At 34.3% G+C, this 72089-nt stretch overlaps 4 protein-coding genes across 4 annotated transcripts; 3 read left to right on the forward strand and 1 right to left on the reverse strand.

Annotated features, from left to right (window-relative positions):
• Positions 1–2259: 2259 nt before the first annotated feature.
• LOC136039988 (histone-lysine N-methyltransferase EHMT2-like) lies at positions 2260–3231 on the reverse strand. Its single transcript, XM_065724053.1, has one exon. It carries the CDS (start codon positions 3229–3231, stop codon positions 2260–2262), a length of 972 nt encoding a protein of 323 aa, XP_065580125.1.
• A 4657-nt stretch (positions 3232–7888) lies between these two features.
• LOC136039989 (putative ankyrin repeat protein RF_0381) lies at positions 7889–18120 on the forward strand. Its single transcript, XM_065724054.1, has 2 exons — positions 7889–8040; positions 17139–18120. The coding sequence occupies exons 1-2, from the start codon at positions 7889–7891 to the stop codon at positions 18118–18120; spliced, it is 1134 nt and encodes a 377-aa protein (XP_065580126.1).
• A 1538-nt stretch (positions 18121–19658) lies between these two features.
• LOC136039990 (putative ankyrin repeat protein RF_0381) lies at positions 19659–28420 on the forward strand. Its single transcript, XM_065724055.1, has 2 exons — positions 19659–19955; positions 27476–28420. Exons 1-2 carry the CDS (start codon positions 19659–19661, stop codon positions 28418–28420), a joined length of 1242 nt encoding a protein of 413 aa, XP_065580127.1.
• A 1539-nt stretch (positions 28421–29959) lies between these two features.
• LOC136039991 (putative ankyrin repeat protein RF_0381) lies at positions 29960–40110 on the forward strand. Its single transcript, XM_065724056.1, has 3 exons — positions 29960–30256; positions 37028–37846; positions 39958–40110. The coding sequence occupies exons 1-3, from the start codon at positions 29960–29962 to the stop codon at positions 40108–40110; spliced, it is 1269 nt and encodes a 422-aa protein (XP_065580128.1).
• Positions 40111–72089: the final 31979 nt, after the last annotated feature.

Genomic DNA, 72089 nt, shown 5'->3' on the forward strand with positions numbered 1-72089 from the left:
GCAAGGCTAATACATAACGTCTTTCGAATTACTCAAGGTGAAATACAGAAATAAGGTCCATCATAGAACAAGACATGAATTAAGCTGCATTTCATTGTTTAATTGGTCATCAAATTTTTACATCGTTGTTTTCAAACAGCTATCCAAGAAATTTTTTTTCTAAAAGATGTACACTTCCAGTGACAAGAAAAAAAAACCTTCGTTTTATTCCAGATTCGACAGCGATTGTCCTGTTTTATTCCATTTTTTTACCTCAGTAAGGTTGTTCCCTGCTATTGTCCTATAATGTCTTCAGGTCCATCCCGAGGATCTTGGTTTCACGTTTTTTTTCTGATTTACCGGCTTGCTACACACTGACTACGCGACAAACGTGAACAAAACCTATTCAGTTCATGCTTTTGTATTAATTTAAATTTAGTAATAAAGTTAAGTTTTGTGACACTTTTTGCGATGGGAAAACTCTCTTTTTGAAGCATCAGCCTTATTATGTTGGATGCTAGGATTTGCTAGATGTTTTCCAGAGAATTGCCAACGGATTGTTTTGGGCCAAGTGTTGTTTTGGGCCTATATTTCAAATAGTAGACTGTAGAAAAAATGTGGATCAATTCCTTTTTTTAGAGATGTAATGAAAAAAAAAGAAAAATGGATGGGACATAATAATCACACCATCAGAATCAACGTATCAGAGACCCCTACTGTAAAAGTTTCAAGATCCTATCTTCAAAAATAGGGAATTTTTATTTTTTGCCAGGATACGGATCACGGATACGTATTTATTTTTTTTCCCAGGGGTGATCGTATCGACCCAGTGGTCCTAGAATGTTACAGGAGCACATATCCTAAGGGAAATCAGAAGTTCTAGCACCCTTTTTAAGTGACCCAAACAATTGGAGGGCATCTAGGCCCCCTTCCTAAGCACATTTTTTTTCCGAAGTCACCAGATCAAAATTTTGAGATAGCCATTCTATTTAACTTAGTCGAACACCTAATAACTATGTCCTTCGGGACGACTTAATCCCCCAGAGTCCCCGGGAGGGGGGCTGCAAACTTTGACCATTGTTTGCATATAGTAATGGTTATTATGAAGTTTACAGACGTTTTCAGGGGGGCTTTTTCGCACCAAGGTGGGATTGGGTCAGAGGGGAGGGGGGTTACGTGGGAAGATTTTTACATTGAGGAATATATCATGAGGGAATATAATTCCATGGAGGGGGTGCAGGATTTTTTAACATCATTAAAAAAAAAACAATGACAAAATGAATAATTTTTTTTCCTGGAAGTAATGAGTTGCATGGAAACTTAAAACGAACATAAAATATACCGGTTATAAGGGGTTTCGTCTCCTCTACAATACATTGCTGTTTACGCTAAGTATTGTTAGTAATTTCCACTATTTTTTCTATGGCCTTTGTGATTCAGGGGTCATTCTTAAGAATTTGGGATTGAATTCAAGCTTTAGTGTAAAGAGCAAGGCATTGACGAGGGGACAAACCCCCTCTAATACGTAATAAAAATAAGCAAATATAGAAGTTCGTTACGTAAGTTAATTCGTAAGGTACGTATGTTTATTACTAACAAAAACGTTCGTACAAAAAAAATAAAAATCTAGTTGTATTTGTAAGTCCCCACCCCTCTTTTTTTATCGAAATCATCCGATCAAAACTATGAGAAAGCCTTTTAGCAAAAAAATATAATAAGCGAATTTTGTTTTAATTATTCATGTGTGGTGAGTCAAAATCAAAACAAGTATTAATTCAAAAACGTTCAGAAATTAAATAGAAAAAAATAAGTTTATATAACTGCAAGTAGGAGCGACATTAAAACTTAAAACGAATAGAATTTACTTCGTGTATGAAAGAGGTTATCCCCTCCGCAACGCCTCTTTCTTTACACTGAAGTTTTTTTACGCAAAATTTAAGACTGTCATATTGTCCGAACTTAAGACATCTATAGTGGCACCTTCTGAAACTAATAGTTGACAAATCTCCAAATTGCCTTCCGAAGCAGCAATTTAAAATGACCCATTATACAACTCTCTACTATTTTCCAGTGCCCAGCGACCTGAGGAAGAAAAAAAAATGTTGAATATGCAGAATACCGTTATTGCTGCCACTTTTCTTGATTTTCAAGCCAATATAATTTTTTTGTGGCTCTAGCCAAGAATTGATAAAAATTTTATTTTGGGGTTTTGTACAAGGTGGTTTTAATAGCGTACTTCTGGTTTGATCTGACTCAATTCTTAGGAGTTAAAATTTAAATTTAAATAAGACAAGTGTTTTTAACTGCAAGCAAGGAGCGATAGCAAAACTTAAAACGAAGAGAATTTAATTCGTATATGATCCTGCACTTATGAACCTTTGAATTTCGTTTGGCACCTTTTTCTAATAGATATTCAATCACGCGTATTTGATTCTTTTTCGCAGCGTAAAATAAGGCTGTCCTATTGTACGAATTTAAAGCATCTACAGTGGCACCCTTTGAAACTAGTAGTTTACAAATATCCAAATTGCCTTTTGAAGCAGCAATATGTAAGACTGTATTGCACTTATGACCCTTTGAATTTGGGTCGGCCCCTTTTTCTAATAGATATTCAATCACGCGTATTTGATCCTTTTTCGTAGCGTTAAATAAGGCTGTCCTATTGTACGAATTTAAGGCATCTACAGTGGCACCCTTTGAAACTAGTAGTTTACAAATATCCAAATTGCCTTTTGAAGCAGCAATATGTAAGACTGTATTGCACTTATGATCCTTTGAATTTGGGTTGGCCCCTTTCTCTAATAGATATTCAATCACGTGTAATTGATTTTTAATCACAGCATCATATAAGGCTGTTCTATTGTCCGAATCTAAGACATCTACAGTGGCAACTTTTGAAACTAGTAGTTTGCAAATTTCAAAATTGCCTTTTCTAGCAGCACAATGCAAGGCTGTACATTTTCCTGGTTTTCCAGAGGAGAAGTCCCTGTTCCAAATTCTATTGGGATGAAAATAAATTCTGTTGTACTCTAAAAGATTTTCAATAATTGGTGATGTTGGTCTCTCGTCACTATATGAATATGTAGGCGACAAATCCTTGATAAATACAGCATTTCGATCCATTGGACATGAGGTGTTTACTTGTAGCCATTTCTTAATGCAATAGCCACAAAATATATGCTTACATTCTGATGTCTGAAGAGGATCCTTCAGTTCATTTAAACAAATTGGACAAAAGAAACTTCTTTCCATATTCTTCAATATTTCTTACGAAAATTAGCTTCATTGTGATTCGATCTGACATTACTATTAGCTATAGTTCGTTCTTTAATATAAAACATTTTTTTGTGATTTTCTTGTAGTTTTCTAATTTTAATTCAAAATTTAAAAATATTACTTGTACACCATAAATATTTTTGCAATTTAAGCAATAAATTTGGTGATATTAAACTAAGAACTAAAATAATAAAAAAATGATTTTTTTTCCTACGGAAATAAAGCACCATGTTATAGAGATAAGCACTTTAGGAGTCGAGCCAAACCAAACTTGGTTCCATAAAGCAAACAGATATTAATAACATTTGTAACTACAGAGCTAGAGAAAAATGCGGTTTTTGTTAAAAAAATGATTTATTTTTAATTTATTTTTGTTAATTATGAAAGGTTTCTAAATAAACCAATTTCTTTTAAAATGAGCCGTCAGATAACTCTCTATCATTATCCTGTGAAAATTGACTTTCAATACTGAGATGATTTGCTTTAAAGCATATTTTTATATTAGTTCATGCCATCATGGGAAATGACGTCACAATGATAATGCAAAAAGGAAGTTCAAAATACCTAGTTTTTTTAGTTGTTTGACGTCATTGATGGTTGTAACCCATACTAAATGGTGTAATTATATTATACATTACCTTGGGGCAAACCCAAATGCAAAGCATCATGAGTACATAACAGTCTCACGTTTAGCTGCATGGAAAGGCAATTTTGAGATTTTTCAAATACTAGTTTCAAAGGGTGCTATTATAAATGTCTTGGGTTCATTATCTGTACAACAGCCCTGGAAAAAAAACAAATTAACACGCATCCGTGAACTTTCTTCTGAACTAAAATACAAATTCCACATTTTTACTGATAGGACCTTGAAACTTCTACAGTTCGGTTCTCCAGTACGCTAAATCCGATGGTGTGATTTTCATTAAAAATATATGACTTTTATGGAGTGTTTTTCCCCTTTTTTCGGAAACAAGGCAAATTTCCTCAGGAAAAGGTACCGTGGAGGAGAAAAACTCCCCTACATACGTATAATATTCTGTTAATTTAAGTTTAAATGCTGATCATTACTTCCGGTTGAATATTTATGTTTATTCATTTTCTCATTGATCTTTTTTAAGATAATTCTAGAAAATAATGCTTCGCCCCCTTCATGGAAATTCTCTTCCCTCATGATAAAATCCTCCACTGAAAGATCTTCCCACGTAACCACCCTCACCCTGATCCACTCCAACCCCAACACGAAAAATTTCCCTGAAAACGTCTGTACACTTCATAATAACCATTACTGTAACTTTCAACAATGCTCAAAGTTTTTAAATTGAAGCCCCTCCCCCGGGGCTTTGGGAGGTGAAGTTATTCCTGAAAACATAGTTATCTTATTTTTGACTAAGCTTAAAAGAAATGCTATCTCAAAATTTTGATCCGATGACTTTGGGGAAAAAATATGCGTTGGAGGGGGCCTAGATGCCCTCCAATTTTTTGGTCACTTAAAAATAGCACTAGAACTTTTAATTTCCGTTAGAATTAGTCCTGTCATGACATTTTAGAACTACTAGGTCCATAAGTTCATCCCTGGGGAAAAAACAAACAAACAAATAAACACGCATCCGTGACCCGTCTTCTGGCAAAAACAAAAACAACAAAATTTCACATTCTTGTAGATAGGAGATTGAAACTTGTACAGTACGCTTCTCTCATACGTTGAATCTGATGATGTGACTTTTTTTAAGATTCTATGGCTTTTAGGAGATTTTTCCCCCTATTTTCTAAAATAAGGCAAATTGCCTCAGGCTCTTAACTTTTGATGGGTAAGACTAAACTTGATGAAACTTATATATTTTAAAACAGCATAAAATCGTAATTCTTTTGATGTTACTATTGGTATCAAGATTCCATTTTTTAGAGTCTCGGGTACTATTGAGGCGGGTATGTTGCCACGAACTGTTTGACTATGCCTGTGTGTCTGAGCGGCTGTATGGCTGTCTCTTTCACATTGCTTGTGCCCGAGTTGGTGTTTGCATGTTTCCGTGTCTGTTTTTATGAGTTTGTGTGTTTGAATCTGTTTGTTTGTAGGTTTCTCTCTCTCTTTCTCTCTCTCTCTCTCTCTGTCTATTTCACTATGCCTGTATGTCTGAGCGAGTATTTGCATGTTTCCGAGTCTGTCTTTGCGTGTTTGTGTATCTGACTCTGTGTGTTTGTAGGTGTTTTTCTATTTCTCTCACTGTGCCTTTTTGTTTGAACGGTTGTTTACTTGTCCCTCTTACTAAGCATGTCTGTCTGAATGGGTTTTGTCAAGGCATTAGTCTGGTCTATGTAGGTAGCAAATAACTCAGTAATATGATACTTTTGAGACTGAGAGATGCTGTTGACAAAGTTTTAAGAGAAGAACAGTACTGTTTTAAAAAAGGTAGAGGATCTGTCGACCAAATTTTCACTCTTACGTTAATAATCGAGAAGTACCTTAGTTGTCAAACACCTTTGAGCCTCAGTTTTATATATTATGAGCAAGCGTTCGATTCTGTTGATAGAAGAGCTTTAGCAAAGGTTTTATCCTAGTAGTAGTAGAGATACATAAAAAAAAATCGGATTTATATACTGATTTTAAGAATATAAGTTTAGTTTTACCCATTAAAAGTTCCATCCTGAGAAAATTTGCCTTATTTCCGAAAAAAGGGGAAAATACCCCCAAAAAGTCATACGATTTTAATAAAAATTACACCGTCGGATTTGCCGAACAGGAAAATCTAACTGTACAGGTTTCAAGCTCCTACCTGCAAAAATGTGGAATTTGTATGTTATTTCGGAAGAAAGATCACGGATGCATGTTAATTTTTTTCCAGGGGTATTGTACAGAGAACGAAAGAAGGGCGAAACTATAGATGCCTTTGATTCTCACAATATGACAGTATTGCATTTTGTTGCTTGCATAGGCAATTTGGAGATTTGTCAACAGCTAGTTTCAAAAGGTGCCACTATAGATATCTTAAATTCTGACAATATGACAGTCTTACATTTTGTTGCTTGTATAGACCAGTGGTTCCCAACCGGTGGTACGCGTACCCCAGGGGGTACGCGAAACCCTCGCAGGGGGTACGCGAAGGTCCCAAAATTAATTTAGTCTACATCTTTAAAACTTGTTTCTGACTCAGTTCCAACATTTCCCTCAAAATCAGATAACATAACCCATTGTATGTAATTTTAGACTCATTTTCAAAACTTTCGCTTTCAGTAACCCGCTAATTTTTCTCCATAGCCGTAAGGTCTCGATTTAAACTCAGCGGGTTCAGTATCTTGTCATCTGTTGAAACACGAATTTCGTGAATTGTGGTTGCAAACAAAGATGGATAGATTCCTGATGAGGAATAACAAGAAGCCGAATGATGGTACCCAAAACTCTGAACCTGTACCTAAGAAGAAGAAATATGACGAATCATCGGTCAAAGTGCGTCGATATTTGTCAGAATACCTAGGGCTCGGATTTAGTGCGACAAAGTCTGATCCAGTGAATGCTCAGTGCGTTCTTTGTGGTCAAGTCTTGGCCAACAGTTCCATGAAACCTGCGCATATGAACCGGCATCTCAGTACTGTGCACCCTTCTCATGTCGGTAAGCCCATAGAGTTTTTCAAGCGTAAACAAGAAGCATTCGCTAGTAACTGTTTGGAAATTGCAAAAGTGGCATCAGTTTCTTCAAAGGCTCTCCGGGCTTCGTATGCTGTTTCATATTTAGTTGCGAAACAGAAAAAACCGCACACCATCGCCGAATGTCTGATATTACCAGCACTAGTGAAAGTCAGTGAAATAATGTTTGACACGAAAACTGCTACTGCCTTTCAGTCTATACCTGTGTCGAACAATACCATTTCAAGAAGGATAGAAGACATTGCAAGCGATATTGTCATGCAGGTTATTGAGCAAATAAAGTTGACGAAGATGTTTGCGTTACAGCTTGAAGAAAGCACGGATGTGTCAGGTGAAGCCCAGGTGATCGTCTTTGTTCGATATCAAGATTGTTCTGACATAAGAGAAAATATTCTGTTTTGTCAAAACCTACAGTCAAGAAAAACAGGAGAAGAACTATTCAAGGTGATTGACAAATTCTTCGCAGAAGGGGGCATCTTGTGGGACTGGTGTCTATCAGTTTGCAGTGATGGAGCTGCCGCCCTAACAGGGAAGAATAATGGGCTCATGGCCTGGATAAGGAAGAAAAATCCAAAGGTGAAGTGGTTGCACTGCATCATTCACAGGCAAGCTCTTGCATCGAAAAGGATGAACGCACATCTGCACGAGACCCTCAACGAGGCTGTAAAAGTGATCAACTTCATCAAAGCCCGACCACTGAACTCAAGAATGTTCAAGTTGCTGTGCCAAGAGATGGGTTCAGACCATCAACATTTACTTCTGCACACAGAAGTTCGCTGGTTGTCTCGTGGGAAGATTTTAAACAGACTTTTCGAGTTTCAACAAGAAGTTCATATGTTTCTTCTGGAGCAAAAATCTGCATTCAGTTCACTTTTTGAAAACCAGGACTGGGTCTGCAGGCTGGCCTTTCTTGCGGATATTTTCGACAAACTGAATGACTTGAATCTGTCAATGCAAGGTTTCCGGACGGACGAACTCTCCCTGAATTCGAAGATGTGTGCTTTCATCAAGAAATTGGAGTTCTGGCTTAAAAAGGTTCAAAGAAACAGCGTTAGTGTCTTCCCAACCCTTGACAAATTTGCGGACGATAGTGAAATTGATAACCTCAACACAATCTGTGATTGTATTCGGGAGCATCTGACAAAGTTGCGAGATGAACTTGTGTCATATTTCCCATCGATTATGAACCAAGATAGAACGCAGGATTGGATCCAAAATCCATTTGTTGAAGACGTGACCTCAAGCTCCGGTCTTAGTGACAAGCTTACAGAGAATCTGATCGAACTTGCCAGTGATCGCGCCTTAGAACTGAAATTCCAAAATGTAACTGTTTCCCAGTTTTGGCTGGAAATGAAAGGAGAATACAAGGAACTAAGTGAAATCGCCATGTCTGCTTTGTTACCATTTGGATCCACTTACCTTTGTGAAGTGTCATTTTCGGCAATGTCATTGATCAAAACCAAACACAGAAACAGACTGAGTGTACAAAATGACCTTATAATTGCCGTTAGTGACATCGAGCCAAGATTTGATAATATTTTAGCAAAAAAGCAGCCTCAAGTTTCTCATTGATTTTGTACGTACATTTAAGCACCGTCATATTGGACAATAAATCTCGTGTTTTTGAAAATCTGATTTTAGTTAAGAAAAAAGTAAAACAACGATTCTCAAGAAAGGGGTACGCAAACTTTTTGGGCCTTGACTAGGGGTACGCGGACCGAAAAAGGTTGGGAACCACTGGTATAGACAATCTGGAGATTTGTCAAGTACTATTTTCTAAGGGTGCAACTATAGATGCCTTAGATTCGGACAATAAAACATCCTTACATTTTACTGTTCGGAACGGCAATTTGGAGATCTGTCAAATACTAGTTTCAAAGGGTGCCATTATATATGCCTTAGATTCATTTTCAGTGAAGTAACAATAACATGGTGGGCTTAAGACTTATGCAGTTAGGGGAGACAGTAGTATCCAACTCTTATTTGTATTGAAGCAAGATTTTTCTTGAACAGACTCAGAAAGAACTAATTGACCTTTGACAGTCTCGGAACAACTGAACATTTGATATAGAATGATATTAATTGCTGAAAGGTCATTAGTTCAAAATTCAATTTTACTGTAGTTTTTTTTTTGTTTATTTTTAATGTTGTAATAGGAAGCCTACAAAAGAAAATAATTGTCAAAAAATTCATTTTCAGTGAAGCACCAATGACACGAAAGGCTGAAGACTTATACAGATAGGGAAGGCAGCAGTATCCAACTCTTGTTTATAGCCAAGCTACATTTGTCTTGAACAGACTCAGAAAGAACTAATTGGCCTTTGAAAGTCTCGGAAAAACTGAATGTTTGATATAGAATGATATGAATTGCTGAAAGCTCATCAGTTAAACATTTGCTTTTACTGAAATTTGTTTTTTTATTTTTAATGTTGTAATAAGTAGCCTACGAAATAAAATAATTCTAATATACCTTTTTTTTCAGTAAAGCACCGATGGTACAGTATGTTTTAGACTTTTACAGTGAGAGAAGGCGGCAAAACCCAAGTTCTTCTTTGTAGTGGTTTTTGTTCAGTTAAAGCCTGATTTGCATATTCAGTTTAAGTCTCATCTGTTTAAAGAAAAAATGCTAGATAATGATTTTGATGCTTATTAGAAAGAAAAATCTTGTTTAATAGCTGAATACCTTTTATGTAGTCCTTGGAATCCATGAATTTAGTGGGGAAATATTGAATTAGTCCTATCGTATGGTTGTTTTATTTGACGCACCATTCAAAAGGATCTCAATTCAAAAAAACAAACAATTTTGATAATTTTAATTCAAATAAATATATATTATATTTGAATTACTTTTTTTGAAAATTTGACTCTATGGGCCCCCAAATAGATAATAACCCCTCCCTCTCCATTTGAAAAGTAGGCAACATTTTTTTCAAATCTTCATTAATAAAAATCTTCCCCTCTGCTAGATTTTTGTGATTTTATGCATCTGTAAGTATTTTATGTTAAAATAAACAATATTTATACTTTTACAAGTGAATTAGAGTAGTAGCAAAACTAATCCCTTTGAACGGAATTTCACGGGAGAGGATATTTTCCGGACCTGGGAAGAACTCTCCACGAAAAAAATTACTGTCTTGGGAGCAATCTTTTCATGAAAGGGAAGCCCGATTTACGGGCATTATTTGTAATAAACGATGGAAAATGAAATAATAATAAAGTTTTTTAGACGAACAGAAACTGTGAGGCATATGAAGGGGTTAGCTCCTCCTCAAAACCTCTTTCTCTTCACTAAAATTTGACTGTTGGTCCCATTTTCTCAAGAGCAAATCCTAAATCACAGGAGATGTTTAATCTAAACAAAAGCTTTTCTAAAACTGTTAAAAAACTTTACCTTTTTCATGGAGCGCAAGTTATAGAGTAGGGGACAACACCTTCATATACATAATAGTTGCTGTTCGTTTTGAGTTTTAATATTGCTCCTATCTTTTAGTTGAAAAATTAAAAGTGAGCAATAATTTTTTGGTTGTTTCATTTTTTTTCAATGAAAATACTAAAAGGCGGTCTCTGATGAAAACGCTGCCAAAAGGTATTTCATAAAATCTACGAAGAGCAAACACTGCCCCGCTCTATATTTGAAGCCCCTGAATTACACTCCAAATTAATGTGCATAGTCACACAATATGTCGAACCTTAACAATAGATGAAGACGAATTCACATATTTTAAATATATATATATATATATATATATATATATATATATATATATATATATATATATATATATATATATATATATATATATATATATATATATATATATATATATATATATATATATATATATATATATATATATGTACTAGCTATTTGGGTGGTTGTTACGCGCCATATTAGTTACGCGCCATTGTAGATGTGTCCCTGTGTCCCATGTGTGAAAACTGCTGCTAGAAAGAGATAGGTTGCAACTTCTGCCGTATTGTCTTCTAGTATTAATATATTCAAATGTGTGCTTGCATCGTTCCTGCGTCTCTTTAAAAGTTCTGTTTCTTACCGTAATATTGGTTTGTCTTCTGTTTTATATGCAGACGACGTTCTTCTTGTTGCCCGGACTCGCCGTGGATTGCTTTCCAATTTTACTATATTAACCAATGAACTATCTAAGATTGGACCGTCAGTTAATGCGTCTAAATGCAAGTTTATTTGTTTTAATAGCCCCTATGTCGTTGCTCCATTCGTTGCTGGAACTGCAATTCTGCCATGTTTTTCTTTAGTTAGTTGGCTTGGTCTGTGTTTCGGTCCAACACTTTCCACTACCTTTTAATCCCTAGCGAAACAAGCCATCAAAAAACCTACGCGTTGCTTAATCATCAGATCAAAACTATGAGAAAGCCTTTTAGCAAAAAAATATAATAAGCAAATTTGGTTTTAATTATTCATGTGTGGTGAGCCAAAATCAAAACATGTATTAATTCAAAAACGTCCTGAAATTAAATATAAGAAAAACAAGTTTAATTAGCTGCAAGTAAGGAGCAACATTAAAACTCAAAACGAACAGAATTTACTTCGTGTATGAAAGAGGTTGTCCCCTCCGCAACGCCTAGCTTTTTACGCTAAAGTTTTTTTATTGTTTAAAAATAGATTTGTGGCAGATCAAACTTTAAAGCAAAAAGCAAGGCATTGCGAAGGGGACAATCTCTTTCATATACAGAGTAATTTCTGTTCGTTTTAAGTTTTAATGTCGCTTATTTGAAAGAACAAACTCTAGCCTATACTAATGATTATTAGAAAAGAAAGCCACTGCGTAAAATAAGGCTTTTACTTACGCACTTATGATTCTTTGCATTTTGGTTGGCCCCTTTCTCTAATAGATATCCTTTGACATGTATTTTATTCATTACCGCTGCAAAAAATAAGGCTGTTTTCTTGTCCAAATCTAAGACATCCATAGTGGCACCCTTTGAAACTAGTTTTTGAAAAATATCCAAATTGCCTTCCGAAGAAGCAAAATTTAAGGCTGTTATATTGTCTGAATTTAAGACATCTATAGTAGCACTTTTTGAAACTAGTAGTTGACAAATCTCCAAATTGCCTTCCGAAGAAGCAAAATTTAAGGCTGTCATATTGTCTGAATTTACGGCATCTATATTAGTATTTTCTTAAACTAGTAGTTGACAAATCTCCAAATTGCCTTCCGAAGCAATAATTTAAAATGACCCATTATTCAACTCTCTACTATTTTCCAGTGCCCAGCGACCTGAGGAGGAAAAAAAACAAAAAAAAGATCTTGAATATGAAGAAAACCGTGATTGCTGCCACTTTTCTAGATTTTCAAGCCAATATAATTTTTTGTGGCTGTAGCCAAGAATTGATAAAATCTTTATTTTGGGGTTTTTGACAAGGTGGTTCTAAAAGCATACTTTTGTTTTGATCATTCAATTTTTAGAAGTTAAAATTTAAATTTAAATAAGACAAGTTTTTTTTAACTGGAAGCAAGGAGCGATAGTAAAATTAAAACGAACAGAATTTACTTCGTATATGAAAGAGGTTGTCCCCTCCGCAACACCTCGCTCTTTATACTAAAGTTTTTTTTATTGTTTTAAAAAATAGAGATGTGACAGAGTCAGACTTTAGCGTAAAGAGCAAGCCGTTGCGGAGGGGACAACCTCTTTTAAATATGGAGTAATTTCTGTTAGTTTGAAGTTTTAATGTCACTTCGAAAATGCATTAAAAAAAAAAACTTGTTCTTTTTATTTAATTTTTAATAAAGAACGAACTCTAGCCTATTCTAATGATTATAAGAAAAAAAATTCGGTATTAATATCTTCTATATTGCCTTTCCAAGCGATAAACTGTAAGACTGTTACGCACTTATTATCCTTTGAATTGGGTTGAACAAATCTATAGTGGCACCTTTTGAAACTAGCAAGTTGCCAAATCTCCGAATTGCCTTTTGAAGCAGCAATTCAAAATGAGCCATTTATTCAACTATCTATGATTTTCCAGTGCCCAGCGACCTGAGGAGGAAACAAAAACAGAAAAAAAGATGTCGTATGTGCAGAATATCGTGGTTACTGCCACTTTTTTTTGGTTTTTAAGCCAATATAATTTCCTTTTGGCTCAAGCTAAGAATCAATACAATTCCTATATTGGGGTTTTGAGCTAAGTGATTTAATAGTGTACTTTTTTTTGATCTGACTCTATTCTTAGGAGTTGTGGGTTATTTTATGATTCTTTACATTTGGTTTGGCCCCTTTCTATAATAGATATTCTTTCACGTGTATTTAATTCGCTGCGTAAAATAAGGCTGTGTTATTGTAAAAATCTAAAAGATCTATAGTGGCACCTTTTGAAACTAGTAGTTGACTAATCTCCAAATTGCCTTCTGAAGCAGTAAAATGTAAAGCTGTCATACTGTCCAAAGCTAAGGTATGTACAGTGGCACCCTTTGAAACAAGTAGTTGACAAATTTCCAAATTTTCTAGCCAAGCAGTAAAATGTAAGACTGTTACGAACTTATGATTCTTTGCATTTGGGTTGGGCCCTTTCTCTAATAGATATAATCAATCACGTGTCATATTGTCTGAATTTACGGCATCTATATTAGCACTTTTTGAAACTAGTAGTTGACAAATCTCCAAATTGCCTTCCGAAGCAATAATTTAAAATGACCCATTATTCAACTCTCTACTATTTTCCAGTGCCCAGCGACCTGAGGAGGAAAAAAAACAGAAAAAAGATCTTGAATATGAAGAAAACCGTGATTGCTGCCACTTTTTTAGATTTTCAAGCCAATATAAATTTTTCGGCTGTAGCCAAGAATTGATAAAATCTTTATTTTGGGGTTTTTGACAAGGTGGTTCTAAAAGCATACTTTTGTTTTGATCATTCAATATCTTCTATATTGCCTTTCCAAGCGATAAACTGTAAGACTATTACGCCCTTATTATCCTTTGAATTGGGTTGAACACATCTATAGTGGCACCTTTTGAAGCTAGCAAGTTGCCAAATCTCCGAATTGCCTTCTGAAGCAGCAATTTAAAATGAGCCATTTATTCAACTATCTATGATTTTCCAGTGCCCAGCGACCTGAGGAGGAAAACAAACAGAAAAAAGATGTCGTATGTGCAGAATATTGTGGTTACTGCCACTTTTTTTTGGTTTTTAAGCCAATATAATTTCCTTTTGGCTCCAGCTAAGAATCAATACAATTCCTGTATTGGGGTTTTGAGCTAAGTGATTTAACAGTGTACTTTTAGTTTGATCTGACTCTATTCTTAGGAGTTGCGGGTTATTTTATGATTCTTTACATTTGGGTTGGCCCCTTTCTATAATAGATATTCTTTCACATGTATTTAATTCGCTGCGTAAAATAAGGCTGTGTTATTGTAAAAATCTAAAAGATCTATAGTGGCACTTTTTGAAACTAGTAGTTGACTAATCTCCAAATTGCCTTCTGAAGCAGTAAAATGTAAAGCTGTCATACTGTCCAAAGCTAAGGTATGTTCAGTGGCACCCTTTGAAACTAGTAGTTGACAAATTTCCAAATTTTCTAGCCAAGCAGTAAAATGTAAGACTGTTACGAACTTATGATTCTTTGCATTTGGGTTGGGCCCTTTCTATAATAGATATAATCAATCACGTGTATTTGATCCATTTTCGCTGCGTATAACAAGGCTGTCATATTGTCCGACTTCCGATTCTTTGCATTTGGGTTTTGCCCTTTCTCTAATAGATATAATCAATCACGTGTATTTGATCCATTTTCGCTGCGTATAACAAGGCTGTCATATTGTCCGACTTCCGATTCTTTGCATTTGGGTTGTGCCCTTTCTCTAATAGATATATTCAATCACGTGTGTTTGATTCATTTTGGCTGCATAAAATAAGGCTGTCATATTGTTCGAATCTACGGCATCTATAGTGGCACCCTTTGAAACACCAACTCAGACACAAGCAATGTGAAAGAGGCAAGCAGACAGCCGCTCAGACATACAGGCACAGTCAAACAGCTCGTGGTAACGTACCCGGCTCAATAGTACCCAAAACTCTAAAAAACGAAATTTTGATACAAATAGTAACATCAAAAGAATCACATTTTAATGCTGATTTTGAATATATAAGTTTCATCAAGTTTTGTCTTACCCATCAAAAGTTGCGAGCCTGAGACAATTTGCCTTATTTTAGAAAATAGGAGAAAAAATATCCTAATAGTCATAGAATCTTAACAAAAATCACACCATTAGATTCAACGTATCAGAGGAGCCTACTGTACAAGTTTAAAGCTCCTATCTACAAGAATGTGGAGTTTCGTCGTTTTTGTTTTTGCCAGAAGACGGATCGCGGTTGCGTGTTTATTTGTTTGTTTTTGTTTTTTGATTTTTAACAGGGATGATCGTATCGAGCCAGTGGTTCTAGAATGTCATGAGAGGATTCATTCTAACGGAAATTAAAAGTTCTAGTGCTCGTTTTAAGTGACCAAAACATTGGAGGGCATCTAGGTCCCCCTCCAATACACATGTTTTCCACAAAGTCGCCGGATCAAAATTTTGAGATAGCCATTCTGTTTAGGATAGTCGAAAATCAAATAACTATGTCAGGGATGACTTCACCTTCCAAAGTCCTCGGGGGAAGGGCTTCAATTTAAAAAATTTGATTATTGTTTACATACAGTAATGGTTATTATGAAGTGTACAGACGATTTCAGGAAAATTTTTCGCATTGGGGTTGGAGTGGATCGGGGTGAGGGAGGCTACGTGGGAGGATCTTTCAGTGGAGGAATTTATCAGGAGGGAAGATCATGTCCATGTAGGGGGCGAAGCATAATTTCTTATCATTATTTTCATAAGAGAACAATGAGAAAATAAATTTAAAAAATTTCAACCGGAAGTAATGAGCAGCATTTAAATTTAAAACGAACAGAAAATTCTACGTATGTAAGGGAGTTCGTCCCATTCCACAATACCTTTTTCTGAGAAACTTTGCCTTATTTTCGATAAAAGGAGAAAAACACTCCTTAAAAGTCAAAGATTTTTAACGAAAATCACGCCATCAGATGTTAGCGTGCCATAGAACCGAACTATGGAGGTTTCAAGGTCCTACCTGCAAAAATGTGAAATTTGTATTTTACTTCAGAAGAAACTTCACGGAGGCGTGTTAATTTGTTTTTGTTTTTTTCCAGGGCTGTTGTACAGAGAACGAACCCAACCCATTTATAATAGTACCCTTTGAAACTAGTATTTGAAAAATCTCAAAATTGCCTTTCCATGCAGCTAAACGTAGGACTGTAACGTACTCATGATGCTTTGCATTTGGGTTTGCCACAAGATGATGTATAACGTGAATTACACCATTTAGTATGGGTTACAACCATCAATGACGTTAAACAAAAACAAAAAACATAGTTATTTCGAACTTTCCTTTTGGATTTTCATTGTGACGTCATTTCCCATGATGTCATGAGCTAATATAAAAATATGCTTTAAAACAATTCATCTCAGTATCAAAAGCCAATTTCAACTGGATAATAATAAAGAGCTATTTGATGGCTTATTTGAAAGGAAATTGGTTTATTTAGAAACCTTTCATAATTAACAAAATTAATTTTTTTAAAAATCATTTTTTTACCAAAACAGCATTTTTCTCTAGCTCTGTCGTAACAAATGTTATTAATATTTGCTTGCCTTATGGAACCAAACTTGGTTTGGCTTATCTCTATAAAATGGTGCTTTTTTTCCGTAGAAAAAAAAATCTATTTTAGTTCTTAGTTTAAGATCACTAAATTTATTACTTAAATTGCAAAAATATTTATGGTGTCCGAGTAATAATTTAAATTTTTGAATTAAAATTAGAAAACTACCTGAAAATCTAAAAATTGGTTTTGTATTAAAGAACGAACTATAGCCAATAGTAATGTCAGATCGAGTCACAATGAAGCTGATTTTCGTAAGAAATATCGAAGAATATTGAAAGGAGTCTCTTTTGTCCGATTTGTTTAAATGAAGTGAAAGATCCTCTTCGGACATCAGAATGTAAGCATGTATTTTGTGGCTATTGCATTAAGAAATGGCTACAAGTAAAAACCTCATGTCCAATGGATCGAAATCCTATAGTTATCAACGATTTGTCACCGTTATATTCATATAGTGACGAGAGACCAACATCACCAATTATTGAAAATCTTTAAGAATGCAACGGAATTTATTTTCACCCCAATAGAATTTGGAACAGGGGCTTCTTCTCTAGAAAACCAGCAAAGTGTACAGCCTTGTATTGTGCTGCTAGAACAGGCAATTTGGAAATTTGCAAACTACTAGTTTCAAAAGTTGCCACTGTAGATGTCTTAGATTCGGACAATTGGACAGCCTTATATGATGCTGTGTTTAGGAATCAAATACACGTGACTGAATATCTATTAGAGAAAGGGGCCAACCCAAATGCAAAGAATTATAAGTCCTTAACAGTCTTACATGTTGCTGCTTGGAAAGGCAATTTGGATATTTGTAAACTACTAGTTTCAAAGGGTGCCACTGTAGATGCCTTAGATTCGAACAATATGACAGCCTTATTTTACGCAGTGACAATTGATCAAATACACGTGGTTGAATATCTATTAGAAAAAGGGGCCGACCCAAATTCAAAGGGTCATAAGTGTGTAACAGCCTTACATTCTGCTGCTTTGGAAGGTAATTTGAAGATTTGTCAACTACTAGTTTCAATGGGTGCCACTGTAGATGGCTTAGATTCGAACAATATGACAGCCTTATTTTACGCAGTGATTGCTGCTGGGAATGGAAATTTGGATGTTAGTCAACTACTAGTTTCAAAGGGTGCCACTGTAGATGCCTTAAATTCCGACAATTGGACAGCTTTACATTTTGCTGCTTCGGAAGGCAATTTGAAGATTTGTCAACTACTAGTTTCAAAGGGTGCCACTATAGATGCCTTAGATTCCAACAATTGTACAGCTTTACATTTTGCTGCTTCGGAAGGCAATTTGAAGATTTGTCAACTACTAGTTTCAAAGGGTGCCACTATAGATGCCGTAGATTCGAACAATATGACAGCCTTATTTTACGCGGCTAAAATGAATCAAACACACGTGATTGAATATCTATTAGAGAAAGGGCACAACCCAAATGCAAAGAATCGGAAGTCGGACAATATGACAGCCTTGTTATACGCAGCGAAAATGGATCAAATACACGTGATTGATTATATCTATTAGAGAAAGGGCAAAACCCAAATGCAAAGAATCGGAAGTCGGACAATATGACAGCCTTGTTATACGCAGCGAAAATGGATCAAATACACGTTATTGATTATATCTATTATAGAAAGGGCCCAACCCAAATGCAAAGAATCATAAGTTCGTAACAGTCTTACATTTTACTGCTTGGCTAGAAAATTTGGAAATTTGTCAACTACTAGTTTCAAAGGGTGCCACTGAACATACCTTAGCTTTGGACAGTATGACAGGTTTACATTTTACTGCTTCAGAAGGCAATTTGGAGATTAGTCAACTACTAGTTTCAAAAAGTGCCACTATAGATCTTTTAGATTTTTACAATAACACAGCCTTATTTTACGCAGCGAATTAAATACATGTGAAAGAATATCTATTATAGAAAGGGGCCAACCCAAATGTAAAGAATCATAAAATAACCCGCAACTCCTAAGAATAGAGTCAGATCAAACTAAAAGTACACTATTAAAACACTTAGCTCAAAACCCCAATATAGGAATTGTATTGATTCTTAGCTTGAGCCAAAAGGAAATTATATTGGCTTAAAAACCAAAAAAAAGTGGCAGTAACCACAATATTCTGCACATACGACACCTTTTTTTCTGTTTTTTTTCCTCCTCAGGTCACTGGGCACTGGAAAATCATAGATAGTTGAATAAATGGCTCATTTTAAATTGCTGCTTCAGAAGGCAATTCGGAGATTTGGCAACTTGCTAGTTTCAAAAGGTGCCACTATAGATGTGTTCAACCCAATTCAAAGGATAATAAGGGCGTAATAGTCTTACAGTTTATCGCTTGGAAAGGCAATATAGAAGATATTAATACCGAATTTTTTTTCTTATAATCATTAGAATAGGCTAGAGTTCGTTCTTTATTAAAAATTAAATAAAAAGAACAAGTTTTTTTTAATGCATTTTCGAAGTGACATTAAAACTTAAAACTAACAGAAATTACTCCGTATATAAAAGAGGTTGTCCCCTCCGCAACGGCTCGCTCTTTACGCTAAAGTCTGACTCTGTCACATCTCTATTTTTTAAAACAATAAAAAAAACTTGTATAAAAAGTATAAAAAGCGAGGTGTTGTAGAGGGGACAACCTCTTTCATATACGAAGTAAATTCTGTTCGTTTTAATTTTACTATCGCTCCTTGCTTCCAGTTAAAAAAAACTTGTCTTATTTAAATTTAAGTTTTAACTTCTAAAAATTGAATGATCAAAACAAAAGTATGCTTTTAGAACCACCTTGTCAAAAACCCCAAAAATAAAGATTTTATCAATTCTTGGCTACAGCCAAAAAATTTATTTTGGCTTGAAAATCTAGAAAAGTGGCAGCAATCACGGTTTTCTTCATATTCAAGATCTTTTTTCTGTTTTTTTCCCACCTCAGGTCGCTGGGCACTGGAAAATAGTAGAGAGTTGAATAATGGGTCATTTTAAATTATTGCTTCGGAAGGCAATTTGGAGATTTGTCAACTACTAGTTTCAAAAAGTGCTAATATAGATGCCGTAAATTCAGACAATATGACAGCCTTAAATTTTGCTTCTTCGGAAGGCAATTTGGAGATTTGTCAACTACTAGTTTCAAAAAGTGCTAATATAGATGTCGTAAATTCAGACAATATGACAGCCTTAAATTTTGCTTCTTCGGAAGGCAATTTGGATATTTTTCAAAAACTAGTTTCAAAGGGTGCCACTATGGATGTCTTAGATTTGGACAATAAAACAGCCTTATTTTTCGCAGCGGTAATGAATAAAATACATGTCAAAGGATATCTATTAGAGAAAGGGGCCAACCAAAATGCAAAGAATCATAAGTGCGTAAGTAACAGCCTTATTTTACGCAGTGGCTTTCTTTTCTATTAATCATTAGTATAGGCTAGAGTTTGTTCTTTCAAATAAGCGACATTAAAACATAAAACGAACAGAAATTACTCTTTATATGAAAGAGATTGTCCCCTCCGCAATGCCTTGCTTTTTGCTTTAAAGTTTGATCTGCCACAAATCTATTTTTAAACAATAAAAAACTTTAGCGTAAAAAGCTAGGCATTGCGGAGGGGACAACCTCTTTCATACACGAAGTAAATTCTGTTCGTTTCGAGTTTTAATGTTGCTCCTTACTTGCAGCTAAATAAACTTGTTTTTTTTATATTTAATTTCTGAACGCTTTTGAATTAATACATGTTTTGATTTTGGCTCACCACACATGAATAATTAAAACAAAATTTGCTTATTATATTTTTTTGCTAAAAGGCTTTCTCATAGTTTTGATCTGATGATTAAGCAACGCGTAGGTTTTTTAACGGCTTGATTCGCTAGGGATTAAAAGGTAGTGGAAAGTGTTGGACCGAAACACAGACCAAGCCAACTAACTAAAGAAAAACATGGCAGAATTGCAGTCCCAGCAACGAATGGAGCAACGACATAGGGGCTATTAAAACAAATAAACTCGCATTTAGACGCATTAACTGACGGTCCAATCTTAGATAGTTCATTGGTTAATATAGTAAAATTGGAAAGCAATCCACGGCGAGTCCGGGCAACAAGAAGAACGTCGTCTGCATATAAAACAGAAAACAAACCAATATTACGGTAAGAAACAGAACTTTTAAGGAGACGCAGGAACGATGCAAGCACACATTTAAATATATTAATACTAGAAGACAATACGGCAGAAGTTGCAACCTATCTCTTTCTAGCAGCAGTTTTCACACATGGGACACAGGGACACAACTACAATGGCGAGTAACTAATATGGCGCGTAACGGCTTACGCGCGCGGGGGGGCTTGGGGGGAGCGCGAAGCGCCCCCACCAACTAGGTGTTGGAGCGCCCCCACTATATATATATATATATATATATATATATATATATATATATATATATATATATATATATATATATATATATATATATGTGTACTAGCTATTGGGGTGGTTGTTACGTGCCATATTAGTTACGCGCCATTGTAGATGTGTCCCTGTGTCCCATGTGTGAAAACTGCTGCTAGAAAGAGATAGGTTGCAACTTCTGCCGTATTGTCTTCTAGTATTAATATATTTAAATGTGTGCTTGCATCGTTCCTGCGTCTCCTTAAAAGTTCTGTTTCTTACCGTAATATTGGTTTGTCTTCTGTTTTATATGCAGACGACGTTCTTCTTGTTGCCCGGACTCGCCGTGGATTGCTTTCCAATTTTACTATATTAACCAATGAGCTATCTAAGATTGGACCGTCAGTTAATGCGTCTAAATGCGAGTTTATTTGTTTTAATAGCCCCTATGTCGTTGCTCCATTCGTTGCTGGGACTGCAATTCTGCCATGTTTTTCTTTAGTTAGTTGGCTTGGTCTGTGTTTCGGTCTAACACTTTCCACTACCTTTTAATCCCTAGCGAATCAAGCCGTTAAAAAACCTACGCGTTGCTTAATCATCAGATCAAAACTATGAGAAAGCCTTTTAGCAAAAAAATATAATAAGCAAATTTGGTTTTAATTATTCATGTGTGGTGAGCCAAAATCAAAACATGTATTAATTCAAAAACGTCCTGAAATTAAATATAAGAAAAACAAGTTTAATTAGCTGCAAGTAAGGAGCAACATTAAAACTCAAAACGTACAGAATTTACTTCGTGTATGAAAGAGGTTGTCCCCTCCGCAACGCCTAGCTTTTTACGCTAAAGTTTTTTTATTGTTTAAAAATAGATTCGTGGCAGATCAAACTTTAAAGCAAAAAGCAAGGCATTGCGAAGGGGACAATCTCTTTCATATACAGAGTAATTTCTGTTCGTTTTAAGTTTTAATGTCGCTTATTTGAAAGAACAAACTCTAGCCTATACTAATGATTATTAGAAAAGAAAGCCACTGCGTAAAATAAGGCTTTTACTTACGCACTTATGATTCTTTGCATTTTGGTTGGCCCCTTTCTCTAATAGATATCCGTTGACATGTATTTTATTCATTACCGCTGCAAAAAATAAGGCTGTTTTCTTGTCCAAATCTAAGACATCCATAGTGGCACCCTTTGAAACTAGTTTTTGAAAAATATCCAAATTGCCTTCCGAAGAAGCAAAATTTAAGGCTGTTATATTGTCTGAATTTAAGACATCTATAGTAGCACTTTTTGAAACTAGTAGTTGACAAATCTCCAAATTGCCTTCCGAAGAAGCAAAATTTAAGGCTGTTATATTGTCTGAATTTACGGCATCTATATTAGTATTTTCTTAAACTAGTAGTTGACAAATCTCCAAATTGCCTTCCGAAGCAATAATTTAAAATGACCCATTATTCAACTCTCTACTATTTTCCAGTGCCCAGCGACCTGAGGAGGAAAAAAAACAAAAAAAAGATCTTGAATATGAAGAAAACCGTGATTGCTGTCACTTTTCTAGATTTTCAAGCCAATATAATTTTTTGTGGCTGTAGCCAAGAATTGATAAAATCTTTATTTTGGGGTTTTTGACAAGGTGGTTCTAAAAGCATACTTTTGTTTTGATCATTCAATTTTTAGAAGTTAAAATTTAAATTTAAATAAGACAAGTTTTTTTTTAACTGGAAGCAAGGAGCGATAGTAAAATTAAAACGAACAGAATTTACTTCGTATATGAAAGAGGTTGTCCCCTCCGCAACACCTCGCTCTTTATACTAAAGTTTTTTTTATTGTTTTAAAAAATAGAGATGTGACAGAGTCAGACTTTAGCGTAAAGAGCAAGCCGTTGCGGAGGGGACAACCTCTTTTAAATATGGAGTAATTTCTGTTAGTTTGAAGTTTTAATGTCACTTCGAAAATGCATTAAAAAAAAAAACTTGTTCTTTTTATTTAATTTTTAATAAAGAACGAACTCTAGCCTATTCTAATGATTATAAGAAAAAAAATTCGGTATTAATATCTTCTATATTGCCTTTCCAAGCGATAAACTGTAAGACTGTTACGCACTTATTATCCTTTGAATTGGGTTGAACAAATCTATAGTGGCACCTTTTGAAACTAGCAAGTTGCCAAATCTCCGAATTGCCTTTTGAAGCAGCAATTCAAAATGAGCCATTTATTCAACTATCTATGATTTTCCAGTGCCCAGCGACCTGAGGAGGAAACAAAAACAGAAAAAAAGATGTCGTATGTGCAGAATATCGTGGTTACTGCCACTTTTTTTTGGTTTTTAAGCCAATATAATTTCCTTTTGGCTCAAGCTAAGAATCAATACAATTCCTATATTGGGGTTTTGAGCTAAGTGATTTAATAGTGTACTTTTTTTTGATCTGACTCTATTCTTAGGAGTTGTGGGTTATTTTATGATTCTTTACATTTGGTTTGGCCCCTTTCTATAATAGATATTCTTTCACGTGTATTTAATTCGCTGCGTAAAATAAGGCTGTGTTATTGTAAAAATCTAAAAGATCTATAGTGGCACCTTTTGAAACTAGTAGTTGACTAATCTCCAAATTGCCTTCTGAAGCAGTAAAATGTAAAGCTGTCATACTGTCCAAAGCTAAGGTATGTACAGTGGCACCCTTTGAAAAAAGTAGTTGACAAATTTCCAAATTTTCTAGCCAAGCAGTAAAATGTAAGACTGTTACGAACTTATGATTCTTTGCATTTGGGTTGGGCCCTTTCTCTAATATATATAATCAATCACGTGTCATATTGTCTGAATTTACGGCATCTATATTAGCACTTTTTGAAACTAGTAGTTGACAAATCTCCAAATTGCCTTCCGAAGCAATTATTTAAAATGACCCATTATTCAACTCTCTACTATTTTCCAGTGCCCAGCGACCTGAGGAGGAAAAAAACAGAAAAAAGATCTTGAATATGAAGAAAACCGTGATTGCTGCCACTTTTTTAGATTTCAAGCCAATATAAATTTTTCGGCTGTAGCCAAGAATTGATAAAATCTTTATTTTGGGGTTTTTGACAAGGTGGTTCTAAAAGCATACTTTTGTTTTGATCATTCAATATCTTCTATATTGCCTTTCCAAGCGATAAACTGTAAGACTATTACGCCCTTATTATCCTTTGAATTGGGTTGAACACATCTATAGTGGCACCTTTTGAAACTAGCAAGTTGCCAAATCTCCGAATTGCCTTCTGAAGCAGCAATTTAAAATGAGCCATTTATTCAACTATCTATGATTTTCCAGTGCCCAGCGACCTGAGGAGGAAAAAAAACAGAAAAAAAGATGTCGTATGTGCAGAATATTGTGGTTACTGCCACTTTTTTTTGGTTTTTAAGCCAATATAATTTCCTTTTGGCTCAAGCTAAGAATCAATACAATTCCTGTATTGGGGTTTTGAGCTAAGTGATTTAATAGTGTACTTTTAGTTTGATCTGACTCTATTCTTAGGAGTTGCGGGTTATTTTATGATTCTTTACATTTGGGTTGGCCCCTTTCTATAATAGATATTCTTTCACATGTATTTAATTCGCTGCGTAAAATAAGGCTGTGTTATTGTAAAAATCTAAAAGATCTATAGTGGCACTTTTTGAAACTAGTAGTTGACTAATCTCCAAATTGCCTTCTGAAGCAGTAAAATGTAAAGCTGTCATACTGTCCAAAGCTAAGGTATGTTCAGTGGCACCCTTTGAAACTAGTAGTTGACAAATTTCCAAATTTTCAAGCCAAGCAGTAAAATGTAAGACTGTTACGTACTTATGATTCTTTGCATTTGGGTTGGGCCTTTTTTCTAATTGATATAATTAATCACGTGTTTTTGATCCATTTTTGTTGCGTATAAAAAGGCTGTCATATTGTCCGACTTCCGATTCTTTGCATTTGGGTTTTGCCCTTTCTCTAATAGATATAATCAATCACGTGTATTTGATCCATTTTCGCTGCGTATAACAAGGCTGTCATATTGTCCGACTTCCGATTCTTTGCATTTGGGTTGTGCCCTTTCTCTAATAGATATATTCAATCACGTGTGTTTGATTCATTTTGGCTGCATAAAATAAGGCTGTCATATTGTTCGAATCTACGGCATCTATAGTGGCACCCTTTGAAACACCAACTCAGACACAAGCAATGTGAAAGAGGCAAGCAGACAGCCGCTCAGACATACAGGCACAGTCAAACAGCTCGTGGTAACGTACCCGGCTCAATAGTACCCAAAACTCTAAAAAACTAAATTTTGATACAAATAGTAACATCAAAAGAATCACATTTTAATGCTGATTTTGAATATATAAGTTTCATCAAGTTTTGTCTTACCCATCAAAAGTTACGAGCCTGAGACAATTTGCCTTATTTTAGAAAATAGGAGAAAAAATATCCTAATAGTCATAGAATCTTAACAAAAATCACACCATTAGATTCAACGTATCAGAGGAGCCTACTGTACAAGTTTAAAGCTCCTATCTACAAGAATGTGGGGTTTCGTCGTTTTTGTTTTTGCCAGAAGACGGATCACGGTTGCGTGTTTATTTGTTTGTTTTTGTTTTTTGATTTTTAACAGGGATGATCGTATCGAGCCAGTGGTTCTAGAATGTCATGAGAGGATTCATTCTAACGGAAATTAAAAGTTCTAGTGCTCGTTTTAAGTGACCAAAACATTGGAGGGCATCTAGGTCCCCCTCCAATACACATGTTTTCCACAAAGTCGCCGGATCAAAATTTTGAGATAGCCATTCTGTTTAGGATAGTCGAAAATCAAATAACTATGTCAGGGATGACTTCACCTTCCAAAGTCCTCGGGGGAAGGGCTTCAATTTAAAAAATTTGATTATTGTTTACATACAGTAATGGTTATTATGAAGTGTACAGACGATTTCAGGAAAATTTTTCGCATTGGGGTTGGAGTGGATCGGGGTGAGGGAGGCTACGTGGGAGGATCTTTCAGTGGAGGAATTTATCAGGAGGGAAGATCATGTCCATGTAGGGGGCGAAGCATAATTTCTTATCATTATTTTCATAAGAGAACAATGAGAAAATAAATTTAAAAAATTTCAACCGGAAGTAATGAGCAGCATTTAAATTAAAAACGAACAGAAAATTCTACGTATGTAAGGGAGTTCGTCCCATTCCACAATACCTTTTTCTGAGAAACTTTGCCTTATTTTCGATAAAAGGAGAAAAACACTCCTTAAAAGTCAAAGATTTTTAACGAAAATCACGCCATCAGATGTTAGCGTGCCAGAGAACCGAACTATGGAGGTTTCAAGGTCCTACCTGCAAAAATGTGAAATTTGTATTTTACTTCAGAAGAAACTTCACGGAGGCGTGTTAATTTGTTTTTGTTTTCTTTTCCAGGGCTGTTGTACAGAGAACGAACCCAACCCATTTATAATAGTACCCTTTGAAACTAGTATTTGAAAAATCTCAAAATTGCCTTTCCATGCAGCTAAACGTAGGACTGTAACGTACTCATGATGCTTTGCATTTGGGTTTGCCACAAGATGATGTATAACGTGAATTACACCATTTAGTATGGGTTACAACCATCAATGACGTTAAACAAAAACAAAAAACATAGTTATTTCGAACTTTCCTTTTGGATTTTCATTGTGACGTCATTTCCCATGATGTCATGAGCTAGTATAAAAATATGCTTTAAAACAAGTCATCTCAGTATCAAAAGCCAATTTCAACTGGATAATAATAAAGAGCTATTTGCTGGCTTATTTGAAAGGAAATTGGTTTATTTAGAAACCTTTCATAATTTCAAAAAGTAATTTAAAAAAAAATCATTTTTTTTACCAAAACAGCATTTTTCTCTAGCTCTGTCGTAACAAATGTTATTAATATTTGCTTGCCTTATGGAACCAAACTTGGTTTGGCTTATCTCTATAAAATGGTGCTTTTTTTCCGTAGAAAAAAAAATCTATTTTAGTTCTTAGTTTAAGATCACTAAATTTATTACTTAAATTGCAAAAATATTTATGGTGTCCGAGTAATAATTTAAATTTTTGAATTAAAATTAGAAAACTGAAAATCTAAAAATTAATTTTATATTAAAGAACGAACTATAGCTAATAGTAATGTCAGATCGAATCACAATGAATCCAATTTTCGTAAGAAATATTGAAGAATATGGAAAGGAGTCTCTTTTGTCCGATTTGTTTAAATGAACTGAAGGATCCTCTTTGGACATCAGAATGTAAGCATGTATTTTGTGGCTATTGCATTAAGAAATGGCTACAAGTAAAAACCTCATGTCCAATGGATCGAAATCCTATAGTTATCAACGATTTGTCACCGTTATATTCATATAGTGACGAGAGACCAACATCACCAATTATTGAAAATCTTTAAGAATGCAACGGAATTTATTTTCACCCCAATAGAATTTGGAACAGGGGCTTCTTCTCTAGAAAACCAGCAAAGTGTACAGCCTTGTATTGTGCTGCTAGAACAGGCAATTTGGAAATTTGCAAACTACTAGTTTCAAAAGTTGCCGCTGTGTAGATGTCTTAGATTCGGACAATAGAACAGCCTTATATGATGCTGTGGTTGAGAATCAAATACACGTGACTGAATATCTATTAGAGAAAGGGGCCAACCCGAATGCAAAGTATTATAAGTGCTTAACAGTCTTACATGTTGCTGCTTGGAAAGGCAATTTGGATATTTGTAAACTACTAGTTTCAAAGGGTGCCACTGTAGATGCCTTAGATTCGAACAATATGACAGCCTTATTTTACGCAGTGACAATTGATCAAATACACGTGGTTGAATATCTATTAGAAAAAGGGGCCGACCCAAATTCAAAGGGTCATAAGTGTGTAACAGCCTTACATTCTGCTGCTTTGGAAGGTAATTTGAAGATTTGTCAACTACTAGTTTCAATGGGTGCCACTGTAGATGGCTTAGATTCGAACAATATGACAGCCTTATTTTACGCAGTGATTGCTGCTGGGAATGGAAATTTGGATGTTAGTCAACTACTAGTTTCAAAGGGTGCCACTGTAGATGCCTTAAATTCCGACAATTGGACAGCTTTACATTTTGCTGCTTCGGAAGGCAATTTGAAGATTTGTCAACTACTAGTTTCAAAGGGTGCCACTATAGATGCCTTAGATTCCGACAATTGGACAGCTTTACATTTTGCTGCTTCGGAAGGCAATTTGAAGATTTGTCAACTACTAGTTTCAAAGGGTGCCACTATAGATGCCGTAGATTCGAACAATATGACAGCCTTATTTTACGCAGCCAAAATGAATCAAACACACGTGATTGAATATCTATTAGAGAAAGGGCACAACCCAAATGCAAAGAATCGGAAGTCGGACAATATGACAGCCTTGTTATACGCAGCGAAAATGGATCAAATACACGTGATTGATTATATCTATTAGAGAAAGGGCAAAACCCAAATGCAAAGAATCGGAAGTCGGACAATATGACAGCCTTGTTATACGCAGCGAAAATGGATCAAATACACGTTATTGATTATATCTATTATAGAAAGGGCCCAACCCAAATGCAAAGAATCATAAGTTCGTAACAGTCTTACATTTTACTGCTTGGCTAGAAAATTTGGAAATTTGTCAACTACTAGTTTCAAAGGGTGCCACTGAACATACCTTAGCTTTGGACAGTATGACAGGTTTACATTTTACTGCTTCAGAAGGCAATTTGGAGATTAGTCAACTACTAGTTTCAAAAAGTGCCACTATAGATCTTTTAGATTTTTACAATAACACAGCCTTATTTTACGCAGCGAATTAAATACATGTGAAAGAATATCTATTATAGAAAGGGGCCAACCCAAATGTAAAGAATCATAAAATAACCCGCAACTCCTAAGAATAGAGTCAGATCAAACTAAAAGTACACTATTAAAACACTTAGCTCAAAACCCCAATATAGGAATTGTATTGATTCTTAGCTTGAGCCAAAAGGAAATTATATTGGCTTAAAAACCAAAAAAAAGTGGCAGTAACCACAATATTCTGCACATACGACACCTTTTTTTCTGTTTTTTTTCCTCCTCAGGTCACTGGGCACTGGAAAATCATAGATAGTTGAATAAATGGCTCATTTTAAATTGCTGCTTCAGAAGGCAATTCGGAGATTTGGCAACTTGCTAGTTTCAAAAGGTGCCACTATAGATGTGTTCAACCCAATTCAAAGGATAATAAGGGCGTAATAGTCTTACAGTTTATCGCTTGGAAAGGCAATATAGAAGATATTAATACCGAATTTTTTTTCTTATAATCATTAGAATAGGCTAGAGTTCGTTTTTTATTAAAAATTAAATAAAAAGAACAAGTTTTTTTTTAATGCAAATTCAAAGTGACATTAAAACTTCAAACGATAAGAAATTACTCCGTATATAAAACAGGTTGCCCCCTCCGCAACGGCTCGCTCTTTACGCTAAAGTCTGACTCTGTCACATCTCTATTTTTTAAAACAATAAAAAAAACTTGTATAAAAAGTATAAAAAGCGAGGTGTTGTAGAGGGGACAACCTCTTTCATATACGAAGTAAATTCTGTTCGTTTTAATTTTACTATCGCTCCTTGCTTCCAGTTAAAAAAAACTTGTCTTATTTAAATTTAAGTTTTAACTTCTAAAAATTGAATGATCAAAACAAAAGTATGCTTTTAGAACCACCTTGTCAAAAACCCCAAAAATAAAGATTTTATCAATTCTTGGCTACAGCCAAAAAATTTATTTTGGCTTGAAAATCTAGAAAAGTGGCAGCAATCACGGTTTTCTTCATATTCAAGATCTTTTTTCTGTTTTTTTCCCACCTCAGGTCGCTGGGCACTGGAAAATAGTAGAGAGTTGAATAATGGGTCATTTTAAATTATTGCTTCGGAAGGCAATTTGGAGATTTGTCAACTAATAGTTTCAAAAAGTGCTAATATAGATGCCGTAAATTCAGACAATATGACAGCCTTAAATTTTGCTTCTTCGGAAGGCAATTTGGAGATTTGTCAACTACTAGTTTCAAAAAGTGCTAATATAGATGTCGTAAATTCAGACAATATGACAGCCTTAAATTTTGCTTCTTCGGAAGGCAATTTGGATATTTTTCAAAAACTAGTTTCAAAGGGTGCCACTATGGATGTCTTAGATTTGGACAATAAAACAGCCTTATTTTTCGCAGCGGTAATGAATAAAATACATGTCAAAGGATATCTATTAGAGAAAGGGGCCAACCAAAATGCAAAGAATCATAAGTGCGTAAGTAACAGCCTTATTTTACGCAGTGGCTTTCTTTTCTATTAATCATTAGTATAGGCTAGAGTTTGTTCTTTCAAATAAGCGACATTAAAACATAAAACGAACAGAAATTACTCTTTATATGAAAGAGATTGTCCCCTCCGCAATGCCTTGCTTTTTGCTTTAAAGTTTGATCTGCCACAAATCTATTTTTAAACAATAAAAAACTTTAGCGTAAAAAGCTAGGCATTGCGGAGGGGACAACCTCTTTCATACACGAAGTAAATTCTGTTCGTTTCGAGTTTTAATGTTGCTCCTTACTTGCAGCTAAATAAACTTGTTTTTTTTATATTTAATTTCTGAACGCTTTTGAATTAATACATGTTTTGATTTTGGCTCACCACACATGAATAATTAAAACCAAATTTGCTTATTATATTTTTTTGCTAAAAGGCTTTCTCATAGTTTTGATCTGATGATTAAGCAACGCGTAGGTTTTTTAACGGCTTGATTCGCTAGGGATTAAAAGGTAGTGGAAAGTGTTAGACCGAAACACAGACCAAGCCAACTAACTAAAGAAAAACATGGCAGAATTGCAGTCCCAGCAACGAATGGAGCAACGACATAGGGGCTATTAAAACAAATAAACTCGCATTTAGACGCATTAACTGACGGTCCAATCTTAGATAGCTCATTGGTTAATATAGTAAAATTGGAAAGCAATCCACGGCGAGTCCGGGCAACAAGAAGAACGTCGTCTGCATATAAAACAGAAGACAAACCAATATTACGGTAAGAAACAGAACTTTTAAGGAGACGCAGGAACGATGCAAGCACACATTTAAATATATTAATACTAGAAGACAATACGGCAGAAGTTGCAACCTATCTCTTTCTAGCAGCAGTTTTCACACATGGGACACAGGGACACAACTACAATGGCGAGTAACTAATATGGCGCGTAACGGCTTACGCGCGCGGGGGGGCTTGGGGGGAGCGCGAAGCGCCCCCACCAACTAGGTGTTGGGGTGGCACGAACAACCACCCCAACAGCTAGTACATATATATATATATATATATATATATATATATATATATATATATATATATATATATATATATATATATACATATATATATATATATATATATATATATATATATATCATGAAAAGAGAAATCACCAATGCTACAGCACAAACACAAAAAAAAAAAAAAAAAAAAAAAAAAAAAAAAAAAAAAAAAAAAAAAAAAAAAAAAAAAGAGACAGAAGGAGAAAAGGAAGACTGTTTTCCTAAATTAGTGATTAATATAGACCAGCACTTGAATGAGGCCTTAACCCTACTCATCCATACAATCACATAGGTCAAACAGCATAGCCACACACAATCAACCATAAAGAATAATCCACGGACAGGCAGTCATGTCGTCAATAAGTATAAGTCGTCATTTACCAAACAATAGAAAAAATAATATAGACAAATAATTCAGAGGCAACACCCAACATATATATATATATATATATATATATATATGTATGTATATATATATATATATATATATATATATATATATATATATATATATATATATATATATATATATATATATATATATATATATATATATATATATATATATATATATATATATATATATATATATATATATATATATATATATATATATATATATATATATATATATATATTTAAAATATGTGAATTCGTCTTCATCTATTGTTAAGGTTCAACATATTGTGTGACTATCCACACTAATTTGGAGTGTAATTCAGGGGCTTCAAATACAGAGCGGGGCAGTGTTTGCTCTTCGTAGATTTTATAAAATACCTTTTGGCAGCGTTTTCATCAGAGACTGCCTTTTAGTATTTTCATTGAAAAAAAATGAAACAACAAAAAATAAATTGCTCACATTTAATTTTTCAACTAAAAGATAGGAGCAATATTAAAACTCAGAACGAACAGCAACTATTATGTATATGAAGGTGTTGTCCCCTACTCTATAACTTGCGCTCCATGAAAAAGGTAAAGTTTTTTAACAGTTTTAGAAAAGCTTTTGTTTAGATTAAACGTCTCCTGTGATTTAGGATTTGCTCTTGAGAAAATGGGACCAACAGTCAACTTTTAGTGAAGAGAAAGAGGTTTTGAGGAGGAGCTAACCCCTTCACATGCCTCACAATTTCTGTTCGTCTAAAAAACTTTATTTTTATTTCATTTTCCATCGTTTATTACAAATAATGCTCGTAAAACGGGCTTCACTTTCATGAAAAGATTGCTCCCAAGACAGTAATTTTTTTTCGTGGAGAGTTCTTCCCAGGTCAGGAAAATATCCTCTCACGTGAAATTCCGTTCAAAGGGATTAGTTTTGCTACTACTCTAATTCACTTGTAAAAGTATACATATTGTTTATTTTAACATAAAATACTTACAGATGCATAAAATCACCAAAATCTAGCAGAGGGGAAGATTTTTATTAATTAAAATTTGAAAAAAATGTTGCCTACTTTTCAAATGGAGAGGGAGGGGTTATTATCTATTTGGGGGCCCATAGAGTCAAATTTTCAAAAACAGTAATTCAAATATAATATATATTTATTAGAATTAAAATTATCAAGATTGTTTATTTTTTTGAATTGAGATCCTTTTGAATGGTGCGTCAAATAAAACAACCATACGATTGGACTAATTCAATATTTCCCCACTAAATTCATGGATTCCAAGGACTACATAAAAGGTAGTCAGCTATTAAACAAGATTTTTCTTTCTAATAAACATCAAAATCATTATCTAGCGTTTTTTCTTTAAACAGATGAGACTAAAACTGAATATGCAAATCAGGCTTGAACTGAACAAAAACCACTACAAACAAGAAGTTGGGTTTTGCCGCCTTCTCTCACTGTAAAAGTCTAAAACATACTGAGGCATCGGCGCTTTACTGAAAAAAAAAGGTATATTAGAATTATTTTATTTCGTAGGCTACTTATTACAACATTAAAAATAAAAAACAAATTTCAGTAAAAGCAAATTTTTAACTGATGAACTTTCAGCAATTCATATCATTCTATATCAAACATTCAGTTTTTCCGAGACTTTCAAAGGCCAATTAGTTCTTTCTGAGTCTGTTCAAGACAAATGTAGCTTCGCTACAAACAAGAGTTGGATACTGCTGCCTTCCCTATCTGTATAAGTCTTCAACCATTCGTGTCATTGGTGCTTCACTGAAAATGAATTTTATGACAATTATTTTCTTTTGTAGGCTACCTATTACAACATTAAAAATAAACAAAAAAAAAACTACAGTAAAATTGAATTTTGAACTAATGACCTTTCAGCAATTAATATCATTCTATATCAAATGTTCAGTTTTTCCGAGACTGTCAAAGGTCAATTAGTTCTTTCTGTGTCTGTTCAAGAAAAATCTTGCTTCAATACAAATAAGAGTTGGATACTACTCTCTCCCCTAACTGCATAAGTCTTAAGCCCACCGTGTTATTGGTACTTCACTGAAAATGAATCTAAGGCATCTATAATGGCACCCTTTGAAACTAGTATTTGACAAATCTCCAAATTGCCTTTCCGAACAGTAAAATGTAAGGATGTTTTATTGTCCGAATCTAAGGCATCTATAGTTGCACCCTTAGAAAATAGTACTTGACAAATCTCCAGATTGTCTATTCAAGCAACAAAATGTAAGACTGTCATATTGTCAGAATTTAAGATATCTATAGTGGCACCTTTTGAAACTAGCTGTTGACAAATCTCCGAATTGCCTATGAAGGCAACAAAATGCAATACTGTCATATTGTGAGAATCAAAGGCATCTATAGTTTCGCCCTTCTTTCGTTCTCTGTACAACACCCCTGGAAAAAAATTAACATGCATCCGTGATCTTTCTTCCGAAATAACATACAAATTCCACATTTTTGCAGGTAGGAGCTTGAAACCTGTACAGTTAGATTTTCCTGTTCGGTAAATCCGACGGTGTAATTTTTATTAAAATCGTATGACTTTTTGGGGGTATTTTCCCCTTTTTTCGGAAATAAGGCAAATTTTCTCAGGATGGAACTTTTAATGGGTAAAACTAAACTTATATTCTTAAAATCAGTATATAAATCCGATTTTTTTTGTGTATCTATACTACTACTAGGATAAAACCTTTGCTAAAGCTCTTCTATCAACAGAATCGAACGCTTGCTCATAATATATAAAACTGAGGCTCAAAGGTGTTTGACAACTAAGGTACTTCTCAATTATTAACGTAAGAGTGAAAATTTGGTCGACAGATCCTCTACCTTTTTTAAAACAGCACTGTTCTTCTCTTAAAACTTTGTCAACAGCATCTCTCAGTCTCAAAAGTATCATATAACTGAGTTATTTGCTACCTACATAGACCAGACTAATGCCTTGACAAAACCCATTCAGACAGACATGCATAGTAAGAGGGACAAGTAAACAACCGTTCAAACAAAAAGGCACAGTGAGAGAAATAGAAAAAACACCTACAAACACACAGAGTCAGATACACAAACACGCAAAGACAGACTCGAAAACATGCAAATACCCGCTCAGATATACAGGCATAGTGAAAGAGAAAGAGAGAGAGAGAAAGAGAGAGAGAGAAACCTACAAACAAACAGATTCAAACACACAAACTCATAAGAACAGACACGGAAACATGCAAACACCAACTCAGGCACAAGCAATGTGAAAGAGACAGCCATACAGCCGCTCAGACACACAGGCATAGTCAAACAGTTCGTGGCAACATACCCGCCTCAATAGTACCCGAGACTCTAAAAAATGGAATCTTGATACCAATAGTAACATCAAAAGCATTACGATTTTATGCTGTTTTAAAATATATAAGTTTCATCAAGTTTAGTCTTACCCATCAAAAGTTACGAGCCTGAGGCAATTTGCCTTATTTTAGAAAATAGGGGGAAAAATCTCCTAAAAGTCATAGAATCTTAACAAAAATCACAAAATCAGATTCAACGTATGAGAGAAGCCTACTGTACAAGTTTCAATCTCCTATCTACAAGAATGTGAAATTTTGTTGTTTTTGTTTTTGCCAGAAGACGGGTCACGGATGCGTGTTTATTTGTTTGTTTGTTTTTTCCCCAGGGATGATCGTTTCGACCCAGTAGTTCTAAAATGTCATGACAGGACTAATTCTAACGGAAATTAAAAGTTCTAGTGCTATTTTTAAGTGACCAAAAAATTGGAGGGCATGTAGGCCCCCTCCAACGCACATTTTTTCCCCAAAGTCATCGGATCAAAATTTTGAGATAGCCATTCTTTTAAGCTTAGTCAAAAATAAGATAACTATGTTTTCAAGGATAACTTCACCTCCCAAAGTCCCGGGGGAGGGGCTTCAATTTAAAAACTTTGAGCATTGTTGAAAGTTACAGTAATGGTTATTATGAAGTGTACAGACGTTTTCAGGGAAATTTTTCGTGTTGGGGTTGGAGTGGATCAGGGTGAGGGTGGTTACGTGGGAAGATCTTTCAGTGGAGGAATTTATCATGAGGGAAGAGATATTTCCATGAAGGGGGCGAAGCATTATTTTCTAGAATTATCTTAAAAAAGATCAATGAGAAAATGAATAAATATAAATTTTCAACCGGAAGTAGTGACCAGCATTTAAACTTAAAACGAACATAAAATTCTACGTATGTAGGGGAGTTCGTCTCCTCCACAGTACCTTTTCCTGAGAAAATTTCCCTTATTTCCGAAAAAAGGGGAAAAACACTTCGTAAAAGTCATAGATTTTTAATGAAAATCACACCATCGGATTTAGCGTACCGGAGAACCGAACTGTAGAGGTTTCAAGGTCCTATCGGTAAAAATTTGGAATTTGTATTTTATTTCAGAAGAAAGTTCACGGATGTGTGTTAATTTGTTTTTTTTTCCAGGGCTGTTGTACAGAAAATGAACCCAAGACATTTATAATAGCACCCTTTGAAACTAGTATGAGAAAAATCTCAAAATTGCCTTTCCATGCAGCTAAACGTGAGACTGTTATGTATTCATGATGCTTTGCATTTTGGTTTGCCCCAAGGTAATGTATAATATGAATTACGCCATTTAGTATGGGTTACAACCATCAATGACGTCAAACAAAAACAAAAAACCTAGTAATTTTGAACTTCCCTTTTTTGTTATCGTTGTGACGTCATTTCCCATGATGTCATGAGCTAATATAAAAAAATACATTAAAACAAGCCATCTCAGTATCGAAAGTTAATTTTCACTGAATAATGATAGAGAGTCATCTTATGGCTCATTTTAAAAGAAATTGGTTTATTTAGAAACCTTTCATAATTAACAAAAATAAATTAAAAATAAAATCATTTTTTTAAAACAAAAACCGCATTTTTCTCTAGCTCTGTAGTTAAAAATGTTATTAACATCTGCTTGCTTTATGGAACCAAATTTGGTTTGGCTCGACTTTTAAAGTGCTTATCTCTATAGCATGGTGCTTTATTTCCGTAGGAAAAAAAATCATTTTTTTTTATTTTAGTTCTTAGTTTAAGATCACCAAATTTATTACTTAAATTGAAAAATATTTATGGTGTACAAGTAATATTTTTAAATTTTGAATTAAAACAAGAAAATCACAAAAACAAATTTTATATTAAAGAACGAACTTAGCCAATAGTAATGTCAGATCGAACCACAATGCAGCTAATTTTCGTATGAAATATTGAAGAATATGGAAAGAAGTTTCTTTTGTCCAATTTGTTTAAATGAACTGAAGGATCCTCTTCAGACATCAGAATGTAAGCATATATTTTGTGGCTATTGCATTAAGAAATGGCTACAAGTAAACACCTCATGTCCAATGGATCGAAATGCTGTATTTATCAAGGATTTGTCGCCTACATATTCATATAGTGACGAGAGACCAACATCACCAATTATTGAAAATCTTTTAGAATACAACAGAATTTATTTTCACCCCAATAGAATTTGGAACAGGAGTTTCTTCTCTGGAAAACCAGCAAAATGTACAGCCTTGCATTGTGCTGCTAGAAAAGGCAATTTGGAAATTTGCAAACTACTAGTTTCAAAAGTTGCCACTGTAGATGTCTTAGATTCGGACAATAGAACAGCCTTATATGATGCTGTGATTAAAAATCAATTACACGTGATTGAATATCTATTAGAGAAAGGGGCCAACCCAAATTCAAAGGATCATAAGTGCAATACAGTCTTACATATTGCTGTTTCAAAAGGCAATTTGGATATTTGTAAACTACTAGTTTCAAAGGGTGCCACTGTAGATGCCTTAAATTCGTACAATAGGACAGCCTTATTTAACGCTACGAAAAAGGATCAAATACGCGTGATTGAATATCTATTAGAAAAAGGGGCCGACCCAAATTCAAAGGGTCATAAGTGCAATACAGTCTTACATATTGCTGCTTCAAAAGGCAATTTGGATATTTGTAAACTACTAGTTTCAAAGGGTGCCACTGTAGATGCTTTAAATTCGTACAATAGGACAGCCTTATTTTACGCTGCGAAAAAGAATCAAATACGCGTGATTGAATATCTATTAGAAAAAGGGGCCAAACGAAATTCAAAGGTTCATAAGTGCAGGGTCATATACGATAAAATCCTCTTCGTTTTAAGTTTTGTTATCGCTCCTTGCTTGCAGTTAAAAACACTTGTCTTATTTAAATTTAAATTTTAACTCCTAAAAATTGAGTCAACCAACAAAACCCCAAAATAAAATTTTTATCAATTCTTGGCTAGAGCCACAAAAAAATTATATTGGCTTGAAAATCAAGAAAAGTGGAAGCAATCACGGTATTCTGCATATTCAACATTTTTTTTCCACCTCAGGTCACTGGGCATTGGAAAATAGTAGAGAGTTGTATAATGGGTCATTTTAAATTGCTGCTTCGGAAGGCAATTTGGAGATTTGTCAACTATTAGTTTCAGAAGGTGCCACTATAGATGTCTTAAGTTCGGACAATATGACAGTCTTAAATTTTGCGTAAAAAAACTTCAGTGTAAAGAGAGAGGCGTTGCGGAGGGGACAACCTCTTTCATACACGAAGTAAATTCTATTCGTTTTAAGTTTTAATGTCGCTCCTTACTTGCAGCTAAATAAACTTGTTTTTTTTCTGTTTAATTTCTGAACGTTTTTGAATTAATACTTGTTTTGATTTTGGCTCACCACACATGAATAATTAAAACAAAATTCGCTTATTATATTTTTTTGCTAAAAGGCTTTCTCATAGATTTGATCGGATGATTTCGATAAAAAAAAAGAGGGGTGGGGACTTACAAATACAACTAGATTTTTATTTTTTTTTTGTATGAACGTTTTCGTTAGCAATAAACATACGTACCTTACGAATTAATTTACGTAACGAACTTCTATATTTGCTTATTTTTATTACGTATCTGAGGGGGTTTGCCCCCTCGTCAATGCCTTACTCTTTACACTAAAGCTTGAATTCTATCCCAAATCCTTAAGAATGACCCCTGAATCACAAAGGCCATAGAAAAAATAGTGGAAATTACTAACAATACTTAGCGTAAACAGCAATGTATTGTAGAGGAGACGAACCCCCTTATAACCGGTATATTTTATGTTCGTTTTAAGTTTCCATGCAACTCATTACTTCCAGGAAAAAAAAATTATTTCTTTTGTCATTGTTTTTTTTTTAATGATGTTAAAAAATCCTGCACCCCCTCCATGGAAATTATATTCCCTCATGATATATTCCTCAATGGAAAAATCTTCCCACGTAACCCCCCCCCCTGACCCAATCCCACCTTGGCGCGAAAAAGCCCCCCTGAAAACGTCTGTAAACTTCATAATAACCATTACTATATGCAAACAATGGTCAAAGTTTGCAGCCCCCCTCCCTGGGACTCTGAGGGATTAAGTCGTCCCGAAGGACATAGTTATTAGGTGTTCGACTAAGTTGAATAGAATGGCTATCTCAAAATTTTGATCTGGTGACTTTGGAAAAAAAAATGTGCTTGGGAAGGGGGCCTAGATGCCCTCCAATTGTTTGGGTCACTTAAAAGGGTGCTAGAACTTCTGATTTCCCTTAGGATATGTACTCTCGTAACATTCTAGGACCACTGGGTCCATACAATCACCCCTGGGGAAAAAATAATAAATACGGATCCGTGATCCGTATCCTGGCAAAAATTAAAAATTCTATATTTTTGAAGATAGGAGCTTGAAACTTTTACAGTAGGGGTCTCTGATACGTTGATTTTGATGGTGTGATTATTGTGTCCCATCCATTTTTCTTTTTTTTTTTTCATTACATCTCTAAAAAAAGGAATTGATCCACATTTTTTCTACAGTCTACTATTTGAAATATAGTTAGTGAGACAAGTGCCCAAAACAATCCGTTGGCAATTCTCTGGAAAACATCTAGCAAATCCTAGCATCCAACATAATAAGGCTGATGCTTCAAAAAGAGGGTTTTAATTATTAGAAATTCTCATTCTTCCTAGAGATGAGGAATCTGAATAAATCTTTTGGAATTAGCCCCTACGCTGTTCCATCAGCATTCGGGCCTATTTTTAACCACAGGCTCTTAGGGAAAATCGGAGGTCTTTCCGACAGGACGGTGTTAGAGGACTAAGAGATTATATCTTGCAATTATTCTCATAGATGTAATATTTTTTTTCACAGTATAATTCTATTGATCTAATTTTTTTCAGATGTTATTTTTTCATCAAGTCCCCACTTGGCTTAGTATAGTTGGAGCTTTCTTAGTGACCTGCTCTGTTTTCCTGGTGGCTGCCAAAAAATGGGTTGAAGGACTTCCTAATGGATCTAAGCTGAGAAGAAGACTGATCTGCCTTCTTTACTAGGAACATCTCCACATGAGATTAAGGAGCGGAGTACTTGCCGCTCTTTGTTATAAGTTATTCTTGGGACTATTTTGAAAGACAAGGTTTGTGTTGTAAGGTTGGTGTGACATATTCTTACAAACTTATGAATATACGACAGCAACAAGAGGACCAGTAGTGGGGATATAAGTTCAGGATTACATCTTGTTTTGAATGCTGGGTATCTCTTAGCAAGGTCTAAAACTATTTAGTAGCGATCTGTTTGATACGTAGCTTGTATTTTTTCATGTATTGCTAAGGTGTACCCAAAATGCTTCTTTTAGGAAAGAGGGGAGAGGGTTTGGGGAGAGAGGGTGATCCAATACTCCTGTTTGCTCGCTGTGCGGCTGCTTTGTTTCTGTTGTTCATTTGTTACTTATCAAAGAGGTAGAAAAATTAAGTTAGAGTTAAAGATTCTTAATTGTGACCATATTTATTTTTTGTATTAAGATAAAAGCATTTAAAGGCTTTGGCCAAATTACTAAACATCGAGCAAGAAGTTCTTATGATTGTTGGGGATTGCACACAAATTTAATGTTAAAAGTTCAATGTTAGATTTAAGTTAATTAGATGTTAAATCTAATCTAAATTAAATTTATGAATAGATTTAACTTTAAATTAAATGCAAAGAAGAATTTTTCAATGATTAAAATTAATGTGATAGAGTTTGAAATTATAAGCAAATTTTAGATTACAAATATGATGATCTGATGGCCTATTTTTTTTTTCTAGAATCTTGCAATAAAATGTATTAGGGCTTAAGTAGTATATTTATAAATCAGTACAAAAGAAAAGGCCGTAAATTTCCTCATGAGTAGATATTACGTTTTTCTAGTTAATAGCTTGTGTGTCAATTTATATTAATTATCAAATTCATGTTGCATATTATTTTAATGTTTTGAAATTGCCTTGTAGGTGGACGTTGAAAACGCATTTGCGGTTTATTACAGGTAGGCCACAATAGAACAAGCAATTTACTGGTAAAAAAAAATCATTAGGTTTGGATGTGTAGTCGGAATCTGTTGGGAGTTTTTACTGTTTTAGAATTCCACACGGATGAACCAATCCGTGAAATTTAAGTGTTCTTCTTATTGGCTTAAAATTTTAAATGAGACCAATCCGGCTTAGAAAAAAGACGAGGGTTCTGGATTCTCTTTATTGCACATGATATTTACAGTCATACGTCAATAAAATTAAGGCTATTTTTTGCCCCAGATATATAGGAAATTAATCTCTCCTTTCTTCGTATGTTAGACTATTGACAAATCGATACAAAAGCTGTTGTGTAGAGCGAGAAGGACATGGGTAGCTCAAAATGCTTTATGTTGCGCTGCGTAAATTTTACAAAAGAGTAGAAAAGCAAAAAGGGTGTTTCGAATTAGTTGACTGCTATTAAATACCAATTGTTGATACATAGAAGGTTCTTTTACGCGTCAAGATACGTCCAGCATCAAACCATACGGCCATAGTATAAGCATCATACGGCCATAACTCAATATCAAGCGTGTCTTCTCCAGCTATTTTCATTAGTCTGAACAGGGGATATAAAGCATTTTAAGAGCTGTATGTGTTACGAGAAAATTGAGGGGTAGTTAGAAGGTTTTTCAGGAAAAATAAGTTTTGCAAGGCTAATACATAACGTCTTTCGAATTACTCAAGGTGAAATACAGAAATAAGGTCCATCATAGAACAAGACATGAATTAAGCTGCATTTCATTGTTTAATTGGTCATCAAATTTTTACATTGTTGTTTTCAAACAGCAATCCAAGAGATGCAGTTTCAATTACATTTATTTGAAAAAAGTGGAAAGCTTTGAGCAACCCTTTATTGTTTTTTCGAAAAAATGCCCCCTGCCCCTTTCTGGATTTTGAATTATTTTTTTTCTTCATTAGAAAATAAAAGGTTAAAAAATCCCTACTCATTTTCCCACATGCACATATTGTATATTTTGACGTTTCTTCTGATGGAACAGTAAGAATAAGCTCATATGTGTGTATATATGGCTTAATTGCTCACAGTGTTTTACAATGTAATTTAAAGGGCTATAAAAACAGCAAAAAGGAGAAATTTCAATTAAGTAAGAAAGAGTAAAAGACAATGGGCTGGAATAGCACTTTGATTCATAATTTGAATATTAGTTGTTTCTATAGAGACGTTGTCAAAATGATAAGGAAAGTGTTCAATTCATTAAATTATTTTATTTTATCTAACTAATTTTCTTTAACTAAAGTAGTTTTTGTTCGGAGGATTTCACCAAAAGAACAAAGAAGGAGTTTACCTCCCAGGGATATTTCTAATGGTATCTCAAGTAAGAATTTTTTCTTTCGATTTTTACATACCAGACGGCCTGACGCTGAGTTATTCTGGCACTAGTAGTTTTGTTTGAAACATTGTTTTGAAAATGGTTTTCAGTTAAGAAAAACTTTTTCCTTTTAAAAGGGTGGTCTATATGAAAAAAATATACCTCTGTTGTTGCTTTGTTTTATTTTTTGGTGGGGGGAGGGGTACACACACACTTTTCTAGTGGAGATGGCGGTATATGTGAGGCGCTTGAAATAGATTTCAATTATATATTTTGTTTGGGGAGGGGATTTAAAACTAAAAAAACTGTTGTTCATGTTTTACTTTAGATATTTAATTTGAAGCGAGTTTACTTGAGGGGGGACGGGTATCGAATACAGATAGGTAATATCAAAACAAAACCGTTGAGGCTTAAAACATAGGGCTTGTGAAACAGTATCTTGTCTTTGCTAGTAAAATGTAGTTGCCACAGGAAAATTTCTTGAAAGTATTAATGGGATTGGCCAGCACATTCAGTCGAGTTCTAATGAAATTTGACGTCAAGCTTATAACTGAAAAGAAGAAACACCACTTAAAATCATACAAATTGGGTTTTTTGTTGGAAATAACCGTGAAATCAGTAATATAACTCATAATACACAACAAAAGTGCCATGTCAAAAGAACTTTTTTTACCTCCGAGCCATCTTAGATCTATCAAAAAACGAACTGTAAGAAAGAGGGATCGAGGGACAATAGTAACCGAAATTCTATAATAAGGAATTTTAATAATAACTAATTCATCAAAATAATTAGCTTTTTATGCTGATTCCAAGTGTATATAATTCATTAAGATTGATGTTATCCATGAGAAGCCAGGATTCTGAGAAAATGTGCCTGATTTTCGAAAAAGGAGTAATCACTCCCGAAAAGGTAAGTACTCTTAGAGAAAATCACCCCATTAGAGTCAGTATGTCAGAGAACCTTACTGTAGAGGTTTCAAGTTCTTATCCACAAAATACACTATGTCCACAATTTACACAATAGTTTGAAGACATTTACTTAATGATATCGTTAACATGCATTATACACTAACTGGAATCTCGGGATGGAAGGACTGATTGGTCAAATACATTAGATCATCATAAGTAAAAATCATCATGGAGCATGAATTATACAAAAAGGAATATATCAAACACTTCGTAGTAGCGAACTATAAGCAAGGAGTGACAAAGCTTAATATTAACCAAAACTCTAGAATTAGAAATTATAGATAAATAGAAATATCAAAGTATTTGGCAAAATAAATAAAATTAATCAAGTTTAGTGTTAACCATCAAAAACTAACTGTAAACAAGGAGTGACGCTCAGTTAATACGCTTAATTATTACTTAATAAAACTCTAAAAATGGAAATTTATATGTGAAAAGCTACATCAAAAGATTTGGCCAAATACAATGCCAGATTTTAAAAAAGGGGAAACAACCACTAAAAGTTAAGGAATCTTAATAAAAGTTAGAATATCAAATTGAGCGTATCAGAACATTGTACTTTAGCTGTTTCAAGCTCCTATATAGTAAATAATTCATTTACTTATTCTAGATTAACCAAATACTAATAATTTATACACTATGGGCTGCCTCCCCGTAAAAGCATAATATTTGTAGGCCTGAATATATAATGAGATTGAGGTAATAGGCTTGGGACTGTCTGTGCAGGATTTTGACTCTTGTTGATAGAAGAGTATCGCCAAATGCTGAAAACCATATTGTGACCAAGATCGACCTAGGATTCCATACAGCCTCCAACCATACTGGAAGTCCCAGGGACTTTTTACTGTTCAGCTCCAAGCAGGCTTAAGAGCTTCGGTGTAGACTTGAGAAGATATGTTGGCCCCCGTCCTGCACTGGTAACCGGGATCAATGCTTTTCCTGAGGCTAAAATAATTTCAATGATTTAAAGAACATAAAAATTGGAATTTGGAATGTTAGGACGTTAAATAATAACTGTCGTATCGACGTTATGACTGACGAATTTAGACGTTTTAAAATGGACTTATTAGGAGTTTAAGGAACCAGTGTCCCAAGGGTAGGAAGTATGAAATTAGGTGATATTGCATTTGTTTACTCAGGCAGGAAGGATGGGGTACATAGGCAGGGAGTAGGGCTCAAGGTTTTAACACCCAGAATTTAAAACCCAGGGTGGTAGAAACTGAGATAGAAGGTATCCTAGCCTAGATAAATTTGGTCGAGGAAAATAAAACAGTAAATGCTACAGACTTTTGCAAATTTGTAGGTGTAAAAACCTAGTAATAACCAATACAGTGTATGGTCATAAAATGGTCCAAAAGCTGACATGGTATCCGCGTGATGGTAAGAAAGCAAACCTTATTGATTATGTTTTTGTAAACTGAAGCTGATTAATAGCAATATTAGCAAAGACGGGGAGTGAAGATATTACAAGTAGAATCGCCAAGGCTCTGGGTGTTTTTCACTGTTAAAAAAAGTTTGGAGGAATAGGAAGATAACTCGGCAAACTAAGATTAGAATAATGGAAGCTGCAGTGATGACAGTAGTCAATTAGGCTCTGAAGCATGGGTGCTCCAAAAAGCGGATGAAAATTTACTAGATGTTTTCCAGAGAAATTGCCTACGGATTGTTCAGGGTGCCCGGCTGAATGACCATATTTCTAAGAGTAGGCTGTGGTTCAAATTTAGTTCAATCCCACTTTCTAGGGCTATAATGAAAAAAACAGTTAAGATGGCTGGATCAACCAACGTTCTGTGGATGAAGGATGACAGATTGCCGAAAATTGTCCTTTACAGTTAACATTGTAGGGCTAAAAGGAAAACAGGTTATCCTCGTTGGGGGTGGGAGGGTGTCATAAATAAAGGTTTAAAGGAAATAAGACCTTCCTTGGAAGGGTTTAAAGAGGGAGGCTTTGAATAGATTGAGTTGGAGGAGGAGCGTGCGTAGCTGTGTTGGCCTCGGGTGGGTTGGTGCTGTGGTGAGTTATTTGTAGCATTAGTATATACTAAAATGTTCAATTTTCTTTTATTCCAAAAAGAACAAAAATGCGTGCTTATTTATTATTCTTTTTTGTTTATTTATTTCTAGCAAGATGACCGTATCAAACCAATGATTCTAGATGATTGGGAGAATACTCATTTGATCGGGAATCAAAAGTGATATTGCCCTTTGAAAGGAACCAAAAAGATTGGAGGGCAGCTAGCCCCCATCCCATGCTTTTTTTCTTAAAGTTCACTCGATCAAAATTTTAAGATTTTTTAATATACCTGAAAGGTTCAGCAACTTTTGCTTTTTGGATAATATAAAACCTCAAAGCCCAAGGCAAAAGGGCTACCAGCTACGTATATTTTTCTATGACGACAGGACTGTTTGAAGTGGATTTTACGGGAGAGCATATTTCTGTCTTACGTGGTCGAACTTTCTTCCAAGAAGTGGATTGTCACGGGACAAATTTTGTCATGAAAATGAAGCCTGATTTACGCGCATCATTTGTAATAACTAATCAAAAATTAAATAAAAAAAAGTTTTTGGACGAATAGAAATTATTCTGTATGTGAAGGAGTTAATGCTCAATGTATTTTTCTCTTCATTAAAGTTTGACCTTTTGTCCCAGTTTTTCAATAGTGACACCTACATATAGTAGATGTTTAATTTAAACAAAAAGCTTTTCTAAAAGTGTTTAACAACTTTAGCATGAAGAGCAATTTATTTATTTCTTATGAAAATACTAAAAGAAATTTTCCAATGAAAATGCCCCAAAAACGTATCTCATAAAATTAAAGGAGGCCAAACACCTCCCCATCCTCATCTGAAGCCCCTGAACTAAAATTCGAACCCGTTTGCATGATCCACTATAGTACACAAGTCCACAAATCGAAACCAGTGTTGAGTGTCACACAATATGTTTAACCTTAATAATAGACGAAGACGAATGTATACATTTCAAATAGTTATTTATTTTCCTTAGCAAAAATAATGTGAATAGAAATGTATTTTTCTTATATATATATGCATAATATAACAAAAATTTATAAACGATGTATGTTCTTGTCAATAACTAAATTTGTTCGTCAGTATTTGATTTTTGATCTGTCAACTCTGACCCAACCAAGGCACCAAGGAACCGGACTCCTTACTCCAGCTTATTGAACCTGTAATAATAAACATTCGTCATTTTATTCTTCAAAGCTATTAATTTTTGTTGAATAGAAAAATTAAAAATAATCTATAAATATAGAGCCTCATAGAACCTATAAAACCTATATATAAATATAGGACCTCAATGAATAAAGGAACACTTTGGAAAATTTTATTTGTTTCAAATAAAAACCGCATATGAAGTTTGAGTAAAGCTCTATATGCTTTTGACTCTATTGATTCAAAGATGAACCTTTTCTTCGCATTTTATTAATTTTTATTTTAGCAATATATTTGATTTACACTTACTTAATGATATCGTTTACATTCATTTTAGACTTAACTATTTGATCAGAATGGAAGGAATAATTAGTCAACCCTAATAAAAATCATCACGAGTAAAAATCAACACAAAAGCATGAATTATAAGGAACAGTTCGGAGTAGCGAACAGTAAACAGGGAGTAACAAGGTTGAATAGTAACCAAAACTCTGAAATAGGAAATTGTGTACCAATAGATACGTCAAAAAATTTGGCTAAATAAATAAAATTAAGCAAGTTTAGCGATACCCATCAAAAAGTACGAGCCGCTGGAAATTTGCTGGACTTTCAAGAAATGATACACTTAAAAAGTTAAGGATTTTTTATCAAAATCACAATATCAGATTCAGCGCATATGAAGTTTGAGTCAAGCTCTATATGCTTTTGACTATTGATTCAAAGATGAACCTTTTCTTCGCATTTTACTAATTTTTATTTTAGCAATATATTTGATTTACACTTACTTAATGATATCGTTTACATTAATTATAGACTTAACTATTTGATCAGGATGGAAGGAATAATTAGTCAAACCTAATAAAAATCATCACGGGTAAAAATCAACACAAAGACATGAACTATGCGATAAGGAATAGATCAAACAGTTCGGAGAAGCGAACAGTAAGCAAGGAGTAACAAGGCTGAATAGCAACACAAACTCTAAAATTGGAAATTATGGACCAATAGACACGTCAGCGATACCCATCAAAAAGTACGATCCACTGGAAATTTGCTGGACTTTCAAGAAATAATACACTTTAAAAGTTAAGTTTTTTTTTTTATCAAAATCACAATATCAGATTCAGCTATCAGAAAACTGTACTGCAGTTATGTTATGTGCCTCTATTAACCGTTAAATCTTGTATTTGTTGCCAGGACAAAGGTATCTGATCAGTGCTCATTTGTTAGTTTTTCTCAAGAGTAATCGTATAGAACCGTAATCGTATAGAACCGTAATCGTATAGAATCGTATAGAATCGTGATTGAACATGAGGAGAGGGCTCCTCTTGTGAACAAAAATATTAATTATAGAGTGCAACTACCCCCCTCCAGCGTCATTTCCCCCCAAAATCGTCCGATTAAAATTTCGACACTGCTATTTTGTTCAGCATAGTTAAAAGATTAAATAGCCATACTTAGTGGTGACATGACCACTCAGTTCCTGGGGACAGGGGTGGAAGCTCTGAATTTTTTTTATTGCTTACGTACAGTATAGTACTTGTTATTGGGAAGTATAAAGAATTTTTTCATACTAAAATATAAAAAAAAGTACTAAAAAACTTCCACGCAAGAGAGAAGCATTGAGGAGAGGCTAACCTCCCTAAACTGCAGAATAATCTCTGTTCATCTTAAGATTGAATTCTGATCCCTAATTTCAATTGAAAAAAAACTTATTTTTTCAAATTCAGTTTCAACTTAGTTATATTCAACTACATAAGCAAATATTTTAATGGGGGAAAAAGTATTCATTTCAACAAATCGGGGGAATAAGCTTTTACACTAATCATTTCTATATAAATTAATTTAAACACATGAATAAAATAAATCTTTTACCTTCTGAAGAAGATGAAGAAGTGTCAAAAAAGCCACTTTCGGTAGAAACTACTAATTCCTGTCTTGCCAATGATTCTTCTGAATGGATGTTTTGGATGATTTTTGTTGTCCCATATTTCTGCTATATCCATATCCCATTTCAGAGTCATTAGTTTGAGATTATGTCTGGTTTTTGTCAAATCCTCTTTCATTTTCTCCATCTCTTCAGACAGATCACGCAAAGCCTTTATACCATAATCGGCACACATCTCACCTAATTTCCACCGCTCATATTCATATTGAAGTTCAACATTGCGCCTTTCTAAAAGGTAATGGGCCCAGCCATATTTGTTATTAATGGTTGTATAGTCTGTTTTTAATATTTTATTATGTTCATCCAGTCTGACTAACTCTTCTTTGAACACTATACTAAAAGCTTTAAACGCTGACAACTCTTGGTTTAAAGTGACGATCTCCGGTGATTTTGAAAATGGTATTTTACTCCCTTTTATGTCCAGTTTCTCCTTTAGGTCTTCAAGGTCTTCTTTTAGGTCTGACCGGTTTAATTTAAGCTGAGCTATTTCTACTTTCAGCTTCTGTTGCTTTGCTGATGAATTTCTTAATATATCTGATAATTTCCTGTTTTCTCTTTTCAGTTTTTGATACCTTTGGAATAATTTTCGAAAACTGTGTTCAGTTTTGTTAACTCCTCTTCTTTTCCCTCTGTCAAATTTTTCACTTTCCTCTTTTACTATGTTATGGATTTTTGTCGGTCCATTCTCTGTCTCCTGAAACAAAAAAAATATGTATACAAGTGATACCCTTAAATAGAAAAATAAACATTCAAAATAGTGCTATTAATGCAACAAGATTGAATTATTTATCCCTTGCCTCTCCTTCAAGCAAAGTTAAATGCTAATAATATAGCTAGAATAGTTTTCTTTTTATACCTGGCGTGAGAGGTTGCACACTCTTCAAATGATCAGTACATCGAAGAGTTATATTTGTGCTGTTGTTTATTCCACAACACACTTAGGCATAGTTTTGCCGCACTGTTTTGCTTCTTCTTCTTTTTCAAATGATCAATGTCTCTCGTAAAAGACTATTTCTATTCGTTTTGTTCTATCAACTTCTATTTGTTTCTAATATTACATCCTCAGCGAATCCTCGTGTGTACATCATCACTTTTCGCGAAAAAATAATTCCAAAACTTTACATATTCCTTAGACATTCTGATACATAGAGTCACCACAGAAAAAGTTCTTTTGATGTGCCTATTTTTATCTAAACAAATATTTTTAGATTTTTGGTTACCCTTAAAATGGGTATAGGCATTACCTCCATCCTGGGAAATTTACCAATGGAACATTCGCGCTAGATTTCCCTTGGGTAATTCTGGATGTTCATTAGAAGAGAAATTGAAAGTTTGATGTCATGAAGGAGTTGTATGTATTTAATGCATTAAAATTCATTTATTTAAATCTCAGAGGCACTTCATTTGGAAGGGGTGGTTGCATAAACTTGCCTGTGGGGCAAGAACTCTTAAGTTATGCAAGTTGCAGAACTTGAAGTTGAAGTTATGTTGTAAGTTGAAGTTATGCAAGTTGCCTGTTGTGAAGATATAGTGAAAAGTGATTAGAGGGAAATAAGCCAGCCCCAAAGTTTTTTTTTATTTCCAAACGTATGTTATCAGAATTCTGATACAGCCTTTCTGTTCAAAAAAGTCCCCAGATTGAGTACCATGCATCCGGGTTTGACAACCCCCCTCCAGCCTGCAAGACAAGGACTGTAAGTTATGCAAGTTGCCCGTTGTTAAGACATAGCTCCCTAAGGGATGATAACCTCCCTTTTGATCCAGGGGCATATAAGGTTGCTATGAAAAGGGTTTTCACATAAAATTCGGAGGGAACTCAAAGGATTGGAAATCCGAAGTTCTAGTGCCCTTTTTAACAGTCAAAAGTAATTGGAGGAGAACCATCCCCCATTGCCCATCATTTCTCCAGAGACATTCAATCAAAATTATCGAATAGCCATTTTATTTAGCATAGTTGAAAGATCCATCGATTACATCTTTTAGGATAATATCACTTAGTCCTCGGGGCAAGGGTCGCTAGTTATGTCCGAGGAACATAAAAGGTTTTTATAAAAAGGGGGATCGTGTAAACTTCAGAGTAGGCTCATTGGACTAGAAATCAGAATATATAGTCCCTTTTTAATAGTCGAAACTTGATTTGAAGGAAACCTGCCTCCCACGCACATCGTCACATCCAATTAAACTTTTATTTTTCATTAAAAAAAAAACTATGTCAATAAAAAAAACGAGCAGAAATTAATTCGATGAACCGTTTCCCAAAAACTAATTTTTCCAAGAAAGGTAAAGAGCTCTATTAGAACAAAAAATGAGCAGAATTAAACTCAAATTAACTCCCAAGCGCAAAAATACGACAAATAACCATCAATAAGTAACTGAAACCAAAAATGAAGATAAATCATTGGCAGCATAATAATGTTGCCTAAGTGAAGAGCGGTGTAGGGATAATGTGTTCTTTATTATTTTTATTTTTTTTCGTTAGACCACAATATTTATTTTTAGAAGCAGTTGTCGTTGAGGATTTAAAAGGGGCGAAATTGAATTTGAAATTTAAAGGTTTAGTGCCCTTTTGAAAAGTTATAAGTGATTTTAGCACAATCAGCCCCCCTTCCACCAGTACCCCAAATACATCGAATCAAAATTTTAAGATAGCCATATTATGCAATTATAAAATAGGATATAATGAAAAATATCCTTCACTTGATATAACAGGACAAAATCTTTTATCAAAAAGATAATAGTTCAGTTTGTTATTTATTATTTAAAACAAAGGCATAAGTCATTTATTAGTACAAGCATGCAAAAAATTATGCTGATTTTAAATATATAGATTTCATCAAGTTTAGTCTTACCCATCAAAAGTTACGAGCCCGAGAAAATTTGCCTTATTTTAACAAACAGGGGAAAACCCTAAAAATCATAGAATCTTATCGAAAATCACACCATCAGATTCAGCGTATCAGAGAACCCTATTGTATGAGTTTCAAGCTCTTATCCACAGAAATGAAGAATTTTGTACTTTTTGCCAGAAGGCAGATCACGGATGCGTGTTTATCTATTTGTTGTTTTTTTTTCCAGGGGTGATCGTATCGATCCAGTGGTCCTAGAATCTTGCAAGAGGGCTCATTCTAACGGAAATGAAACGTTCTAGTGCCCTTTTTAAGTGACCAAAAAATGGAGGGCACCTAGGCCCCCTCCCACGCTAATTATTTTCCCAATGTCAACGGATCAAAATTCTGAAATAGCCATTTTATTCAACGTAGTCGAAAAACCTTATAACTATGTCTTTGGGGACGACTTGTTCCCCCACAGTCCCCGTGGGAGGGGCTACAAGTTACAAACTTTGACCAGTGCTTACATATAGTAATGCTTATTGGGAAGTGTACAGATGTTTTCAGGGGGATTTTCGGTTGGGAGGAGGTTGACAAGAGGGGGATATGCTGGTCCATCTTCCCATCGAGGAATTTGTCATGGGGGAAGAAAATTTCCATGAAGGGAGCTCAGGATTTTCTAGCATTATTTGCAAAAATGAATATGAAAGTTTTTTTTTCAACTGGAAGTAAGGAGCAGCATTAAAACTTAAAACTAACAGAAATTATCACATATATGAGGGGCTCACCTCCTCCTAATACCTTGCTCTTTATGCTAAAGTATTTTTAGTGATTTCAACTATTTATTCTACGGCTTTTGTGATTCAGGGGTCATTCTTAACGGATTGGGACAAAATTTAATCTTTAGTGTAAAGAGCGAGGTACTGACGAGGGGGTGAACCCCTCATATATGTAATAAAAACAGGAGACCAAAACACCTAAAAATTGCAGGGTAACTAGGCTTCCTCCACCGTTCCTTTTTTTCTCAAAATCATTCGATCAAAACTATGAGAAAGCCATTTACCCAAAAAAAATAAACTTGCAAATTTCGTGTTAATTATTCCCCGCTCTTTACGCTAAAATTTTTTACTGTTTTAAAAAGTAGAGTTGAGAGAAAGAGTCAAACTTAAGCGTAAAGAGCGGGGCATTGATGAGGAAGCAGCCCCTTTCATATACGAAGTAATTTCGGTTCGTTTTAAGTTTTAACGTCGCTCCTTAATTCTTAGTTTAGGTCCATAGTTCTATCTAAAATGTATCCATAGTTCCTAATTCAAAGTGAGTTAATTGCCAACTGAGGTCAACTGTTGAGATATCCGGGGCCCGAGATTACTCAAACATAATTTGGAAATTATTTTCGTTAAAATCATTAGTGATGATTTCCGGCAGGTGTCCAGAACTGTAAATAGTATTTCCTCCATTTCTATTTATATCTGTTTGTATTATTATATTTGAATTTCTATGTATATTTAATGCCAAAACAACCTAACTCTCATTTAGCCTTCAGGTTAAATAGATTAAATGAGCTTACTGATATCCGTCGTACAAGTTTTAATCTTTTATTTACATTATATAAATAAAAAACTGTTTTTTTTAACTGAAAGTAAGGAGCGACATTAAAACTTAAAAGGAACAGAAATTACTTCGTATATGAAAGAGGCTGCTTCCTCATCAACCCCCCAGTCTTTACGCTAAAGTTTGACTCTTTCTCTCAATTCTTCTTTTTAAAATAGTAAAAAAAACTTTAGCGTAAAGAGCGGGGCGTTGATGAGGAAGCAGCCTCTTTTATATACGAAGTAATTTCTGTTCGTTTTAAGTTTTAGTCTCGATCCTTACTTTCAGTTAAAAAAACTAGTTTTTTTTATATTTAATTTCTGAACGTTTTTGAATCAATGCATGCTTTGATTTTGGCTCTCCGCAGAGGAATAATCAAAACGAAATTTGCATTTTTTTTTTTTTTTTTTGCTAAATGGCTTTCTCATAATTTTGATCGAATGATTTTGAGAGAAAAAGAGCGGGGGAGGAAGCCTAGTTGCCCTCCGATTTTTGATTAATTAAAAAGGCAACTAAAACTTTTAATGTTTTACGAATCTTTTTATTAGTAAAAGATTTACGTAACTTATAAATTAGCTAACGTAAAGAACTTCTGTATTCTCATATTTTTATTACATATATGAGGGGGTTCGCTCCCTCGTCAGTACCTCGCTCTTTACACTAAAGCTTAAATTTTGTCCCAATTCATTAAGAATAACCCCTGAATCACAAAAGCCGTAGAATAAATAGTTGAAATTACTAAAAATACTTTAGCGCAAAGAGCGAGGTATTAGAAGGAGGTGAGCCCCTTATATGGGTAATAATTTCTGATTTAAGTTTTAATGCTGTTCCTTACTTCCAGCTGAAAAACTTTTTCATATTTACTTTTTAATTGTTTTTTTTCTAAATAATGCTAGTAAATCCTGCTCTCCCTTCATGAAAATTTTCTTCTCCCATGACAAATTCTCGAGGGAAAGTTCCCCCAGCATATCCTCCTCTTTTCAGCCCCTCCCCCAACCAAAAACATCCTCCTGAAAACGCCTCTACATTTCCCAATAACCATTTCTATATGTAAGTACTGGTCAAAGTTTGTAACTTGTTGCTCCTCCCACGGGGAGTGTGGGGGAGTAAGTCGTCCCAAAGACATAGCTATAAGGTTTGTCGACTACACTGAATAAAATGGCTATCTCGGAATTTTGATCCGTTTACTTTGGGAAAATAATTAGCGTGGGAGGGGGCCTAAGTGCCCTCCAATTTTTTTGGTCACTTAAAAAGGGCGCAAGAACTTTTCATTTCCGTCAGAACGAGCCCTCTTGCAACATTCTAGGACAACTGGGTCGATACGATCACCCCTGGGAAAAAAAAAACAAAAAACAAAAAAACAAACACGCATCCGTGATCTGCCTTCTGGCAAAAAATGCAAAATTCCACATTTTTGTAGATAGGAGCTTGAAAATTTTAGAGTAAGGTTCTCTGATACGCTGAATATGATGGTGTGATTTTCGTTAAGATTATACGGCTTCTAGGGGATGTTTTCCCCTATTTTCTAAAATAACCCAAATTTTCTCAGGCTCCTAAATTTTGATGGGTAAGACTAAACTTGATGAAACTTATATATTTAAAATCAGCATTAAAACGCGATTCTGTTGATGTAGCTATTCGTATCAAAATTTTATTTTTTAGAGTTTTGGTTACTATTGAGCCGGGTCGCTCCACGAACTGTTTGATAATAATCCTTACGTTATTGACTTACGGAGATTTTTAACATGAATTATGCACTTAATAATTAGATCAGGAATAAATGCATAATTAGTTGAATGTAGAGTAAAAAATCAACAACTGTTATTATCTAGCGGTCATAATTTAGTAGTGAAAGTCTATCATAATCTTAATTCTATCATTGACTAAATAAAAATAGTTTTTGCAATTGAAAGTAAGGTTCAAAATAAGAACGAACAGAAATTATTACGTAAATGATGGGAGGCAGCTTCTTTTTTAATATCTCGCTCTTTACACCAAAGTTTGATTTTTCGTTCCAATCATGTAAGAATGACCCCTGACACTCAGCCCATCCCCCGGTGGCTCTGGGCGTCAAGTTATCATCAAAGACATAGCTATTAGGTCTTAAGACTAGTCTGAATAAAAAGGGCTATCTAAATTGTTGATCTGACAACTTTGGGAAAAATGTGTTGTAGAAAAGGACTTAGCCACCCTCCAGCATTTTATGTCATTAAGAAAATGGCACTAGCACTTTTGATTCCCGATTATATGAGCCATCTCTCGATTTTACTCGATCACTGGTTCGATACGGTCACCAGTGGCGAAACCAAACAACTAAATAAACACGCCTCCGTGATCTTACTCCTGGTAAAAAAAAAAAATCAAAATTCCACTTTTCAAACAGTTCGTGGTAACGAACTGTAGTAAGGAGCGATCCGGCTCAATAGTAACCAAAACTCTAAAAAATTGAATTTTGATCTCAATAGCTACATCAAAAGAATCGCATTTTAATGCTGATTTTAAATATATAAGTTTCATTAAGTTTAGTCTTACCCATCAAAAGTTACGAGCCTGAGAAAATTTGCCTTATTTCGGAAAATAGGGGAAAACATCCCCTAAAAGTCGTAGGATCTTAATGAAAATGACACCATCAGATTCAGCGTATCAGAGAACCCTACTGTAGAAGTTTCAAGCTCCTATCTACAAAAATGTGGAATTTTGTATTTTTTGCCAGAAGACAAATGTCGCAAGAGGGTTCATTCTAACGGAAATGAAAAGTTCTAGTGCCCTTTTTAAGTGACCAAAAAAATTGGAGGGCATCTAGACCCCCTCCCATGCTCATTTTTTTTCCCAAAGTCAACGGATAAAAATTTTGAAATAGCCATTTTGTTCAGGATAGTCGAAAATCATAATAACTATGTCTTTGGGGATGACTTACTCCCCCACAGTCCTTGTGGGAGGGGCTGCAAGTTACAAACTTCGACCAGTGTTTACATATAATAATGGTTATTGGGAAATGTACAGAAGTTTTCAGGGGGATTTTTTTGGTTTTAGGGGTAGGGTTGAGGGGAGGGGGCTATGTGGGAGGATCTTTCCTTGGAGAAATATGTCATGGGGGAAGAAAAATTCAATGAAAAGGGCGCAGGACGAATCTGGTCACGTTAGAAAAAAATGTCAAATTCAGAGCTTAATATACAATGCTGGGTGTTCGGAGCCTCTCTATTATGGAGTATAATTTGAAAATAACACAACTATACGAGCGATAAAACATATATACCACAACCATAACTCAACTAACGAAAGAACTGCTAAGAGATAACACAACTATAAAGCGAAAACAGGTGAAAACTAACGGGAAAATAAACGAACTAAGAGGTGGAAGGGGCCCAGAGAAAAAATATAATCCTTTTCCAATTTTGAGCCTAACTTCCGCAAAATAGTAATAATGTCAGAAGCCCCGAAATACCGAATTATTTTCTTTTTCCTATAAGACCGGGGTAAATAAAACAGAAACTTACAATAGCGGAAATATAATATACACAATTCAGCCAGATCTTGTCTTTTTTAACTTAAAACGAACAGAGATTATTACGCATATGAGGGGTTCTAAAAATGCTTTAGCATAAAGAGCGAGGTATTTAGGAGGAGATAAATACCTCACTCTTTATGCTATAGTGTTTTTAGTAATTTCAACTATTTATTCTACGGCCTTTCTGATTCAGGGGTCATTCTTAAAGAATTGGGACAAAACTTACGATTTAGTGTAAAGAGCGAGGTATTAACGAGGGTACAAACCCCCTCATATACATAATAAAAATTTAAGAATATAAAAGTTTGTTACGTAAGTTAATTCTTAAGTTACGTATATTTTTTACTAATAAAAACATTCGTTAAAAATTAAAATTTATAGTTGCCTTTTTATGTAACCGAAAAATTGCAGGGCAACTAGGCCTCTTTCCCCACCCTTTATCTCTCAAAATCGTCTGATCAAAACTAAAATAAAGCCATTTAGCCAAAAAAGGAATTAATATGCAAATTTCATTTTAATAATTGATGTGTGGAGAACCAAAATCAAACATGCATTAATTCAAAAACTTTCAGAAATTACATAAAAAAACTAGTTTTTTTTAACTGAAAGTAAGGAGCGACATTAAAACTTAAAACGAACAGAAATTACTCCGTATATGAAATGGGTTGTCCCCTCCGCAATCCTTCGCTCTTTGCGCTAAAGTTTTTAATTGTTTTGAAAAGCAGAATTGTGGCAAAGAGTCAAACTTTAGCGTAAAGAGCAAGGGATTGCGGAGGGGACAACCCGTTTCATATACGGAGTAATTTCTGTTCGTTTTAAGTTTTAATGTCGCTCCTTACTTTCAGTTAAAAAAAACTAGTTTTTTTTTATGTAATTCTCTTGTAAGAGTCCCCTCTTACAATCGTATAGTTTTGAGTCTCTTAGTTTCATCGTGCACAGATGAGAATGGCAATAAGGCTATATTTAAAATTATGATTTCCAAATTATGTTTGAGTAATCTCGGGCCCCGGATATCTCTACAGTTGACCTCAGTTGGCCATTATAGTGGGTTGTCCTCTCCGCAATCCCTTGCTCTTTACGCTAAAGTTTTGAATTGTTTTGAAAAACAGAATTGTAGCAAAGAGTCTGGCTGAATTGTGTATATTATATTCCTGCTATTGTAAGTTTCTGTTTCATTTACCCTGGTCTCATAGGAAAAAGAAAATAATTCGGTATTTCGGGGCTTCTGACATTATTACTCCTTTGTGGAAGTTAGGCTCGAAATTGGAAAAGGATTATATTTTTTCTCTGGGACCCTTCCACCTCTTAGTTCGTTTATTTTCCCGTTAGTTTTCACCTGTTTTCGCTTTATAGTTGTGCTATCTCTTAGCAGTTCTTTCGTTAGTTGAGCTATGGTTGTGGTATATATGTTTTATCGCTCGTATAGTTGTGTTATTTTCAAATTATACTCCATAATAGAGAGGCTCCGAAGACCCAGCATTATATATTAAGCTCTGAATTTGACGTTTTTTTCTATCGTGACCAGATTCGTCCTGCGCCCTGCACCCTTTTCATTGAATTTTTCTTCCCCCATGACATATTTCTCCAAGGAAAGATCCTCCCACATAGCCACCTCCCCTCAACCCTACCCCCGAAACCAAAAAAATCCCCCTGAAAACGTCTGTACACTTCCCAATAACCATTATTATATGCAAACACTGGTCGAAGTTTGTAACTTGCAGCCCCTACCCCAGGGACTGTGGGGCAGTAAGTCATCGCCAAAGACATAGTTATTATGGTTTTCGAATATGCTGATCAAAATGGCTATTTCAAAATTTTGATCCGTTGACTTTGGGAAAAAAATGAGCGTGGGAGGGGGCCTAGATGCCCTCCAATTTTTTGGTCACTTTAAAAGGGCACTAGAACTTTTCATTTCCGTTAGAATGAGCCCTCTCGTGACATTCTAGGACCACTTGGTCAATACGATGACCCCTGGGGAAAAGAAAAAAAAACAAAAAAACAAACAAACAAATAAACACGCACCCGTGATTTGTCTTCTGGCAAAAAACACAAAATTCCACATTTTTGTAGATAGGAGCTTGAAAAAACTTCTACAGTAGGGTTCTCTGATACGTTGAATCTGATGGTGTCATTTTTGTTAAGATCCTACGACTTTTAGGGGGTGTTTCCCTCTATTTTCCTAAATAAGGCAAATTTTCTCAGGCTCGTCACTTTTGATGGGTAAGGCTAAGCTTGATGAAACTTGTATACTTAAAATCAGCATTAAAATGTGATTCTTTTGATGTAGCTATTGATATCAAAATTCAATTTTTTAGAGTTTTGGTTACTATTGAGCCGGATCGCTCCTTACTACAGTTCGTTACCACGAACTGTTTGATGAAAAAAAGCCAGTTTTTTCCACTGAAAATAAAGATCAACATTAAAACTAAAAAAACATAATTATTACTTATAGGGGGGGGGGGGAGAGTTCACCCCCCCCCCGTCGATACTTCACTCTTTACCTTGAAGTTCCAATTTTGCTCCAATTCTTTAAGAATGACCCCTGAGTCACAAAGCCCGTTTAATTAGAACCATTAAATAAAAAAACAACAAGATTTTTTAACTGCAAGTAAGGTGCGACATTAAAACTTAAAACGAACAGAAATTACTCCGTATATGAAAGGGGCTGTTCCCTCCTCAGCGCCTCGCTCCTTACGCAAAAGTTTGACTCTTTCTCTCAACTCTACTTTTTAAAACAGTAAAAAACTTTAGCTTAAAGAACGGGGCGTTGAGGAGGGGACAGCCCCTTTCATATACGGAGTAATTTCTTTTCGTTTTAAGTATTAACGTTTCTTTTGATGGGTAGCATTAAACATCATGAGCTTTGAATATTTTGAATAACATCAAAATTCGATTGATTTAGTGTATTCATTGTTATCAAGCCTCATAGTGTCGAGAACGAAAATCACTACAAACAAGACTTTGGGTTTTACCTCCTTCTCTCTCACTGTAAAAGTCTAAAACCTACTGCGTCATTAGCACTTTACTGAATTAAATAAAAAACAAGTTTTGTTAAATGAAAGTAAGGAGCGACATTAAAACTTCAAACGAACAGAAATTACTCCGTATATAAAAGGGTTCCTCCTCAACGACCCACTCTTTACGCTAAAGTTTGACCCTGTCTCTTAACTCTACTTCTTAAAAGAGTAAAAACCTTTAGCGTAAAGAGCAAGGCGTTGAGGAGGAAAAGCCCCTTTCATATACGGAGTAATTTATGTTCGTTTTAAGTTTTTATGTCGCTCAATACTTTCATTTAAAAAAAAAACTTGTTTTTTATTTAATTTCTGGACGTTTTTGAATTAATGCATGTTTTGATCTTGGCTCTCTGCACATAAATAATTTAAACGAAATTTGCATATTACTTTTTTTTTCGGCTAAATGGCTTTCTCATAGTTTTAATCGGAATATTTTGAGAAAAAAGGAGCGAGGGAGGAAGCCCAGTTGTCCTCCAATTTTTGGATTACTTAAAAAGGCAACTAGAACTTTTAATTTTTTTACAAATATTTTCATTAGTAAAAAATATACGTAATTTACGAATTAACTTACGTAACGAACTTCTATATTCGTAGGTTTTTGTTGCGTATATGAAAGAGTTCAGCCCTCGTCGATACCTCGCTCTTTGCACTAAAACTTAAATTCTGTTCCAATTCCTTAAGAATGGCCCTTGAATCACAAAGGCCGTGGAATAAATAGTTGAAATTACTAAAAATACTTTAGCGTAAAGAGCGAAGTATTACGTGGAGGTATAACCTCATATGTGCAATAATTTTTGTTCGTTTTAAGTTTTAATGCTGATCCTAACTTTCAGTAGAAAAAAACTTTTCATATTTATTTTTTCATTATTTTTTTTAAATAATGCTAAAAACATCGTGCGCCCCTTCATTGAAAGTCTCTTCCCCCATGATAAGTTTTTCATGGTAAGATACTCCTGCGTAAAATCAATTTATTGATTTTTTGTACATATAATTTTTCAAGAAATCACTTACGTTAAAACAAATTAAATATTACAGAGTTAAAATTCAGTCAAAATTATAGGCAAATGAATAGCAATATACCCGGAGCTATCAAACAGTTCGTGGTAACGAACTGTAGTAAGGAGCGACCCGGCTCAATAGTAACCAAAACTCTAAAAAATGGAATTTTGATACCAATACCTACATCAAAAGAATCGCATTTTAATGCTGATTTTAAATATATAAGTTTCATCAAGTTTAGTCTTACCCATCAAAAGTTACGAGCCTGAGAAAATTTGCGTTATTTTAGAAAATAGGGGGAAACGCCCCCTAGAAGTCATAGAATCTTAACGAAAATCACACCATCAGATTCAGCGTATCAGAGAACCCTACTGTAGAAGTTTCAAGCTCCTATCTACAAAAATGTGGAATTTTGTATTTTTTGCCAGAAGGCAGATCACGGATGCGTGTTTGTTTTTTTGTTTTTTTGTTTTTTTTTTTGTTTTTTTTTTTTTTTTCCCAGGGGTGATCGTATCGACCCAGTTGTCCTAGAATGTTGCAAGAGGGCTCATTCTAACGGAAATGAAAAGTTCTAGTGCCCTTTTTAAGTGACCAAAAAAATTGGAGGGCACCTAGGCCCCCTCCCACGCTAATTATTTTACCAAAGTCAACGGATCAAAATTCTGAGATAGCCATTTTATTCAGCGTAGTCGAAAAACCTTATAACTATGTCTTTAGGGACGACTTACTCCCCCACAGTCCCCATGGGAGGGGCAACAAGTTACAAACTTTGACCAATGCTTACATATAGTAATGGTTATTGGGAAGTGTACAGGCGTTTTCAGGAGGATTTTTTTGGTTGGGGGAGGGGTTGAGAAGAAGGGGATATGCTGGGGGAACTTTCCATCGATAATTTGTCATGGGGGATGAAAATCTCCATGAAGGGAGCGCAGGATTTACTAGCACTATTTAAAAACACAATGAAAAAATAAATATGAAAAAGTACTTTCACCTGGAAGTAAGGAACAGCATTAAAACTTAAAACAAACAGAAATTATTACCCATTTGAGGGGCTCACCTCCTCCTAATACCTCGCTCTTTACGTTAAAGTATTTTTAGTAATTTCAACTATTTATTCTATGGCTTTTGTGATTCTGGGGTCATTCTTAATGAATTGGGACAAAATTTAAGCTTTTATTGTAAAGAGCGAGGATCTGACAAGGGGGCGAACCCCCTCATATATGTAATAAAAATATGAGAATACAAAAGTTCTTTACGTAAGCTAATTTATAAGTTACGTAAATCTCTTACTAATAAAAATATTCGTAAAAAATTAAAAGTTCTAGTTGGCTTTTTAATTAACCAAAAAATCGAAGGGCAACTAGGCTTCCTCCCCCGCTCTTTTTTTCTCAAAATCATTCGATCAAAATTATGAGAAAGCCATTTAGCCAAAAAAAAATAAATGCAAATTTCGTTTTAATTATTCCTCTGCGGAGAGCCAAAATCAAAACATGCATTGATTCAAAAACGTTCAGAAATTAAATAAAAAAAAAACTAGTTTTTTTAACTGAAAGTAAGGAGCGACATTAAAACTTAAAACGAACAGAAATTACTTCGTATATGAAAGAGGCTGCTTCCTCATCAACGCCCCGCTCTTTACGCTAAAGTTTTTTACTGTTTTAAAAAAAAGAATTGATAGACAGAGTCATACTTTAGCGTAAAGAGCGGGGCGTTGATGAGGAAGCAGCCTCTTTCATATACGAAGTAATTTCTGTTCGTTTTAAGTTTTAATGTCGCTCCTTACTTTCAGTTAAAAAAACTTGTTTTTTTTTATTTAATTAGAATAAAGCTTGGTTCAATTATGAGATTGAGCATCCTGTGGTGGGCGTGGGGATCGGTGGAAATGGAGGGACTGGTGAATCTGGCTGAAAAAAGTAAAGTGTTAACGACATTCACCTTCACCCACCCGAAAGCTTGTTTAATGTTTTTTATTGTTCATAATGTGTTAAAAGTGTATAAGTTAAAAAAATGTGTATAAGGACAAAAAGGAAGCACCTTGTTTCTAGCAAGTCAAGAAATCGTCAGAAAAATAAAAAATAAGAAAAAAAAACATATTATGAACTTTTTATCGGGAAATTCACCTTTTTAGCGAAAATTGTCAAAAAAAGCAACGACATTTCAAACAGTTCGTGGTAACGAACTGTAGTAAGGAGCGACCCGGCTCAATAGTAACCAAAACTCTAAAAAATGGAATTTTTATATCAATAGCAACATCAAAAGAATTGCATTTTAATGCTGATTTTAAATATATAAGTTTCATCAAGTTTAGTCTTACCCATCAAAAGTTACGAGCCTGAGAAAATTTGCCTTATTTAAGAAAATAGGGAGAAACACCCCCTAAAAGTCGTAGGATCTTAACGAAAATGATACCATCAGATTCAGCATCTCAGAGAACCCTACTATAGAAGTTTCAAGCTCCTATCTACAAAAATGTGGAATTTTGTATTTTTTGCCAGAAGACAAATCACGGGTGAGTGTTTATTTGTTTGTTTGTTTTTTCTTTTTTTTTTTTTTTTTCCCAGGGGTCATCGTATCGACCAAGTGGTCCTAGAATGTCGCAAGAGGGCTCATTCTAACGGAAATGAAAAGTTCTAGTGCCCTTTTTAAGTGACCAAAAAAATTGGAGGGCATCTAGGCCCCCTCCCACGCTCATTTTTTTACCAAAGTCAATGGATCAAAATTTTGAGATAGCCATTTTGTTCAGCATAGTCGCAAACCATAATAACTATGTCTTTGGGGATGACTTACTCCCCCACAATCCCTGGGGGAGGGGCTGCAAGTTACAAACTTTGACCAGTGTTTACATATAGTAATGGTTATTGGGAAGTGTACAGACGTTTTCAGGGGGATTTTATTTTGTTTGGGGGTGGGGCTGAGGAGAGGGGGCTATGTTGGAGGATCTTTCCTTGGAGGAATCTGTCATGGGGGAAGAAAAATTCAATGAAAAGGGCGCAGGATTCTCTAGCATTACTATAAGAAAACAATGAAAAATAAACATGAAAACGTTTTTTCAAATGAAAGGAAGAAGTAGCATTGAAACTTAAAACGAACAGAGATAATTACGCATATGAGGGGTTCTAAAAATACTTTAGCATAAAGAGCGAGGTATTTAGGAGGAGATAAATACCTTGCTCTTTATGCTAAAGTATTTTTAGTAATTTCAACTATTTATTCTACGGCCTTTCTGATTCAGGAGTCATTCTTAAAGAATTGGGACAAAACTTACGATTTAGTGTAAAGAGCGAGGTAATAACGAGGGTACAAACCCCCTCGTATACATAATAAAAATATAAGGTTATGAAAGTTTGTTACGTAAGTTAATTCTTAAGTTACGTGTATTTTTTACTAATAAAAACGTTCATTAAAAATTAAAAGTTCTAGTTGCCTTTTTAAGTAACCGAAAAATTGGAGGGCAACTAGGCCTCCTTCTCCACTCCTTATTTCTCAAAATCGTCTGATCAAAACTAAGAGAAAGCCATTTAGCCAAAAAAAGAATTAATATACAAATTTCATTTTAATAATTTATGTGCGGAGAGCCAAAACCAAACATGCATTAATTCAAAAACGTTCAAAAATTAAATAAAAAAAAATAATTTTTTTAGCTGAAAGTAAGGAGCGACATTAAAACTTAAAACGAACAGAAATTACTCCGTATATGAAATGGGTTGTCCCCTCCGCAATTTACGCTCTTTACGCTGAAGTTTGACTCTTTGCCACAATTTTACTTTTTAAAACAATTAAAAGCTATAGCGTAAAGAGCGAGGGATTGCGGAGGGGACAACCCATTTCATATACGGAGTAATTTCTGTTCGTTTTAAGTTTTAATGTCGCTCCTTACTTTCAGCTAAAAAAATTATTTTTTTTTTATTTAATTATTAGAAAAATCAAGACAGCAACCAAACATGTTTTGACTCTTTGTCGAGGAAATGCCTCTTTTTAGCACATTAGTTCTAAGAGAAGTCACGAGCCTACTTTGTCTCCTTATCCAGAAAAACTCCTTTTCAACCCATTTTTAACGGTCGTTAAAGCTAAGACCTCAACCCACTTCCATGTCAAAATCAAAGAGTATCCAGTAACTTATAAGAGTGGAAGCTGGTATAGGTTTGGAAAAAAACCACCATCACCATCTAGGGTTTCACCTTTTCAACAAACTTCGTAATTGAGCTTTTTCCAGAAAATCAGTTAAAACTTATTAATTTATTTGACTCCGACAAATGAAAAAGAATTGTCCACAGTTACTGACTTGCTCAGCCTATAGTACTGAGAGATATCGTAAATCATTTGTTCCATATTTTACCCGTCATTTTAATAATATAGACGCAACTAATATTTAATGTTTGATTAATATGTGTTTGATTAATATAATGTTTGTTTAAATTTTCCTCTGAGTGTTTTCGAAGGTTTAAATTATTTTTGTCATGACATACTAATGCTAGCTCCGGCTATTGTAGTGAATAAATATATTCTATTCAATTTCTATTCTATTAAGAATTTCTATTCTAATATTTGGCCAAATACCCTAATTTTGTCACACTATGCCAAATGACAGATGACACTGGTGATTTTTTCAACCCTAACACAAGTTTCTACTGTGGTTACCAATTGCTTTTGATTTAGACCCTTGATTCCCAGTGTGGGGCACTTGTCCCATCGGTGAGGCATGTCAATTTTTTGATGGGGCATGGACATGACGTGGGGGCACATTCCCAAAGTGGGGCACATACCCCATCGGTGAGGCATGGCAATATTTTGATGGGGGCATGGGCAGGACGTGGACTTCTAACCTGAATATACTTTAGAGCCATAATTTAAAAAAAGCTTTTTCCCGTGAACAAATTTAATGAGCAAAGAGATACAAAACCATACTGGAATGAGGTTATAAATTGTATAAAAGTTGTTATATCTACACAATATTTTTCATTATACATATGCCTAAAGGAAGATATAGCTAAAAAAGCAAACAGCTGAAATACAAAATAGCTATTAAATAGAAGTGATAGGGACTTCTTCCAAATCTAGGGGGCAGGACCTCCGTCCCCTAATGAAGGCCCTTTTTAGGGGTTTGTTTAACAAGATTTAAAAATCCTGAGGGGGCATGAGAATTTTGGAAATGTATAAGTGGGGTATGGCCCAAAATTGGTCAGGAGCCACTTTTCAATACAAACATAACATCAAATTTTTATTAGAGCCATTTCAGATTGTAACCAATGGCTTTTTTGTCTTACTGAGAAAAAAACACTTCGAAAATTACTAAAGCCTTAAAAAAAATTAAAAAAACACATGAAAAATGTGTTCATATTCTGCTACATTTTTGCGGGTCGGACAAATATTTTGGGATAGGAGGGGGTCAAACATCCTAGCTCCCCCTGGATGCGGACTTGATAACAACTTTGGAATTACTGTAGCTGATCTGTCAAGCCCCTTAAATTTTTAACATTTAATTTTTAAAAATTTTCACCATCATTTGAGACACTTTTATATTTAGTATAAAAAGTAGCATCAGAAAAAACAGTCCAAAGCAATTTACAGTTTATTTTTCAGAGTCAGTCAAAACACCCAAATGAGGAGGAGCGTTAACCCCCCCCCCCGTGTCTAGATTTTTTGCTCCCCAACATATTTTGAAAGACATCATAGCCCCACTCCCTTCTAAATCCCAGTGAATTGTTTCTTTGAGGGCTGGATTCACATATTGACGTTCCACTAACCTAAATTACAGAAAAAGTCCTCAGGGCACAAATTCTTTTTTTTTGAAACTATTAGTTCTATTAGAATTTACTTAGTTTTATTGAAATTAGAATATTTATTTTTGTTTCATTATTCACGGCCAAACATGATCATTTCAGTTCCGCAGTGTTACAATAACTATTCTAATAAAGTTCTCAGATCTTCCAGACCATGCTTCAAACTACGATTGTTGCAATACAGAAATTTTAGACAACAAAAAGAATTAAAGAGCAAGAAATAAGAACTAATCATTATTTAGTCAAACATATAAAAACACAATAAGGCACTCAACTTAAACACATTTCTTGACTAGCGAAACAATTTATTCGAATAAAAATACATTATAATTCCGGTTACTTTATAATATCAGTTATTGAGTATAACAAAAATTGTGCGTTCTAATATCATTTCCAATATCTATTTTAGCAACCCTGACAAGTAGGCTAATTATAATAAATAATAAAGTACATTCAAACAGTGTATATACATAATTATTTTAAAAGACAGTTCAATTTTAATTGAAATATGATAACAGATTTTGAACTTCAAATAACTTCCTTTTTATTTTCGAGAATTTACTTTTTAAATCAGTAGAATTAAAAAAGAAAAACAAAAAAGAATAATTAAAGCGTTTTGTGCTTCCATGTTTTTTCATACAATTAAATTACTAAAATTTAGTTAAAAGATTTAGGTCCAGAAGAAAAATACCTAATTGACACAAAAAAACATGATGAAAAAAAAAAATCCCGTTTTGAAGTCACCAAACTACCAAACCCTACTCCTCTATTAAGATACATAATGATATTTTTGGATTTTTTTTTTTTTTTGTCTCCACCTTAAATTCTCGGGTATTTATGCAGCTCCTTAAAATGAGGAACATCTCTGATACAACACATCAAGTCTTTTAAGAAAGGAATCCTCGTCTTACGCTCTATCACCACTAAGAAACAAAAATGCAGAGGACTGCGGTTACTAATTACTTAAAAATTCTAACAACTCATAGCCAAACTCCTAATTACAGAAGCCTGAGAAGGAACGAATTTGATGAAACCAAATTAATTATTATTAATTCATGATTTACATGATTTACTTAAGCATGATTTACATTTAACATTTTCACTAACGAGGTAACACTTGAGTAATTTGGTGACTAAACAACGGGCCTCTGTAATCTTTAAATTAGGTATTGGTCTGCATTATTACATACGCAAAGAAACAATATTTTTCAAAAATTTTTACGTTTCTTGGTTAAGCACAATTTTGTCAACTTTTAAAAAATATTCAAAAATGTTTGAAAAAAACGACTAAAGATAATTATAATCAAAATTCTTTGGGAAAGACCCATAGGGATGGGAATGACACCACAGCAAAAATATTTACGCTGTAGACTTATCTTGACCTACATTCATGCTTGGAAACTATGCCTTTTTTTATATTAAATAAAAAAAAAACTTTTTTTTTAACGGAAAGTAAGGAGCAAAATTAAAACTTAAAACGAACAGAAATTACTTCGTATATGAAAGGGGCTGCTTCCTCACCAACATCTCGCTCTTGACGCTAAAGTTTGACTCTTTCTCTCATCTCTTCTTTTTAAAACAGTAAAAAACTTTAGCGTAAAGAGCGGGATGTTGGTGAGGAAGCAGCCCCTTTCATATACGAAGTAATTTCTGTTCGTTTTAAGTTTTAATATTGCTCCTTACTTTCCGTTTAAAAAACTTGTTTTTTTTATTTAATTTCTGAACGTTTTTCAATCAATGCATGTTTTGATTTTGGCTCTCCGCAGAGGAATAATTTAGCATAACGAAAATATACTCTACGAACATATTTCTGAGGTTCACTAAAAAACTGCCAAACCGGACAAAGAGAAAGGAGATGAGGTAGAACTAGGCTATTATAAATTTTTGCAAGATTTAATTTATCAATGTGTTTAATATTAGATACTTTTTTGCTAAATGACTTTCTCATAATTTTGATTGAATGATTTTGAGAAAAAAGAGCGGGGAAGGAAGCCTAGTTGCCCTTCGATTTTTTGGTTAATTAAGATAAAGGCAACTAGAACTTTTAATTTTTTACGAATCTTTTTTTTAGTAAAAGATATACGTAACTTATAAATTAGCTTACGTAAAGAAGTTTTGTATTCTCATGTTTTTATTACATATATGAGGGGGTTCGCCCCCTCGTCAGTACCTCGCTCTTTACACTAAAGCTTAGATTTTGTCCCAATTCATTAAGAATGACCCTGAATCACCAAAGCCGTAAAATAAATAGTTGAAATTACTAAAAATACTTTAGCGTAAAGATCGGGGTAACAAAACAAAAAAAAACAAAAAAACAAATAAACACGCACCCGTGATTTGTCTTCTGGCAAAAAATACAAAATTCCACATTTTTGTAGATAGGAGCTTGAAACTTCTACAGCAGGGATCTCTGAGACGCTGATTCTGATGGTGTCATTTTCGTTATTTCCTACGACTTTTAGGGGGTGTTTCCCCCTATTTTCCTAAATAAGGCAAATTTTCTCAGGCTCGTAACTTTTGATGGGTACGACTAAACTTGATGAAACTTATATATTTAAAATCAGCATTAAACTGCGATTCTTTTGATTTAGCTATTGATATCAAAATTCAATTTTTTAGGGTTTTGGTTACTATTGAGCCGGATCGCTCCTTACTACAGTTCGTTGCCACGAACTGTTTGATTATTCTTTAGTCGTTTCAAAAATATCAAGCTATAGGATAGTGTGATATTTACTTCAGTATTGCCACATTGGACGGTGAAATTAAACAAGCAAGACTATCTAGTTAAATTTGACATATAGAATTAACCTATAGAGATGGTAAATTTATATAGATGGTGAATGTTTGGGTTTCCTCATTTGTGAGCTACGAGACTTGGTTTTGTATTTTATGAAATCCAAAGAATGAGAATAAAAAAAAACAACATCGGTAAAATCTTTGGTGTTAGAAAAGATTAAATTAATTTCCGTAAAAGCAGACCCGATCGACTTCCCTTCATTATGCAATGGCCAAACATTGCAAATTTAATGATGGGATAGGTTTTATGAGGTATTTTCTCAGAAAACGACAACAGCTTAGATATGTTTTGATTGCTTTCTTATCCAGCTAAAAAAAATTTTTTTAAAGGGCATCCTATGTGACAATATCAGAAAACATGTTGATTTTCTAGGTATTTTCGAAGGCAACACTGCCTTTAAATGATGAAAAAAATAACATTTCAACTAGGGATAAATCCTTTTATTAGACGGTTGACAGCAATAAAGAAAATACTGAAGATTTCGACCACATATAAAGTGACCGTAAACAGCATAAACACTGTTAAAAATAACTGTTTCTGCTAATGACGGCCACTGTATATGTGATCGAAATATCCAGTGTTTTTTGTTCGTTTTTTTTTAATAAAAGGATTTATCCCTATCTGAACTGCTATTTTTCAAAATATTTACTTTTGTCCTAATCATACCTAAAGTTAAAACATATATTCAAAAATTGCGTTATATTTTGAATACAAGAAAAGTGTTTATCAAGAATATGTTGTCATATGTGTTTATAATGATTTAAAATTTAACCAATTTTTCACATAAATAAGGAACCAATACTTTAATCTAACCAAATTCAACATTTTCGTCAAGCCATACCTTAGAGATTAGGTAAAATACATATTTTAAGGGAAATTACATATTTAAAAAAAAATTGATCATAATTTTTTAAGGCTGCCAATATTTGTGCAGTTTTTCGTCTATACAAATTATATTAACAAAACAAATAAACATATAAAATGTGCGCTATTGACATACTTAATAAAAAACATCAAATTTAGCTGCATTACATAAATGCCTAATAAATATCATTATAATGTCTTGCCATTGTCACATCATTATAATGTCATCAATGAGTAATGTCATTTTAGATAAAAGGTTGTAACTAGATCTGACTCAAACGTAGCATTATCAATGTGCAAAAATATACACAAACTATACAAAGAGAGATTCACAAAAACAGAGAGAGCGAACTCCTTAAAATATACATAAGAAACTAAATAATATCCAAGATCTTTGAAATATATTCACATATAAGTTGAATCGTTTTAAGTAGTTGGAAACAGAATTTGGAAATTGGAAGCTCTCTAAGAAACACATTGTCAATCCAAGACAAATAAGCATAAAACACCTAATTATTTAATTATTTTAATTATTGTATTAGAAGTAATGATCTAGCTCCCACAAAAACACCTCATAATTAATTATGAGGGTAAAAAACATTGTATATCACCAAATGTTATTGGTATAAGTTGAACTATGCAATATTATATTGTAATTATATAAAAAGTTAAGCATACGTATAAACTAAACGACTAAAATTACTGAATTGTAGAAAGTCTTAGATAACTTGAGTGATTGATCGCAAGTGACTGATCATAAATCAATTAAACTAAATCATCTGCAAGATTGTTACGCTTTAATTCTGATTGGCTCTTATTCAATACCTAAAAAGAAAAAGTTTAAACCGAAGAAAACTCTTAGAGAGCAGCAATGGTCGTCGACTTTACCGTAGGCTTTAGTACGTACTTTTCTATATTCAGTGTGCTTTCCAATCGTCTGTGTGATAAGACGGACACTATAATTTGTAGAAATTTAGTTTTTTTACTCTTAATTCGCTTCAAATAATTGGCTCTTAGTCAATGTATAAGAGCCAAAAGTTTAAACTGAAGAAAACTTTTGAAAAGCAGTGAGCGTTGTAGACGTTATTTAATTTTGGTACGTTGTTCTCCAAAAATGGTAGTTCTACGCATTACAGAGCATGCATTCTAACTCGACTAATTCAAATCCTATCTAATTCTAATTGGCTCTATATATCAAAGCCAGAACTTAAACTGAAGATCCTTTCTATGAAACAGCTAGTCTCATGAACTTTATTCAGTTTTAGGGTGTCGTTTTCTACGATTCGTATTCTATGCAGTACGGTGCATACGTCCTAAATTTAAATAACTTGAATTCTACCTAATTTTGATTAGCTCTTGATACCAAAGCCAGAATTTAAACTGAAGAGCCCTTCTATGAAATAGTTTCATTAACTTTACGCAGTTTTAGCGCGTAGTTGTTTAGAAATGGTATTTTTGTGGCTTGACAGAACAAGGGACATGCCCCCGAGTTTGATTAATTCTTTCATAAAAACACTAAAAAAAAAATCAAAGAAAAAGCTAATTTAATTCTTAAAAGTAAAGCTAAGAATATAGAGTGAACTCCTCTTGATAAAAACTAGATATTGTATGCTTTAGTCCTTCTACAGGTGTCATTAAACGAGAAACTTCCAAATTATGCCTAATTAAAATTATATGTGAACAACCGTCAGAAGAAAAAGCAGATACACCGGCAATAAAGCATCACCCACGATGTAAAGAGTATTAACTGAGCAAAAAAGTTAAAAACAATTATTTCTATCATTTACAACTTGATCTGTAACCATAGTCTACATTAAAAGCCATAGCTCAGTACGGAGCGTATCTTTGGTACGTTCCTCGAAGAAGACCAGCAGTAACGGGTCCTATGCTGCTCAAATAAGGGTCGGCTGAAGCTGCAGAGGCTGCGATCCTAAAAAACGTTCAACTAAGTTATTATCAATAAATTTAGTTATATTTAAAAATATAATTTCTTTGTTACATTGAAGTATTTAATTATCTCAACTTGTTGACAGGTATTTGACAGTTTTTTATTCGAATCTTAGTTGAGTTGATATTTTATTATTCACTTCATTGTTATTCGTTTCATTTTCATTTGATATCTTATCCATTTCATTGTTATTCGTTTCATTTTCATTTCATATTCATTCCAATTTCATTATTTTCATT

The sequence above is a fragment of the Artemia franciscana genome, chromosome 20 (genome assembly GCF_032884065.1).
Source record: "Artemia franciscana chromosome 20, ASM3288406v1, whole genome shotgun sequence".
Classification (NCBI taxonomy): Eukaryota; Metazoa; Arthropoda; class Branchiopoda; order Anostraca; family Artemiidae; genus Artemia; species Artemia franciscana.

Excerpts from the sequence above, each read along its gene's own strand:
- LOC136039990 (XM_065724055.1), top strand. The coding sequence starts at position 19,659 with ATGACAGCCTTAAATTTTGCTTCTTCGGAAGGCAATTTGGAGATTTGT. Across the intron at positions 19,956-27,475 it reads ATGCAAAGAATCATAAGTGC|AACAGGCAATTTGGAAATTT; the intron begins GTAAGTAACAGC and ends TTGTGCTGCTAG.
- LOC136039988 (XM_065724053.1), bottom strand. The coding sequence starts at position 3,231 with ATGGAAAGAAGTTTCTTTTGTCCAATTTGTTTAAATGAACTGAAGGAT.
- LOC136039989 (XM_065724054.1), top strand. The coding sequence starts at position 7,889 with ATGTGTGCTTTCATCAAGAAATTGGAGTTCTGGCTTAAAAAGGTTCAA. Across the intron at positions 8,041-17,138 it reads ATTCGGGAGCATCTGACAAA|AAAACCAGCAAAGTGTACAG; the intron begins GTTGCGAGATGA and ends CTTCTTCTCTAG.
- LOC136039991 (XM_065724056.1), top strand. The coding sequence starts at position 29,960 with ATGACAGCCTTAAATTTTGCTTCTTCGGAAGGCAATTTGGAGATTTGT. Across the intron at positions 30,257-37,027 it reads ATGCAAAGAATCATAAGTGC|ACATCAGAATGTAAGCATAT; the intron begins GTAAGTAACAGC and ends GATCCTCTTCAG. Across the intron at positions 37,847-39,957 it reads GGGCCAAACGAAATTCAAAG|ATGTTATTTTTTCATCAAGT; the intron begins GTTCATAAGTGC and ends AATTTTTTTCAG.